The following is a 72,089-nucleotide window of genomic DNA, read 5'->3' on the forward strand; positions in this document are numbered from 1 at the left end:
GGGAAATGGAGGCAAGTAATCTGTCCTATGCCCTGATTAAAGTTTAGAATTTTCAGGGGAGTGGCCATTTCAGTTTCTTACAGCTCGAATTTAAATGTTTTGCACTTCAATTTTGCATTTCACTATGTTAATAAGTTCACCATTGCAATGAAATTGGTGTTATCACTCAACAACATTTTGCAAGTGACAACTGTTAAGTTAATTATCACTGTATGTACTTTAAAAAAAATTAATTCCCTTTGACATCACGGTCTACATCCCGCCCCCCAGCAACCTCAACCCCATGTATGTTTATACAGATTGGATAAAAAGTGAGTTTTATTCACTTAAAATGTGCAGTATGGAAAAAAATATAGGACAATCTATGACTTTAAAGAATGATAATTTCGTGGGTAAACAGGAAGTGCATACAGTAGACTTCAATACTTTCAATGTTCTTATAAAGTTCAACTTGGCATCCAAAGTTGATATCGAATGTCCTACTATTTCTTAATAATGTGACAGTATGATACTGTTTTAGTTTAAATAATACACTTCCTTTTGTTTTCTACCAAATTTGTAGTTTCTGTCTTCTTCTTCTTCTTCTTCTTCTTCTTCTTCTTCTTCTTCTTCTTCTTCGGCAATAACTAAGATGCATAGGCTGAAGCAGTCAGCAGTGTTCTCTCTCTCTCTCTCTCTCTCTCTCTCCCCCCTCCTCTCATATTGGGTACATTTGCGATTTTGATTGTACAGAACAAAGGTGTTTATATTTTGAAGCTGTAATCCCAGGTCTGGTTACCTTGGAGGAAGCTCCACTAAACAGAGTGGGTCTTACTTCTGAGTAAACACATAGTGTAATGAGACTGGTGTGGGGGAACATCTGTTTGATGTCTCAAGTGTTAATGCTCTGAACTGTCATTTTAGGTTCAGCCTGTATGTGTGTGTAGACACCTAATACTTAGATATGAGAGATATCTTGTATGTAGTAAGTAGTATATAAATCAAATAAATAAAGGAATAAATAAAAGAATTAATTCCCCCCAGTTTGCCTTTTCTGTGCAATGATTACTTGTGCTGGAGCAGACAAAGTGGGAGCAAAGGACTGCTTTTCTGTTGTTGGGTGAGTCACAGAAATCCCCCACATCTCTACTTTGAACTGTTGATCCAGTTGGCGGTGTCTACTGTGACCTCTTGGCCCTGCCTAGCATTTGCTGGCCTGTCCTCCACCCAGCAGCCCCAATAGGCACCTGGTCCTAAGCCAATTAAGTCCTTAAATGTAATTAACTAGCACTTTGAACCGAGTCCAGAAATGGGCCAGAAACCAATTAAACTTCTATAAAAGAGCAGTCATATATTCCCCTTGACCCAAAAAATAGCACCAGTGAAAAACTGCATTCTATACCAACTGAAGTTTCTGAATGCCTTTCAAAGCCAGCTCCAAATACAGCATATTTCATTCAACTAAACTTGATATAATTAAGGCACATACAACCATGGCCAAGTCTGCTACCTCCAGAAACGGGCACAGTTTGACACACCGGTTTAAACTGGGCAAAAACACTCCTGGCCACAGCTGTCACCTCAAAATCCAGGAGCAAAGCCAGGTCTAGGAGCACTTCCAAATTGTATATCTGATTTTTCGAGGGGAATTCAACCCTGTCCAAAAAGGTAAACAATTTTTAAAATGCATCTATATTATCATCAACCAACAAAGTAAGATTCTAGTATTTCTAGATATGGTAGTTCCATTGAAAAACCAAGGGCAGTATCCAATGCTGGCAGTCTGTCAGGTCTAGTCACCTTGTGTGAGCTCCACAGAACTTGTCCTGTTTCAGAAGCACTAGTTTGAGCTAGTTTCTTGTTCTGCTATCAAACACTAGCTTCCTGTTGCACTAGTTGTCTTTCTTGCCAGGGTAGCATTGGACACTGCTCCAAATAAGCTTGTCCAATGAATATATACGTTATAGTTCTAGTTTTCAGCTTGATCAGCTCTTGAAACTTCTTCTATATGTAGTGTTGGGTTAGCAAATCTACAGGACGTCACTTGGCTTTGAAACAACCGGTTCAAGGATTATGAGATTTCCTTATCTGACAAATTTTATATATGACTACCATAGATCCTGCTGGGTTTGCTAGCAGTGCCACCTGGTGTTGATACCAATGTTATCAAATTCAGTAGTTTAAACAGCAAAGAAGCCCAATCTGTAAGGAATAAGGTCATCATCAACAACATTGATTTTGTAAGTCATTTTCAACACAAGCTATTGTCGCTCTTCCCCTGGCACCTGCTAATGTGATCATCTCTGCCTTGTGCTACTTTCACAGGTGATTAAACAGAACGATCATGGTAGTAGTGATGTTTTGTAATTTGTATGTGTTTGTGTGCATTTAGAACAACTAAAACACTGAGTTTTATGAACTGTAAAGTGAAACCACTAGTTTGCGGCCCACCTTTGTAAATATAGCCTGTAGCTCCATTAATGGCACAACCCAAATCCCGAGTATTTTCTCCTCTTTGGAGATTTCCACCAGAGCTATGTAAATAAAAATCTGATTCTGCAGTGGAGAGCACCCATAATTCATTTTATGATGCAATGGCACATATTATTACACAAGAGTGTTTCTTACCTTATGGGTCCATCTGTTCCAGCACTCTGTTCACACAGTGGCCAAGCAGCTGTCGACCAGGCGCCCACAAGCAGGATATGGTGTAACAGCACTCTCCCACCATATTCCCCAGCAACAGGTGAATAAAGGCTTACTGCCTCTGATACTGGAAGTAGCTCATAACCATCAGGACATTGATAGCCTTCTCTTCCAGGAGACTAGTTGCCATTGATATCCTCCTCCTCCTCCCTTTTTATCAGTAGAGAACATGATTGTCTCCATGCTGTCTCATTTTTCCAGCTCTCCCAATTAAAGAGGTACAGGTAGAAATTGGCAAGCTCTACCCACCTCATTGTCTCTTGCCCATCCCTTCTTAACTGTACCTTTCTTTTGGGAAGAGTGCATGTACACTGCATAGATGTGTATAAGAACAGTATCTATGCTTTAGCTATACAACAAAAGCACCTCAAGGCCAATTAAACTGATTTGTTTCTCAACTCTAATTGGAGATTTTAATAATCATTTCATGGTAAAATCCAAATGGAGAACAATAACATGAACAGGTCTAACAGAGTTTGGGTTCCCAAGTTAGATAAGCCTCAGTAACTGGAAATTTATTCTTGTAGATCAAAATATCATGATGTTATTTGAATTCATATGTCTCACAGCTATATAAGTTGCATTAATGTTTTCTTAAAGCCTACTAGAAAGTCCCAATGCTGTACATCCTCACTCCAAATAATGTCCACATACACCAAGGCTGAGGACTCCGTTCTAAAACACAATTCACAGATCAACAACAACAAAATAATAATAAACCATGCTGCAGGTTAACATGGTGGCTTTGCATATATCTAACATATTTGCTATTTTTTTAAAAAAAAAAGTGGTTTAACAATTAAAATATGTGAAAATGTTATCAGATATCTTGACATTCATGTACAGTGATGGCAGGTCAGAACTGCCAAACTATAAGGTTGATGTTGCTTATTAGTCAACTCAAATTTCATGGTGTTTTTTTTAATATATTCTCTGAATATTGTGGCAATCAGCATTGCATTACTGTCGTAATGATACCTTGAAAGCCAGTTGAATTCCTCCCAGAGGTGCTAAAGATCATACACATTAGGGACTGCTGACACAGCACTGTCACCAGCGTTTTTCTCAAAAGAAATGAGTCAGGCAGGTACCCTTCAACTAGCATGAAGCATTCCCTCTTTTAATATGTTATTTCCAATTACTGTTTCCCACTTCTCTCCCTCAAAGTAGCTTAAAATGATTTAAAGTCATTTAATTATTTAATAAATAATTATTTAATTATTTAAAATAGCAAAGCATAACAGGAGCATGGGGAGACGTCTTATGGTTTTAAATTAGGTAGGAGTTGGGGCAGAACTTTGACAGTCAAGTTGTGAAACAATCACCTCTTGAAAGAGCACAAAATTCCTCTCGAAGTCTGGTCTTAAAAAATAGAGATGAACTGTTTTAGGTTCAACCGGAAACAGGAAACAGAAAGCTGTTGATGGTTGCTTTTATTAATTAGGCAAGGGTCCATCTGGTCCAACACTCTGTTCACACGGTGGCCAATGAGGAACCCCAAAACAGGCCACGGTGCAACAGCATCCTCCCACCTATGTTCCCCAGCAACTGGGTTATTATATAGGCTTACTGCCTCTGATACTGGAGGGTGCACATAGCCATCAGGACTTGTAGCCATTGATAGCATCTCTGTATGGCATCTTACCTTTTTTAGCCCTTCCTGAAGGCATGCCTACATCAAAGGGTGTAGAGGGGAGGGAGGGGGAGGATCATGGACTTACCGACTTCCACAATCTTCCCCCAGCGTCTAGACAGCCACGTGACATCCTGGAAGGGAAGAGGGACTTTGTGGCCGCCATTTTTTAAAACAACAACAATGGAGAGGAGCACACTTGCGCTCCAACACAAAAGTAAGGTAACAATCCAAGGACTACCCTGGGATATAGGGCTGGTGTAGACATTCCCTGAGACTGCAAAAAACCAGGTTGTGAAGTACCTGGCAGCCCATCATAAAAGGCTGATGTGCTGCATTTGATTTGGTAGGTCAGACGTTGTGTGGGCTGCTGTAGAATGCTCATAATTCATGGAAGTCATCAATTCATCAATTGGAACAGGTGCAGTTTTTATTTTGCTTATGTCAATGCCAAAACTGGTTTTAAAATGTTAAATGGCACCATATGAAGTTTATTCAGGATCTACTGATTGTCCCTAAGCAGTCATTTTTGTGCTTTTATGTATATATCCCTATATGTTAGAGTAAAACTTATATTCAATACATTTTCTTCAAAGTTACAATAAAGAAAATGCATACATAAAAATACAAATCACAAAGAAATGCTCGTAAAAATGCAGGAAACACTAATCATTGGCATGACACTGGGTGATTTACCTTTTTATTCTTTTAAGAACATAAATCAAATACATAAAGAGCAAAAAGCCTCATAAGTTAATTGAGTGTTGAGAAGCAGGAATTCATTTAGCCAGATCCCCATATCAAATGCCATTTCAAGTTGTCATTTTTACCTTTGGTAATAAATGTATTGTCACAGGGGCCATTATCATCTCTAAGGCTAATAAACTATGCCTTACCTCTAGAATGCTACACAACCTGTTTTAAATCTGTGGTTGATATGATACAGACTTGCAATTCCAAAGTATATTTGAAAAAGATGTTAATTCTTATTGGATCACCAGGCAATTAATAAAATATATACATCTATTTTGGTACATAAAAATCAGACTGTATACCCTCTGGATAGGGTTGTTATTACTCATATTTAATGTCAAACGTCCCCACTTCATTCCCAATGACATCCACCTTTCCTGAATGAGTGGTGGTGGTATTATTATTATTATTATTATTATTATTATTATTATTATTATATTTGTATCCCACCTTTTGCCCAATACTGGGCCTCAAGGCAGCCTTACAAAATTTAAAACATATACATTTTAAAAGAGAGATGCAGAGCTTTGCTGCATGAGCCATTTATTGTGCGTTCATCATTCTCTACTCACGATTGTTAATGGGTGTATAGATGGCATCATCGCTCTCCAGTTTCCCTTCTGTTTTTAAAGAGCACTTTCAGCAATTTTTTTAGAGCAGGGAAAATGCAGTATTATTTCTGAAAGTGAAAGGAAATGCTTTTTCCACTTCTGAATTTGTGCTATTCTGCTATACCACAGTGCCACCTAGAGGTTATGTAGTAGAATGGCAGGAAAAGAAATGTTCTTTGTATAGTGCTTGGATCTCCATTCTGCAATCAAAGTAGATGCAGTGGAGAAAGAGCATCATTTAGAAAACCCTGTATACCTCATGTCCAACTCTAGCAACACAATTCTCTGCTTGGTTATTTCATTGGTTTGCTGAAGTTCTGAGTTATTAAGGTTTCTCTGCCCCATGAAAGCCTATGGCAGCAAGTACTGGCAAAGACTGCATTTCAACTCAGACCACTCTGTTCTTTGAGTTTTTATCACTCTGTGTATTTTCTGCAGCAGAGCTATAAGGGAGCAATTTGTTGTTGTTGTTGTTTTAAAAAAACAGTCCAAGAAGACCATGTCCACACCTGTCTCAAACATGTTTCAACCACTTCAAAACTGTATATTGTGCAGTGATTTTCATAACTGTGTTTCCTAATAAAGTGCCCTCAAGTCTAGGGTGTTTTTCTGTACTTTTCCTTTTACCCTCAAAGCAAACAGCTGCAGGGACCACACAGGTGTAAAGAAGTTTTTAAAACATTATATAAATTGAGCCAGGAAGTCATGCTAGCCTGCCTTTGCTTTTTAGAAGTTGAGTGAGAAAACCCATATGCCTTGAGTATATGGCAAACCCATACCCAAGGCAAGGCATAGACTCAGTGACTGGTGCTAAACTAAAGCCTTTTGGCAAGAGAGGTTTGGAATCTGTCTCTCAACATTCATCCCTTTGATTAAGATGGAAATACAACTGCCATACTTTAAATGCAATCTGTTTCACCAGCAGATGAATTGTCTACAGGGACAATTCTAATTTTCTATTTTCTGCTTGGCTGCGGATGCCCCAGCAGTAAACAAGTCCCTCATCAAGTATGAAGATTCTTTTCCAGGAGCTACCACTAAAGGAAATGAAGTGTGTGGCTACAAAGAAAAGGGACTTTTCTTTGTGGCACCCCGGTTATGGAATGAGTTCCCCAGAAACACTCACCTGGCACCTATTTGGTGCCAGGTGAAGACTTCCTTATTTTCCCAGGCATTTTAGTCTTTCAGTTTCTGTTGTTTTAAAATGTCACTGTATTTTAAATCTTAGCACTGCGTCTAGGTTTTATTTTTCATTTTGGTTTTAAAATGTAGTTTAAAATATTTATATTACATTTTATCATTTTGTATATTATGGTTTTAATTGTTATGAACTGCTCAGAGAGCTTTGGCTATTGGGCAGTATAGAAATATAATAAATAAATAAATGTACATGCAAAAATTTAGGTTCATGACTGAGATGCTCTAAGGCAAGGCATATTTAATGTCAGATATGAAAATATTCCTGTTCCTCTGACACAGGCAGCCCAATAATTAAAATGAAAATTCAGCTGTACGTTGCAGCTTATAATTTACAGCCCACATTCAGAGTGGATTCACATCCAACCACTTTAAGGGCTATTGCAGTCCCCTTCCCAACATTTTCAGTTTACATTCCCCCCTCCATTTTTTAAAAGTAAGTTTAGATATCTCTAGCCCTCTGTGTTTGTGGAGATATATGTGAAAGTATATACTCAATATGCTACACAATCGCTCTGAAAGATTTGTGGCATCTTATGCATGTCTACTCAGAAATAATCCTTACTAAATTCAGTGGGGTTCAGGATGCTACCAGATGGAGGGCACAGCAATGGCAAACAGAAGACACTGTGCAGCTGTTTTCTTCTTAGCAGTTTTTCTATGTTAAGGGAAAAGACAAAAAAGCTGTAAGACAACACGGCATGGCCATGAGTAGACATATTTGCACCACCTTGCTGCTCCCCCCACCCTAAATTTCCGTAAAAGAGGCAGGCCAAAGGCACAGTAAAAGCCTCTTCTGGAAGTATGTTGGCCATGTGTCCTCTCTTACAGAGGACTGTCCTCTATTTTGAAAACATCCTCTACTTGAAGGGCTGTCCAGTCCAAGTCCGGCATAAAGACTCATCAGAAGTAAGACCTGGGCCTTGAAGTTACCCACCAACAGCACCTGGACAGCAGCCTGAGCAAGGCACATAGGTCACGTGGTCACAGTCTTCCACACTATGGAGAGATGTACTGTATTTTATTTAAATTATAATTTCTATATTCGCATCTATACATATACACATTAGCATGTACAAATTGTATGCCAGTCAGTATGATCTTTGTTGCCAATGTGTATCCTCCTTTTTGGCAATTCACAAGTGCCCACGCTATCCATAAGCCCCCTCCGTCTTCCCCCCACCCCCGCTATTTAAAAAACAATATAAAAATCCACAGAGGAGGAAAAGACGGATTAGCTGCACGATGTCTTTCGATTGTTAGCGCCTGGTGTTATCCGTATGGAACGCAGCTTTAATTAATGTCGTGTAAGTGAGCAACCATAAAGCGACGAGCGTGCAAATCAATAAATGCAACCCTCTCTTCTGCTTTGGGAGAAAGTGGGCTGTTTAGCACAATAAGATGCAAACAGCAAAAACAAAAGGATTCTCACGTGAGAGAGAGAGAGAGAGAGAGAGAGAGAGAGAGAGAGAGAGAGAGAGAGAGAGAGAGAGAGAGAGAGAGAGAGAGAGAGAGATGTTTAAAATGCTTTATGAAGGAAAGTCCCTCCGCTCGCACAATCCCGCGAGGAAACTACGATTCCCAAGATGCCGTGCTGCATCACCTGGGTGACGTCAAGGTAAGTCCGGAAGGAAGCGTTAGTCGACGAGCTGGATCGTGGCTCCTCCGAACGGAGCCGTCTTAAAGTTGCCTAGGCGATGGCGACGGTCTCTTTGGGGTGTTTTTTACCCCCTCCAACCCCGGCCTTGGCTGCTTCGCTGTGGTCCCAGCGCCTTGGCGGTGTCCGTCCCTTTTCCATTTAAAAGCGGCTTCGAGTCTCTCAGAACTTTGCTCCCGAAGGCTTCGTCATTCAGAGGCCCTGCAAAGCGCAGCGTAACGGATTCCAGAGAACACCGCAGGACGAACAGGGAGAGGCGGATCCTGAACCTTGTAAATAGATGGCACGGGAAGATGTCAGAGGGAATAGTGAGAAATCCAGTGATTACTCTCTAAAGAGAGGTGCAAGCGTCAGGCCAGCCAGCAAGCTGCCCTTTCTGAATAAGGGGGTAGGCTCTAGAACAGCCTTTTCCCAACCTTGTGTCCTCGAGATGTTTTGGACTCCATTTCCCATCATTCTTGACCATTCATAATAATAATAAATTTATTTCTTACCCACCTCCACCTCTGGATCGAGGCGGGGAACATTAGATACAATATAATACATAAAACTAGTTAAAAGAGCAAATAAAACCAATACAATATTAAAAATAACAATTGCAACATATTAAAATTCTTAGATTTAAAATGCTGGCAGAGGCTGATAGTAGTTGCTCCAAAACATCCAGAGGGTTCCTGGTTGAGAAAGGCTGCTCAGTGTTGGCACTCTGTGTATGATATGAGGCACTCTCTTCTTTACCAGAACCAGGACTAAGAGGTAGCAGTGCAAGAATTGAGCCCTGGCTCAGAGCATTTTCAGGCATAATGTGGGGTTGCAATCTTAAGCATAGGGTGTGAAAGCACTCTCAAACTGCTCCTATGCTATTTGTGTGCATGTGTGAAACATGGCTAAAACACACTACAAAACATAAGAGATTGGGTTTTATATTAAATGTACAATCTACCATACCCCTATTACACAAGTTTGAAAAAGAAACTCTTAAGTGTGCTAAGGAGAAAATGCTCTTAAAATGTGACTCAGACAAATAGCTGCAATATCTTTTATTGCAGATGCTTCTACTGGTGTAAGCCAATGAAAGTTTATGACCTGGCCTGTATAGGCCACAGCCCACCACATAATATTTTAACCACTGTGGGCTGTGTTATTTGAGGATTAAACAGGCCTGGTTCACATGATCAAATACCCCACAATTATCTCATAACCCAGCACCAAACTAATATATAAATTCTGCCCAGAGTGCACCCCAGCCCACTGTGGCTTAAACAACCCACAGTGGGCTGTTTTGTTCATACAAACTAGTCCTCTGAGTTACAAACTCCTTTGGTGGCAGCAACTTGAAAGTTTGTGTATTATCTTTGCATGAATAAAAGCTGGCCTAGTCATTGGCTATTTTGCACATCACACTAAGCCATCATGGATTAATTAACTTGCAAGGCTGTGCAGCATATCCTGGTCTCTCTGTGTAGCATATGCTGGTCTCTCTTGTGCATATTTAAAATGGTAGCTTGTTCACCCTGTGCCCAATGTGCAAACCGGCCCAATGATACCAGTTTCAGGATGTTGTATGTCTAAAAACGATAAAGCTATATCTGGTTATGGGGCAATGCCCGTCAACCTCCAAACTCGGAGGCTGATGGGCATCCTATGCAGAGTGGGAGGAGCGTGGAACTTTTTCACCCATCTAGCTGGGGCTCTGTGAAGATGGGGCAGCCAGAGGATTCTTCTTAAGCCAGTCTCCCCAGTCCCCTCCCCGCCCACAAAATCACCCCCTTTTCCTCCTCTCTGAGTTAGCTTTTGCAAACTTGGAGAGGCAGTCAGCATGGTTCTGCCAGCAGGGAGAGGCAGGGTGGTTAAAATGCTGTCTCCAACTTTGGATCTGGGATTCCAAACTATTCTACGGTCCCACAGATGCCGTATCTTTTGGACTAGTACCTTTTTCACACACACAGTGTGCTAGAAACACATTTGAGCCTCAGCTGCTGTTGGTGCTGCATGGTAATGTTAATATAGGAAAGGCTGTAGCAGAGAAATTGAGAGTTGAATCCTGTACAAGTCCCAGTGAAAACAGTGGTGTTCCCTCACAAATAAGTAGGTAGGATTGCAGCCCAAATGTACATTCTAGCCAATGGAGATTTTATATTCACATTCTAGACCATTTAAATACAAACTGATTTAAGCGTCATGTCTGAAAGTAAAAATGTGTTGTGTGAAAAAGTTCCATCTAGGTGTTAATATTGTCGGGTCACCACTGAACCTTTGATGTGTGTTCCTGGGCTCACTCCTGGATTAATGCCTCTTGGTTTTCCACCTCTTGCATTCTATTAGCGATCCATTCTACAATGGTTGCATTCGGATGACACGTTAGTCAATGGAGGGGCATAGTCCACAGAGCCCGGCAAATGACAAAGTAACTATGGTTATGCAGATAGTCAACTCTGCAGAGCATTGGTTATCTCCTTTGGTTATTTTGGGGAAATACTCAACCCGGGGGGGGGGGGGGGCGGTTTGCACGACAAACGATGCAATGGCTGAGTTTGGACAATACGCTAATCAACTGGGGGTGGGGGGTAATAGGAACAGAATGGGAAACAACAGTTGATTAGCGTGTCGTCTGAACTCAGCCAATATCTAACATTTGACTACTTAATTGACAATTGACTACTTAACCCACCATTGGTTATTGTGTTGTCTGAACTCAGCCATTGTCTACATTGACCCTTGGAATATTGGCATCACTGGAGTCTGTCTGCTTTTCTGGCTCTAATAGCGTATTATACCTAAGGCCTACTAAAATATGCTAGAATTCTCATTTTCTCTCTCTCCTATTCACCATAATTTATTTCCAGCAGTGTCAGTTTTTAATTCCTTATATTATTGATAATATTAAGCTTGAATATAAACCCATTTTTTTAAAAAACAATAAAGCAAATGTTTCTAAAATATATACTTTGTTTTAAAACAAATAAATAAAAGGGATTATTTTAATATATATTTTCTAAAATGGGTCATGCAGTGCAATCTTACATATGTTTACTTGAAATTCGCTCCACTGTGCTTTACTTCTGAAATGTCTGTATATGATTGCAGTCTTCATTGACTATCCTTTAATTTAGTCTTTCCCAACCTGGTACACTCTAAGTGTTTTGGACCATTGGCAAGCTGGCTGGAGATGATGGGAGTTAAAGCTGGAAAAATCTGGAGGGCACCAGGTTGGGGAAAGTTGCTTTAATGATCATTACTGCCTCATGTTAAGAACTAGGCATGTTTTAAATGAGAAGTGACAAACTCTAACATAGTGAACCTTGTGACAGCAAAGCCTTCCTTTGGGGTAATGGCTTCTTACCCAAGCCTCTTAAAGTTTAAGCTTCATGGAAACAGATATCCAGAGAGACAGACCAGGAGTTATTTCAGGCAAGAGGTGAATGCTACAGAACAAAGAGAATTTAATAGAAAAGTAATATTTTTAACAAATGGTGAGCTATGAAATACAGTTCTGAACTGTTAATATTTCTGTCATGGGAAAGAGATATTACTCAATTAGCACTGCAACATGTATTGGAAAGAGGTATGGCTTCATAGGTGTTCCTTTTTGCTTGGCAGGATAATTTTTCTCTCTCTCCTGTAACAGGGCCAAACTAGATGAAGTGCTAAATGTGTCACTTGTAGCTATTGGGTTTTTATTCTTAATAGCCACCACAGGGAGGATTTTCATAAGGGTCCTAATCAAAATCTGCAGCATCTGGAGAAAAAGTGGTTAACTTCTCCTGGTGCAGGCCTGGCAAAAATCATGCTATTATCCCTGGTGTTAACCTTCCCCTCCCTGTGGCCATGAGGAAAATCCTCCCCCCTTCCTACAGTGGTGATTAGTCTTGGAAGGCAAGCTTCATCAGTGCTATGGCTAATAGATGCCGTGTAAGTGGGCCGATTTTTGACAGAACTGCAGCAGAGGAGGTTAACTGTCTCCTCCCTGGATGCTGTGGCTTGATGACAAACAATTGTTTGTTAATAATAGTTAACAATGCTTTTTTTTTCAATAAAAAGCAACAACCATGACACTTCAAGTAATGTGCTTAGTATCATGTCTAGTTTGACCCACAGTCTCCATGTTACAGAGATTTGTGTACCACTAACTGAAGTCTTTATTTAGTCACCACGGTGCAGCATTTACTAGAAAGCTTTTCCTCTGAAACAAGAGCTCTGGACTACTTTTGTGCAGACATTTTGCACAGTCTTTGGAAGGACAGTTATATATTTAATATTGAAATATAATATTAAACCAGATCCGCATATTATATCCTGACCATGTTTTGAAACCTTTGTGATGTTGTTAACCAAACAGATAATGGCAGATATTCAAAGGAATCCAAAACAACAATTGATTTCTGAGCTGCACAGTTGCGCGGCTGCTGGAGACAAGGCCAGGCTTGCAACACTGCTCAGCCATTCGCCATCCCTCATCAATGAAACTGCTAAGAACGGTTGGACAGCCTTGATGTATGCGGCTAGAAACGGGCACTTCGAAATTGTGCAAGTTCTTCTTGAAAAGGGGTAAGAAAAGCATAGAAAACCAATTTTTAAATTTTCTAAATATATTCATTGCAGAATGATTTTATAGGGTTGACTACTATAATTTTAATCCTGATAGAGATATACAGAATCTTAACTTCAGGGTTAAGCATTAAAACTTGAATATAAACATAGATTAAATAAAATAGTCTTATATTTCAGGTTTTTTGTTCTGTGAAAAAGGCAACTTCATTGATTATTTTGCAATCCAGAGAAAGAAAGGGTGACACCAAGTACCCATTTAATGACCTTTTTGTGAGTTCATGTATCTTAGGCACTTTACCTGGGAGCAAGTGCCATTGAACTCAGTTGCACTTACTTCTGAGTAGATATGCATAAGATCGGGCAGAAATGGCATTTAGAGCCCAGCCCTATCAATACTTAACTAACACTTAAATCGTACTGGAGCTTTCTCCCGAGTAACTGCATAGGATTACACCCAGAAGCACACACTTGTGCAGTTACATTTTGCAAAAATCCAAAGTCCCTGCTGATTTCAGGCTTGCACCATTTCTTTCCCTATAGCCTTGGGGTAAAACCCAACCTAAGTCCTACTTAGAGTAGACCCAATGAAATAAATGGAGCTTAGGTTCTCCATTTATCTGTTCATTTCAGTGGGTCTCTTCTAATTACGATTTAGGTTGTATTTTACCCTTGTTCACAAACCTAAGCAATTCTACCAGACTGTCATGAGTTCTCCATACCATTTGAATCTCAGTCTGATTTTGCTTGTTCAGTGTTAACCATTAATACTGTGTGCAAATGTTTTTAGTTCAGTGAAAAAATGCTTTAGCGTTGGAACTAGAGACACACAGTGATTAGAACAAAAAACAATGATGCAACTCCTTTGGGACAGTTATTTCAGATTATATTTTCTAGAATCATTTTCCTTTAAAGCTGCACAAGAAAGAAACTACATATTGCTATTCTTCATGTTCTGCAAGGGAAACGTATAATAGTTTTAAAAAACGAAACAGCTGAGATTTCTTTAGCCTGTTCACTTTTGCCATCTTAACTCCTGAAACGTCATGATGCCCCACAACATGGGCTTCATGGCACCTAGTACATTAAGAGGTTCTGTATAAAAATGTTGACCATAAATTAACTTTTAAAAATATTTTTTTGAAGGTGTGACAAGTCTGTAACCAACACTTCAAACCAGACTGCACAGGACATTGCTAGATTTTGGGGCTATAAGAACATAGCTAATTTATTAGCTAATGAGAAGGATGGACTGCAGCCGTTTTTCCTAACGAATCAAGTCACAGAGCATGAAAACTATTTTTCTAGGGCATTTCTGGATAGGAAGAGTGAGAAGAGGGTAGATTCAAAATGGCTAAACTTAAAACAGAAGCAACCAACTACTGTATACATCCTTTTTTCAAATTTAAATCCATTAGTAACATCAGATGATGGTGAAGAGAGTTTCCAGAACCCAAAAGTTAAACTTTGTAAGCTTTGTTACAAGGATGTAAAGGAATACCTGGTGCAGACTGAAGCCGTCACATTGATTTTTCTTGGAGTGGAACTTCAAGTGAAAGGCACCCTACTTCCAACTCAGAATGAGAAAGATCCGGATGAGGATGACGGGCTAGTTGCTTGGTTTACTCTCAATATTGATGCTACTGCTGCTGACAAATTTATTCAGGAGCGTCAAAGCTGTTATTTCCTTCATCCACCATTCCCTGCACTGCTGCAGCTGTCTGAAAATGAAGCTGGTAAGGTCCCCAGGCATTTCTGTTTTAGTGCTGGGGGGGAATTCTGGAGATATTTAAAATAGCATTCCTTTGTGTGGTACATATCTTAGTGAGAGCTCTTGTGCATTAAGTTTGTATCATGTGTTGCTGGTTATAGAGCCACTTGTTCCAAGCACTGACCTACATTGTGTCTATAGAAAATTATGGAATTATTGTAGGAATAGGATCATTACTGTGCTGAAAACTCTGCTGACTGGAATGAAGGACAGAGATTTCCTTCACTTTTAGTTTACCACATGACAAAGACATGTGGAAAGCAACCCACAACCTCAGCATTTAGAATATCCTCTATGGACATACGTTGCCAAAGCTTTGTTGTATTTCTTGTCCCCCTTTTCCTTCCTTGTTGTCTAGCAGTGGTTCACAAGATGCGGTCTGTTGTTTTTTCTCCTTAGTAAAGCAAATGAGCAATGATTTATGTTGCTATTGGCTGCTGTCTTTTACACAGGTGTTCTATTCATGTCAGTCGCATGTTCATGAATCTCTAGCATGGCAATATGTGATATCTGGAACATTTTAATGATGCTGAAATATACTATAATTGAGCTCTCTGGTTTCCCAGTTCACACTATACTTTTGATGTCGCAAACCACTCCCATACATACAGATAGTTTCCAAAAGTAACGCATGCAAAAATTAGCAGTATGTGAATGAGTGTCTAAACTATATCAGCCTTAATAGCATGGCATTAAACCTATCTTATGTGGATTTTCATGGTAAATTGGAAAGTTGATGTTGCAGTGGGTGGGATCCAACAGTACCTTACTGCTGGTGGCCAGCACCACCAGTTCCAGTGCATGTGCAGCCAGCCCTTATTGCCACAATGTAGCACCTCTGGGAGCAATGTAACACTTCAAAAGTAACCTGCCCCTTCCAGAAAGTTGCATTTCTGGTAGTTTAGGGGCTTCCCCTGGAAGCGTTACATTGTCGTTGCCAGTGGTAGGGGCTGCACATGCACCAGGAAACAGCAGTGCTGGCCACCAGCAGTAGGGCACTGTTGGATCCTACCCAGAGTCTACTGACCCAGAGAGGGGATTGGTCACACCCTTGATGGCTTGCTGTGATAAATTTGCAAGACACTTTGAAGCCCGTATGACTTGGACTCCACTATTAATTCAGTTCCATTAAGGAATCAGAGCACAATCTGGTCCAGCTATATTGAATGAGTTTTAGTTGTTGAGGCATGAGGACGCAGTCAAAGTGCTTGGGCGAGTTCGACTGACCACTTGAGTGCTCAACTTCTTTACTTGTTACATCCAAGAAGGAGTGGGGTGACCAGTTATTATTATTTATTACATTTATATACCACCCGAAGCTCTCTGGGTGGTTTACAAAGATTAAAAATAATAGATTAAAAAGACTGAACATTAAAAATCAGCATACAAAATTTAAAAACAAAAACATAAAAACATCTAACATTTAAAATAATTTTTAAACACTCAGACAGGCCAAAGCTCATTTTGGAGTCAGTTAAAACTCAGCATATGCTGTTAAATGCCTGGGAGAAAAGAAAAGTCTTAACCTGGCACCGAAAAGATAACAATGTTGGCGCCAGGCGGGCCTCATTGGGGAGATCATTCCATAATGGGGGGGGGCACCACAGAAAAGGCGCTCTCCCTCGTTGCCGTCCTCCGAACTTCCCTCGGAGTAGGCACCCAGAGGATCCGGGAGGCTGTAAATTGCTCTTTGAGAGAGGGGACGGTGCCAGCCTCTATGGAAGAGGCAATAATCAGGCTGCTCCGGAACAAACCTAACCTTGACCCAGAAGTAAAGGACAAGTATGGGCTCATTGCTAATGTCCTCTCATTGGGCAAAGTGGTTGCACGTGGTTACCAGTCAACTCCAGGCACTCTTAGATGTAGCTGTTCTAGATCCATTTTATTCTGGCTTTAAAGTCTAGTTTAGGGACAGAAACTGCCTTAGTAATTGCTGGGAGGGAGATAGCAGAGTGAGACCCTGTTGAGTCACTTGGAACTCTCAGCCGCTTTCAGTACTATCAATCTTGGTATCCTTCTGGATTGGCTGTCTGGATTGATTCCATTCCTGTTTGGATGGCCATTTCCAGAAGGTCGTGCTGGGGGATTATTGCTCTGTTCTGTGGCAATTATGTCGTGAGGTTCCGCAGGGCTCAGTTTTATCCCCATGCTATTCAACATTTACATGAAACCACTGGGGGAGATTATCCAGGGATGTGAGCTGAACTGTCATCAGTATGCAGGTGAGGCAGCAGATGTCCTGAATCGGGGTTTGAGCAGGGCCATTGACTGTAGGAGGGCCAACAAACTGAAGCTCAATCCAGGCAACACAAAGTTTCCGTTAGCAAGTAGTTAATGTGCCCAGTTAAGTGCCCAGAAAGATCAGACGTTTAACTTGAAAATGCTCCTGGATCCATCATTGTCACATTAAGCTGAGGTGGCCTCTCCGGTTAAGAGCGCTTTTTATCAGCTTAGATTAATACACCAGCTGCAACCGTATCTGGACAGAGATAGCCTGGTAACAGTTATCCACACTCTGGTAACTTCTTATTACAGTGTGTTGTATGTGGGGCTACCATTGAAGATGGGTCAGAAACTTCAGTTAGTTCAAAATAGAGTTGCTAGGCAACTAACTGGGACTGGTCGACCATATGATACCACTGCTTCGTCAATTTCACTGGCTTCCAGTCCATTTCCAAGCCCAATTCAACGTGCTGGCATTGACCTTTAAAGCCTTAAATGGCTTGGGACCAGAGTATTTAAAGGAACGTCCCCTCCATATATACTTGGGTCATCTTCGGAGACCCTCCTCTGAGTTGCCCCACTGAAGGAACCTAGGCTGTTGGCTCCAAGAGGCACCCTGCTTATGGAATCCTCCCCCTAAGGACACTTGCCTGGCACATACATTGTTCTCTTTTCAGCTCCAGGCAAAGATCTTTCTTTTCAACCAGGAATTTTACAGACTCAGTTTTTAGATTTTATGGCTGTTTTTATCCTGCGCTGTTTTGTTACGTGGTACTGTATTCTATTTTATTCTTTTAGTCATTTGTAATCTGCTCACATTTGTTAACTGGGGAGATGATAAATAAATAAACAAATAACACAAAAAGGAATCTTGCAGGTTAATTATTTGCTCTGTGTTGATATTTTTAAGGTGTTGTTGCTGAGGCTAGATCTGTTCTAGCATGGGATAGCCGATATCAGTTCTGCCCAACATGTGGCAGTTCAACTAAATTAGAAGATGGAGGCTACAGGAAATCTTGCTTAAAAGAAGACTGTCCCAGTCATCAGGGAATTCACAACACATGCTTCCCAAGAGTTGGTAAGAAAATTGCAAAAATGATGCTAGTTCCTCACTAATAGAAGTAAGAAAAATTGTAATATGATGTACCCCTATCATACGCATTCTGAGTTATTGTCTATTCTTCTGAATTGTTAAATTACCCTGCAGGTAATGCTTACAGGTCTGACATAGCAAAACTGCAGGTTGTGAAGGGAGAGGGAAGGGATTGTTACTGTTTAGAAAAAGCACAGGACTCCATGATTTCCCCTTTTATGTTTCATAATATTAAAAGCAGACCATTTCCATTCATTTGGACTCAAAATATGTGCTAATATATATATATTCAGTAAATATTGACAGACCCGGTGAAAGGCAGGAGAGAGAAAATCTGATTTGAATTTTAACCATATTTATTACTTCACTCCTGGGATGGGGAACATTGAACTATAATCCAAATAGTGTTGAAGTATAATTCCTATCAGCCTTAGCCAGCATAGCTGATGCTGAAGGTGATGGGAGTTGCAGCCCAACAACATCTAGAGAGCCACATGTTCCCCGTCCCTTGTATAAAGTGATGCTAAAATTCAAGTCAAATTGTCTCCCCCCCCCTCCCCTCTTTTCACTGTCTGCATTCACACATAACAGTAAGCCTTGGCTTATCACAAATGAGCTCTGTGCTGCTGCACAAAGCCCATATGCTGTTTCCGCTAGCACATGTGGGTTAACCAAGCAGCACTCGTTTGTTTCACATGACATCTGAACCCAAGAACCTAGTTTGTGGCTCCCAAACAAGCCAGAAATAAGCCAGATTTTGATGCTGGCTTATGAATTTTGGCATGTTTGGAACCAAGAAACCAGGATCCTGGGTTTGGACATCACACAAAGCAAACAATTTCCAGTTTGTTTACCCACTCATGCTAGTGGAAGGAACAAAGTGGGAGTGAATAGGCTGTGTGCATTAACAGGATTCATGATAAGTCAGGATTCACCAGCAATCTGAATGAACAGAGCCACTGTGTTCTCATTCGATGTCTTCCCTTGGCCATGACAAGGCACCTTCTATGAAGCACAAGAGGCAAAAATGCAACACAAATAAAAATAACTTCAGTAAATTAAATATTTATTCCACTATATGTTCCTTACCTTCTTTCCTTCATTGCATATTCCCTTACAGTTTCTTTTTTTAAAACAACAACAACATCTTTTTCTTTCGTAACTTAACAATTCTGTATAGCTACAGAATTGTATAGATACAATGTTGTGTAATGGATGGTGGTTGCATCTTCCCTCCAGGCCTGCACTTTGAACAAATTGGGTACCGATTTTAAGTGTAGACCTAGCAACTCAATTCCTTTGTACTTTGATATTCAACCTTCTTGCTGGATGCTCTCCTTTCTGTTTCCTTGCTGTCAAAATGACAGATATGACAATCCCATTAGGTAAATATGTTTCAAAGACTGATGACCTGTATATGCTGTAAGGCATCCAGCAGGAGTTTCAAATCCTGCTGACTGCTAGTTTTGTTAAGGAAATGTCACTAGAAACACCAGCTGTTGGCTCAGCGGTCTTGAACATCTCATCCTGCCCACAATTTCTTTGTTTAGGCCTCTTAAGATTTAAGAACCACATATTAGCAACTTAAACTGACTTCAGTGTGAAATTTAAAGAACTAATAGATAATCCATGATCTGGAAGATAAAATAACAAAGAAAGGGAAGGGACAGACCTACAATATAAAAGCGAAGGAAGCGAATAAAGCAGTGTAGACACAGCTTCATAGTATCACACCTCTGCTCGCCTCCCTTCCCTGCCTCCCAGCTGCTTCAGACAGAGTCCTGTTTTGCTAAAAGGGTTGGCAAAAGGAGTAGCAAAGTGGAAGGCCTAGCAGTTGCAGCCTCTCTCAGTGCCTAAGACTTTTTGGGGTGGGCACCATCCCAGAATGAAGACCTGGAAAATCCTGCAGATGAGGCAGAGGAAAGCAGTAAACACAGGTGTTCAGACAAAAGAGGAATGTGAGAAGACATTACCAGAGCAGAAGGCAGAGAGAACACAGAGAGAAATACAGAAGCAGAAAGAAAGTCTTGATCCTTTCAAAACAGTGCAGTACTGCTGTATTTCTCTTGCCTTGATAAAGTATATAGTTGGAAAGGCTGCACTCATTTAAGTGTAACAGCTTAGGATTCCTGTTGTGCATCTTTGGCCAGTTGTCCCCTGGTGTCACCAGTTTTGATATAGCTCTGCATGTGCTGACGGGCAGCTGTCCATGCATACAGCAGGGACATCCTACAAAAAGTGGCATCCACCCTGCCCAGTTTTTCATATTTTTATGGAAGAGACCACTTATATCCCCCTTTGCTTCAAAGTTGAACTACCTAAGGCTGGTAACATAATGGATTAAAAATACAATCATGGAACTGTTTTGAGCAAAAGAAAGAGGTAGATTAAGTTAAAAACTAAACAAAAGTAGATCCAGTTAAAACCCAAGAGCTGTCAGGCTAAAGCTCTGTTGAAACAAAAAGTGTTTCAATTAGTGATGGAATGCTATCAAGGAGTAGGTCAAATAATAATTGTTTAATATGGTTCTCAATAAATTATAGAGAAGAGTCACTGGCATTCAGATGTAATGCTAAACTGTTTGGGCATTTGAGAAACTCACACACTCCCGTTGCAGTAAAGTTAAAAAACTTGGCTAACCATAGTTTGTCATTTCATCTGAACTCACAAAACTAGCTTGCACAAACCAGGATTGTGAACCACAGTTTGAGTCTAAGACATGCTTTAGTTGGGTTTGGACTAGTAGAAAATGTTAATGACTATCCTCAACCCATTTCTAATGAAAGTGCATAGTATTCTAGAAATGAAAGGTACTCTAATTGAGAAGGGTACAGAAGAGAATGCTAAAGACAGAGAGACAAAATGGAGAATTAAATTTCATAAAGGAGCTGGAAAAGATGCTGTCATGACACAGCTGTGAGGGAAGCTGAATCTTACAGTACTTCGAACTCTGCATAGCATTTGGAAAGAAATATATTCCACTGGCCCATTAATCTGTGACGGGAAGCAGCTGAAGGCAAGAATTCTTGCTGATTAAGTCGCTGCTTTCTGTTCGGTCTGTAACTAGGTCACTTATTCCAGTATTTTTACCAAAAGCATGCTGTAGTTCCAGGTAATTTATCTCCTGAGTTTCACTTTTGGACTACATAGGTATATTCCTGCAAGGCATCTGTGTTACAAAAACAGGTGAATAAGTATTTTTAAAGAACCTGCAATAGGATTACTAGCTACGGGGCTTCTAGAGAATTTGATTTCAAGCTTTTAAAAGGGATATGAATACTAAGTGAGAATGGGTACATTTATGCTCTTTGTTGCTGTCTTTTGAAATCATTTCAATACCCTGTATTGCAGATCCTGTAGTGATAATGCAAGTCATTCATCCAGATGGTAACCACTGCCTTCTGGGAAGAAAGAAAAGATTTCCCCCAGGCATGTTCACTTGCCTTGCTGGATTTGTAGAGCCTGGTGAGTTTTCTTTGTGTAAATTGTGTCAGCTTCTTTACTCTCTCCCAGGATATTAAATATAAAATTACTCCTTTGCCCTCTGATTTCCAGATAACACCTTTTTAATTTGAATCTGGAGCAAACCATATTGCTGTGTACAGCCACAGGGTACAGATACAATATGGAGGGTGGGGGGTGGGGTGATTTGTGCTGATCCACCATCCTCCTGCAGCTTTTTGCACACACACACACACCAAAGTCTGTTCCAGAGGGTTATGGGCACCCCCCAAAATTGTGGGATGTGGTACAAGAGGTTTCAGTATGAAAGAGGAATAAATGAACATTGCTTTCCCTTCCCCCTTCCAATTTCCCTGTATGGAGGCCTCTGATGGATTGCAGCCTCTTGTGCAAATGAAAGGAACATAAGAAGGGCCATGCCAGATCAGACCAAGGGTCCATCTAGTCCAGCACTCTGTTCATACAGTGGCCAACCAGCTATCTACCAGGGACCGACAAGCAGGACACAGTGCAACAGCACCCTGCCACCCATGTTTCGCAGCAACTGGTGCACACAGGCTTACTGCCTCAAATACTGGAGGTAACACATAACCGTCAGGGCTAGTAGCCATTGATAGCCTTTGCCTCTAGGAATTTATCAAACTCCCTTTTAAAGCCATCCAGATTGGTGGCCATCACTACATCTTGTGGTAGTGAGTTCCATAATTTAACTATGTGCCGTGTGAAGAAGTGCTTCCTTTTATTTGTCCTGAATCTCCCACCAATCAGCTTCATGGGATGACGCCGGGTTTTAGTATTTTGAGAGAGGGAGAAAAATCTCTCCCTATCCACATTCTCCATACCATGCATAATTATGTACACCTCTATCATGTCTCCCTTAGCCTCCTTTTTTCCAAGCAAAACAATCCCAGTTGATGTAACCTTCCCTCATAGGGGAGATGCTCCACATCATTTTAGTTGCCCATTTCTGCACATTTTCCAGCTCTATAATATCTTTTTTTAGGTGTGGTGACCAGAACAGTACACACTTGCTTTCTCCCGCTCATGCATGAAAACCCACAGCTTGTCGTTTCATGTGAACTAGGTCTTCATCTTAAGCTAGCCACCATCCTGCATGGCATTCCCATGCTCTGGGTGGGCTTGATAGGCAGCTTACCCAAGCAGGGCCTTCCATGTTCACTTCATTATTGGGGTGATCTTTTAATTCAACTTGCCTGTAGTAGATGAAAGTAATTAAATCTATCATGACTGCATATCACTTCGAAAATAAAGGCCTTTTGACATCCAGAACCTAGTCTTGGAATTTCAGCCAAACAATTAACTGTGGACACCCGCCATCCACTGTTTAGGATTCTCACCACCAAATCAAGTTGATATGTGTCCCCTTAAGTGTGCTATTCAAAGGAAGCATAGGAAGTTGCCTCATATAGAATTAGACTTTTGGTCCATCTTGCTCAGTATTGCTTATACTTACTGGCATGGATCTACAGGGTCTCAACAGGATTCTTTGCTAGTCATACCTGTTTTTGTTTGTATTTTATACTTTTTATGGTTTTAAATTTTGTATATTTGTTTTTAATGTTCATTCTTTTTAACTTTTGTAAACCGCCCAGAGAGCTTCGGCTATGGGGCGATATATAAATGTTAATAATACTAATACTACTACTACTAATAACAACAACAACAACACCTGGAAATGACAGAGAATGAACCTGGGACCATTGGCGTGCACGGCATATGCTCTACCACTGACCTGTGGCTCTTACCCTACATTCCCATCTTCCAGATCTACAGCCCTGTTCTGTCTCCCTCGTTTTTCGTGGTACCTGAAGGCTGTTCTTTAAGCCCTTTTACTTGATCTTCTGGTTTCCGTAGTCTTCGGCCTTCTTAAACCTGGGAGCAGCACTTGTAGCATCCTTTAGTCAGTGTAGAGCAGCTGTCCCCCAACCTGGTGCCCCTCAGATGTTTCGGACTACAATTTGTCAGTCAGCCTGGCCGATGGTCAGGAATACTAGGAATTGTAGTCCAAAACATCTAGAGGGCACCAGACTGGTGTAGAGGGTTGTGGCTATAAGGATTTCAGCAAACTGACACATGGCTCGATCCGGAGGGAGAGGCGGGTAAGAAATAATTATCATCATCATCTTGTGGGATTGAAAGGAAGCTCCTTTAACTCTCACAAGCCCTACATACCTGACAAGAAAGTAGAACTGTGGCATTGGGTAGACAGGCCAGGCCAGGGGACTCTTCAAGTCTCACCCCTCCTCCAGTTTTTCCTCTCACTTTGGGGACCTTAGTTGCTCTGCCGGTTGGCACTGCTTAATGAGCTGCACAGGTTGCTTATCCATTTCTGAGCAGAATTCCAGGTGTTGATGTTTATGTTTAAAGCCCTATACTGCTTGGGATCAGAATGCATGAAGGATTGCCTGTTCACAGATCAACCTGCCCATGAGTTGAGGTCATCAGATGAGGTTTTCCTCTGGGTGTTCCTGCCATGTGCGATGGCCATAAGGCCTTTTCAGTGGTGGTGCCCACTTATGCTCTCAGAGAGGCTCACCTCGTTCCTACCTTGCTCTATTTTCACTGCCTGGTGAAGATTTTCTTCTCTCAAAGGTGTGTTTTCCCACCCACCCAGGTTTACCAAGCCAGCCAGAGAGGTGGAAATGAAGCAGTCTATCAGAATGTTGTTTCCCTGCTGTCAGTCAAAACATTAGGGAGACAGTTTCTCTGTAAGCTCAGAATTTCTGTCAGCTCTGGCAACAAGTCTGGCTGGCGACCTCCTCTGGTGTAATACTGCTCCCACGAGATCATTCTTTCCATATGCAGAGAGTGCCATTTGTTGATGGCCATGACATAAATTATCATCATGGATTGTTGCTTGTAATATCTAAGAATATTCATGAGTTTCGATATAATTTAAGGCATAATCCTGTCTGGGGCATGCTGGGAGTTGTAGGCCTTTTGTGTGTCTAAGCCTCCATAGGATTGCACCCTTAATGTATTCACTGAGATAAAATTTAAGAAATACGAAAGAATCTGCAGGAATTACAGCCAATAGCTAGATACAATTCTTAAAGGACTCTGAAAGCCCTGTTTGCTTCAGTGGAACTAGAGCTGTCAGTGTGCTTTGAGATGTAAAGGTATCCAGTGTCAAATTCATGAAAAGTGATGCTAAGAGAACTAAAAAGGAGTTTGGGAATCTATAAAATCAGCAAAGAAATAGAAAGTGCACTGCAATCTCTAAGATCAGCATGAAAATCCATTGCAAAATGCATTTGCACAGTTTTTGTAAATCTTATCTCCTAGATGGGACTTACTAATGTGTTTCATAAGCTGGTGGGCTCCACCCAGATAGGTGGAAAGCTAACCAGTGGTGGTTCTCCTGATGGGAAAGCCCTGAAACAGGGTTTTCCATGGTGGGGAGGAGCCAGCTTTGTATGTGCTGCTGGCTCTACAGCTGCTCCACTCCAAGACAGGCCCTTCCGCTATACCAGTCTTGAAGCTGGTGTAGCTAATTTCCTCTCCCATCTCTTTCAATGGCGATGTAGGGGGGCGGGGTAGAGTTTGACTGCAAAAGTCCTGTGGGCTGAATTGCTGGGTAAAAGCTGCTCACATATGATCCGCCCTGGCCAACATGAGCTAGCGGGGCTTGGGATGCACCAGGAGATCCGTCAATCCACTTCTCCCTCGCCCTACCCGAGACTGCTCCTGCACTGTCCATTTTAAAAGGACATTTGAGACCTGTGATTTCATCTGAGTATCTGAATTAACAATACACAATTAAACCCTGTACATTTGAAATGATAAGATAATATATTTCCTCTATACTAGTGGGGGGAAAACAGGGCAGTGAAAGGCTGCACAGATAAATTTGCATCCCAAGAAAACACTAGCGAGCATTACTGTTGACTTCCTCATGGTTCTGGAGATGTGTTTTCAGGTTGGAAACATTTCCTGCCTTTACTTGTTACACTTCTGATTTGTGCTGCAATCTGTGGATAATTGTTCAAGAAAGTTTCAAATCTTTTGAGATGCTTTAAAGCACAAAATGTAATCTTTGCAAGGAGCTTTGTCTGTTAACTGTTCTTTCCTTTTTTTGATTAGGTGAGACGATTGAAAATGCTGTTCGAAGAGAAGTAGAAGAGGAGAGTGGAGTTAAAGTGGGCCACGTTTGGTATGTCTCTTCTCAACCATGGCCAATGCCCTCGTCCCTAATGATTGGATGCATAGCAGCTGCAGTGTCTACAGAAATTAAAGTTGACAACATTGAAATAGAAGATGCCCGCTGGTTCAGTAGAGAACAGGTAAAGTTCAATTTAATTCCCTTTTCTTATTGATTGCCCTCTGACTGTATTGGTTAGGGCATGCAATATGGATGTGCTTTTTCCAGGCAGACAAATGAGTCCTCGTACTCTCCTTATTGTACAGTGATTACATTGAAATTGAAAATTATGTGTCGCTAAAAGAATTGGTATAGACAATTGTTCCTTTATTGAGCCCATAGGTCTCGCCAGTAAGTTGCATAGATATGTTTCAAAGACAAGCATTGAAAGTATTTGGCTTTTTCTAGGAGTAGCAATAATCCAGACTCAGTTTTATTTTATCTGCTATGCAGTAACTAAGAGAGCAGTCCTGCACTTGCCAAGCCTCTGCCGTTGGAGCTCTGACATCAGAGCTTCCAATGTTTCCAAAGCCCCACCAGGTTCTTGCCAGCAGTGCAGAAGTAACGATGGGGGGGGGGGGGGTGCGCTAAAACTCAAACATCAGATTTCATCCCATTGCAAAAATTGGGAATTTGTTTAGATCAACTCTGGAACTGGTCTAAGGGCGTAGCTAGACCAGCCGATATCCTGGGAATCGCCCCAGGATCATCCTTGTGTATTCACATGACGCACAGGGCATCCCGGGAGCAAGGAGGGATGATCCCTCCCTTGGCCCAGGATATCAGCATAGCCTTTTTTCCCCGCTTTTTCCGCGGTCTTGGGATGATCCTGAGACCACGGAACCTGTGGGTGGGCGTCACGGTTTGTCCTGGCTCCTCGCAAGGACCCGGGCATGGGGCACCAGAGCTCCTCAGGAGCTCTGTGCCCGTTGGGGGTGGGGTGGGGGGAGCGGGGATTTTTTTTTAAAAAAAACTAGTTTTTCACTTGAGCACTCGTTTAAAATTTTAAAAAAAATAATATTTAAAATCTCCTTTTTTAAAAAAAAACACAAAATGGTGGGCAGGACGTCCTCTTCATCCTAGGAAGTTGCACGCCATGTGTAGACAAGGGGAAGATCTTGCAATAACCATATCGCGAGATCCTCTCCCACTGGCACACCCCCAACATGCCTTTCCACTCATCCCCGAATTTGGAGTTTTGAGCTTGTTGAGGAAGATAGCACAAAAACCTCCAGGGTGACTTGAGGGGGCCAGGAGGGAGGTGTGTGTGTGTGTATATACACACACACACACACACACACACACACACACACACACCCCTACCTACCTTCTGAGGTCAGATCTTCATGTAATACCTTAGAGGGTTTTTCCAATCAATCCCCACGGATGCATCCCCAGGACCATACAATTGCTCTCTAAGAGATATAAAATAGATGAGTTGATCATCTTTTTATATGAACCATTTCCATTTGTATAAAAGCATTCAGGCACTTAGGAATTATACCATTAGGAAGCTGTATCATGAAATAATCTGCCTCCCATTTTCTCCCAGTCATCAATTTTTAAAGCATTTGGTTATTTCCATTTCCATAGGCAAAGAGAAATTTCAAATAAATTCCAATGTTTTTAAAACTGTTCTCCTTTTCCCTGCCTATTCCATAGTAAGCAAAATATAGTTAGATTAGCTCCCACTCCAACAAAAACCTGTACAGCAATGTTAGTGTACTGATATTTTCAGAAAAAGATCATGGTGTTTTTAGTTTGGCTTTTCCACCACAGAGTTTTAGGAATACAATCAGAGGGTAGTAGCACTCTGCAGAAGTAGTAAAGCTATAATTGCACAATAAGGGGAATTAGCTCATAAACTTATGAAACAAGTCAAGACTAAACTTGTTACACATTTCTTGTCTAAAATAATTGAGTACTGACTTCATAAACCTTCAGATGCAGTGGACCATTCATCTTGATGAACTACACAAAATTTTATGTTGGTGTTAACTAGCTTGGGTACAATTTTTATATATCTTTCAGGTTGTCGAAATTCTCAATAAAAGGAACCAGGGTGCCTTTGTTGGACCACCACACCAAACTATTGCACATCAGTTGATGAAGCACTGGATTGGAATGAATGCTAATCTTTAAATCCAACGATTTATTTTAACTGCTTGTATCACAACTGTTGTTGCTCATATTTTAGAATTAAATTGGATATAATTAATGTATGCATGCATGTATTATTGCATTTATATCCCGCCTTCTTTCCTCCAAGGAACCCTAAGTGGCGTACATAATCCTCCTCCTCTCCATTTTATCCTCACAACAACAACCCCATGAGGTGGGTTGGGCTGAGAGTCTGTGACTGGCCCAAAGTCACCCAGTGGATTTCCATGGCCGAGTGGGGACTAGAACCTGCATCGCCTGGCTCCCAGTCTGACGCTTTACCCACTACACCATACTGGCTAATCAACCAGCATTGTGTTTGACCATCATTTTGGAGTTTTGAAATGTTAGCCTTCAAAACATATTTGCCCATATGATTCTCTTCTCAAATTTCCCAAGGTGCAATATTGCCTAGATTTTAGAAAAACAACTTTTCTAAAGTGATTTCCTGTTTCATCATTGTATTCACTTAACTCTGGTTACTCTTGTCTTTATTGTTGTCCAGTTCACTCATAACTATCTGATTTAACTTTCTAAGACTGCTGGTTTCTTACCTCAGGCTGTGCCCTCTTAGCCAAAATGGCTGCAAAATGTAAAGGAGTTCAGCCATTTCTAAAAACCTGAGCAGAGGGGGAAATGCTCTCTCTGGCCTGAAAAAGGATGACTGTTTCTGTATATTGCAGTAGGCCCTCAAAACCCGGCACGTGGATACCTGCATTTCAGGAGTGTTTTTTCCCCCAAGTGAGAATCATTATGAGACTGAGAAGATTGGTATGTAATCAGCAAAGTATCCTCTCTACCAGAAGCTAGTATTCTAAGGCTTCAGTATCCCTCAGCCATATGTTGCTGTGAAAGCCACTTTGAAGTGATTACTCAGTGTCTTCGGATTCTTCTGCACAGAGAATAATACACTGTTACATCCTCCCTGATATTTCTAGCTGTATGAGCTTAGGCTGCACTTTATATAGCAGTGGTGAGCCATATATGACTTGGGAACATCAAGCTCTTTCCCTGGGCATCCAGAGCTGTGTAGTATTTTCAGCATGCCAGAGATTTGGCTCGTTTATTACATGGAGCAGAATCCCTGCCCCTTTTCAGTACAAAATTCCTGGTATTTTGTGTGGGTTTTATATTTAATTAAAACATGTCTAATTACAAAGGATAGAATAGCATTCCACAATTTTGTGATCACAGGGCAAGAGGGGGCACAGAATTCAACTTTCAGAAAATAGCATTCAGCATTTCTTCCTTTTTCATAAAGGTTCAGTGGCAACTCAGAAGGTGGAAGTAGTAAGTATACTTTCCACCCTAGCCATAGGTGTTTTTTTTTGCAATTAACATTTATTCAATTATAGACGATCCAGGTGACATCACTGCCAAACATCTGCATTTTATAATATGCTGTGCGGTTCTTACTCTTTCTTAAAACAACAACAACACTGGTTTCTCACATTTTGTGTGTGTGACTTTCAAGGCAACTGTAGCTTCTCCCAGCTACCACTGCTCTCGCCATTTTGTCATTGCCCCTTTCTTTTCAAGGAGCTTCTGCTTCTTGGCCCCTGGCCCTTTAATGCCCCTGGTATTACAATGCATGCAGTGCTACAGATGGCTACTCAGAAGTAAGTCCCACCGGGTTAATTGACACTTATTCCCAGCCATTTTCTGTCCTTTGCCTCATTTCTTTTTTGCAGCCACAGCAACTACTCATTCATGTTTTTATCTTTTATTTTTATTATTACAATTGCAGAAATATACAAGATCTGCCTGCTAGTAGTTAAATCCGAGAAGTCTTGATTGGGATACTCGGTTAAATATATTACTTCTTCCTAGAAAGATGCTTCTAACCTGACATGTTTTGTTTTGTTTTTTAAAGAAATGTGATCGGAGCAGGGGAAACTGTAATTCACTTCTCTTTTTAATCTGTTAAAACACGTGAAGGAAAAAGAAGGTGGGTGCTGATAGGCTGATTAAAGGTGGGCCATTCCTGATGCTCTATGGAATTAAATATACTAATAAGATTCTGAGCTTAAGGGACAAAAATAGAAATGAAAAGAAGTAGAGCAGGCCAATAACACTTAACAAGACTTGTCTAGTCTCGTCCCTTTGAATGCCAACTTTTGCTTTAGCCTCCTCAGAAAAATAGGGATATTTTATTTAGAATTTGCACAGGTGAGTTGCTTATCTTTTCTTGTATCATTTATACCACTGCCAATAAATGCTATTCTCCTTCACCAACCAGAAGGATACATGACTACACTTGTGCTGTTATTACTGCCTGTCCTGACAGTACAGAAAAGAGCAAGGAGAAAGGGAAGGACAGAAATGGTGGTGGTGGTGGTAATAATAATAATAACAATAATAATAATTAGTTTTGAACTATGTTCCTTATTTAGTTTATGGCAACCCATTCATCTATATTGACCTTGCAAATATAATGACTGCATCATAGCTCAATAGTACAGCATATGCTTTTCATATCTACCATGTGCATTAATAAATGAGAGTTGCATATATTGAAGAAAAATGATGGTTAGCTCCTAGGTTCTGTAAGTAGTTATATGAACATGTTCTTTTTGTATGTTAACAGCCAAATGTCAGCTAAATCTGATGCAGCTATAGAACATCACGTTTGCTCATATGAAATTAATATTCTCTTAATCATTTTATTTAGTGAGAAACTTAACTTTTACTATTAGTCATACACAGCTTTTAGGGCAATCAGTTGTGATTCTAAGGCTGTAGTTCTATACACTCTTACCTGGAAGTAAGTCCTGCTGAAGTCAATGGGATTTATTTCTGAGGAAACATGCATATAATTATGCAGTAAATTAAGTTCAATATAACATTTACTTAATGTTTTTGATTGTATTTTGATTTTGTAACTGCTTTTTTTACTTTTAAAATGCAGAAACAGCTAAACAGACTTCTTACTCTGGGATATCATGCCTAAACCCATTTACTGATTTCAATACAATTTACTTCTGAATAAGTGTACCTAAGAACGCCGGTTTACTTCACCTCATATATTTACTTAGAACTGTGTACTTACTTTGACTGTATAATAACATACCTTTAAGTAAATCATTTGTAGTTTTTGCTAGTATTAACACATCTTCAGATAATTTGCCTTAGCAGAGACCTCCAAATTCACTTCAAGTTTTGCTCTAGGTGAAATTTGGTAACAGTTTATGAATGTACAATTCCACTTCAGAAATTTTAGCTACCTGAATATTTGCTTCCAATTCTTCTATGCAATCTTGGATGGCCACTAATAATGTTAAGATCACACACATGTTCCTAACTCATAATTTCATTCAATATATCTACAACCTTGTTTCAATTAATGTTCAAGCTGGAGAGCAAAGCTAGCTTTTGTCTAAAGAGGTTTTGATGAAAGAAATGATACATACTTGGGTCGGATGCAGAGTTTGTTCCCACTAGTGGGAAGGGGGAGAGAGGCCATTTTTGCTGATTTGCCCCTTCCCATGCCACCTCCCATACTGTTCCAGGGGCTTCTCCAATACTCTGGAGCATATTTTTGGTGAGCATGGAGGCTCAGGGGGAGGCGAGAATTGGAGGGTTGTGGGAAGCAAGGTCTTGACCTAAGTGATAGTGTTTTTAAAATCGGAACTGAAGAGATTATCAACACTGATCAGCATTTAAAGTCCAGTTAATTAAAGTACTGGGTTTGAATCTATGTTTGAATTTCATTTCAGTAATGAACTCATGCTCAGTCTAGACATGACATGATTGAAACTCCTGATGTCTGTCCTTTACAAAATGCAGCCACAGAGGTGACCAATCTGGATTGAGACTTTGGGGAATGGGAGTTACCCCTTCCTCACTTTGACACTTTCCTGCTGAAAAACACCTTTTCCAAAACTGATACTTGCCTTGATTGAAAGGGGGGGGGGGGCTTATGACTGCACTTGAATAAGTAATCATCACAAACCCCAGATAGATGAATGAGAATTTGCAATACTTTACATATCCTTGTGTTCCAGAGGTGGATGAATGCTACTGATTTTTATAAAGCAGAAAAACTGTATTGCAAGCAAGAGGCTGTTCTCTCCCTATTGTATAGGATTCGGTCAGTTGCCCAGTGTATTGCAGAGGCAACTGCCAGGAAAAGTCTGAAGGAGATTGAATAGACCAGTTTAAAGAAAGCTGTGAAAAGTGGAGGATATAAAGTAATTGAGAGGGGTAAATTGGATTATGTGAAGTTCCCAAGTTTCAAGTGATTTTGTAGGCATATATTCTCTATTCCTGAAGAAGATTTGGACTATTATTATATGACTGGGCTTGGGGATTGTAATGAAAGAAAAGTGCTTTACTATATGAAGTAGAAGCAGTTTTTCTTACAAAGTACAGGTTTAGATACTATGGTCAAAATGCTAAGAATGCCAAATCACTATAAAGTGCAGCTATTTGGGAAATGTTCTATTAAACCAAATGGTTCTTCACCATAAGAAAAAAGGTAATAAGCTTTAATTCCCTGTTTATTAGTTGTTATGCGTTCCTTCCTAATCTTTCCACCATTCCCTTGTTGGTTGTACTTTTCTTTTGTGAGACAATGCTTTTCTTCTTTTTTGAGGCAACAATTATAAAATTGTTTCATGTTTTTATAACTATCCTGCAATGTAGGTTTATTTCTAAGTAAAGGAATATATTAAGCAAATATTTGTCAATTGTGCTTGAGAGTCTAATTGTATGGTAGTAAAGGTGGGCTAATAACCAACAGTTTGTAAATAAAGTAACAAAGCAGTCTGCTCTTTTTAATAAAAAGATTACGGTTCACAAAGACTGTGGTGCAAGTGTAAACCCCTTCTCCAGATTAATTGGGTTGAGGAAGGGTCTAAGAAGGTAATCTCTCACATCTGTTAATTAAGGAGTTATAAATATGCTAGATGCTTATTCTGAATCTCTCCAGAATGGTGTTACTTGTTTGAGAATAACCTTGTAACACGATAGCTATTTCAGTATGGCATGGATCTAATCTTGTAAAAGGCCAAGCACTGATGCCATCTTTGACTCAAGGGAAGTAGGATGTTTGTATTTTCCAGATTTAGATGCTGTAGAAGGACGTGAGCTTACCGTCCTCATTCATTCATGTAATCCTTACTGAAGTCAATGGGACCATTCATGCACCGAAGGATTGCCAGATCAATGTCACTCCCATTAGAATCAACATACCTTAAAGAGAAACCTGCAGCGTAGCACGTAATGGGGTGGGGGATGACATCTGGTGCAGTTCTTTTAAGGCTGTGCAAGACTGCCTCACATAGCGACCTGCTGGAAGAGGTTGGACGCAGAGGAAACTAGCAAAGATGTGCCTTCCTTGTAAGCATACACAACCAATTGTCACGCCATTGAGTTTAGCATTCCTCCATTGAAGATCCTGGGAGAGGGGGTCTTGAATAAACTGCAAGGTCTCTATTTTATTGATTTTAAAAAGGTATAAACCACCCTTCAGAGAAAAATGTCCCAAGGCAGTCCACAAAATTTAAAACCACAACACATAAACCATGATAAAAAACAAAAACTAATGATTCAAGGCAGGTATCGCCCAATACAGTTCTTCTAACTCAGTTATGGAACAAGGTAAACAGCTAAGTGTTTTGAACCCACTTGGAAGCCTGTAATGATGGGGAGACACAAGAGGGCCTCCAGTGTTGATCTCAGAGAGTGGGCAGGTTGGTATGGGTGAAGGCAGGCTTTCAAATAACCTTGACCCAAATAATTTAGGGTCTAGGTTATTCGAGACTAAATGCCTTGTGTACAAAAGTTCCAAAAGTATAAAAGTAGTAATTGAAGAATGGGCTGGTGAAGGCTTTGCAGGAACTGAGAAGAAGACAAGGAGGGCTTGTGGCGTGAGTGGTGAGGCTGCTCTGTGTACGTTCCGCTTCAGAGGAGGTGGAGGGAAGAGGGGGACTGCAATCTGAAAAGCTCTCTAAGAGGAAAGAAGAAGAGAGATTTGTGTCTTTTGTGTTTTGTCTGAGCAGGGGGTGGGGGAGGAGGTATGATACAAGGCTTCTGGGAAATCCAAAAGGGTAGAAATCAGAGGCTTTCCTTGGCCACAGCAAGGCTTTATGAGGTGGAAGACACAGTGGGGTGCAAGAATAACCACTAAGCCAGGAATTCCGATGGCTCATCAGCCTGCCGGCAAAACTAATGCTGAGAAGGGCTATGGGAAGAGGAAACTATAGAGGAAAAGAAACTCAGGAGAATCCAAGTGTTCTAGGGCAGTTGTAGACTTGGATGGCAAACAGCTCATAAAAGGGTGGGAAGTCCTGGAAAAGATGGTTTCCATATAAATCCAAAATAAATTATTCTTTCATTAAACAGTCATAGAATCATAGAATAGTAGAGTTGGAAGGGGCCTATAAGGCTATTGAGTCCAACCCCCTGGTCAATGCAGGGATCCACCTTAAAGCATTTCTGACAAATGGTTGTCCAGCTGCCTCTTGAATGCCTCTAGTGTGGGAGAGCCCATGACCTCCCTAGGTAATTGGTTCCATTGTCGTACTGCTTTAACAGGAGTTTTTTCCAGATGTCCAGCTGGAATCTGGTTTCCTGTAACTTGAGCCCATTATTCCGTGTCCTGCACTTTGGGATAATTGAGAAGAGATCCTGGCCTCTGTGTGACAACCTTTCAAGTATTTGAAGAGTGCTATCATGCCTTCTCTCAATCTTCTCTTCTCCAGGCTAAACATGTCCAGTTCTTTCAGTCTCTCTTCATAGGCAGGGCCGGTGCCAGACTATTTTGCGCCCTAGGCAAGGTGAGCTACTTTCACACACACACCCCAAAATACCAACTTTGATTTTTAAGAACGTATGTTTCTTGGAAAAAATAAGCACAAAACTTGAAACTGCTAAATTTATTTTAAAGTGCAAAAAATACATCATGCCAATTATAGCAAACAAATTGGAAATGAAAGTCTATGAGTCTAAAATGCATTATTTAATAGGAATATCACCTCCAAATCACACATACCCCAACTCACGTGCGTGCACACACACACTCAGCATCACTCACTCCAAACAAACACACGCATTCACTCAAAGACCCCATGCGCCCCATTCACCCATACATTCTCTCTCTCTCTCTCTCTCTCTCTCTCTCTCTCTCTCTCTCTCTCTTTTCCAGGCGCGTTCCAGAAGTCCGAACGTGGAGCCGCCCCACCCCCACCCCAGTGTCCCTGGCTTCGCTTCAGCAGGGCGGGCGCAGGGTGCCATCTCGCCCACCCAGGCCCAGCTGAATCCTCGGGCCGGGCCGGCTGAGCCAACGCGCGTGAGTGCTGCGCTGTGCCCAGAGCCCCTCTTAGCTTGGAGCTCTAGGCGGTCGCCTGAGTGGCCTCTATGATAGCACCAGCCCTGTTCATAGGGCTTTGTTTCCAGACCCCTGATCGTCCTCATTGCCCTCCTCTGAACACGCTCCAACTTGTCTGCATCCTTCCTGAAGTGTGGTGCCCAGAACTGGATGCAATACTCAAGATGAGCCCTAACTAGTGCCAAATAGAGAGCAACCAGTACCTTGCGCGATGCTTCTATTAATGCAGCCCAAAATACCATTTGCTTTTTTTGCAGCAACATCATACTGTTGCCTCATATTCAGTTTGTGATCTATAACAATTCCAAGATCCTTCTCATTTGTAGTATTGCTAAGCCAAATATCCCTCATCTTGTAACTGTGCATTTGGTTTCTTTTTCCTAGATGTAGAACTTGCCATTTATCCCTATTAAATTTCATTCTGTTGATTTCAGCCCAGCACTCCAGCCTATCAAGAACACTTTGAAGTTTGTTTCTGTCTTCCAGGGTATTAGCTATCCCACCCAATTTTGTGTCATCTGCAAATTTGACACCTCTTTGTCCAAATCATTAATAAAAATGTTGAAGAGCACTGGGCCCAGGGCTGAGCCCTCCAGTACCCCACTTGTTACCTCCCCCCAGTTAGAGAAGGGACAGTTGATAAGCACTCTTTGAGTCTGATTCTTGAGCCAACTGTGGATCCCCCTAATAATTGTTCCATCTAGCCCACATTTAGCTAGTTTGTTAATCAGAATATCATGGGGCACTTTGTCAAAAGCTTTGCTGAAGTCAAGATTTTTGTGAACCGCCCAGAGAGCTCCGGCTATTGGGTGGTATAGAAATGAAATAGATAGATAGATAAGATAAGATAAGATATATTATGTTCACAGCATTCCCACAGTCCACAAGCGAGGTTTCCTGATCAAAAAATGAGATCAGATTAGTCTGGCAGGAATTGTTCTTGACAAATCCATGTTGGCTTCTAGTTAACACTGCATTGCTTTCAAGGTCCAGTCATCCGGACTAGCTGTGGTTCTCCCTAGCTGGGCTTCACTAAATTGGGGGTACACATGAATACAGCTCACAGTTATCTCCCCTATCCTTCCCCACCCCTCCCTTTTTGACATTGTTGGGAAATGTCAATACAAATAACTATGATAACATTTAATTTTAACTTGTTAACAACACAATCCTATGCAGTGGAGGCTGGTGAGCCCCATATCAGTGAGGCGATGAATCAACTCTGGGCTTCAATTAGAACCAGTCAGAACTCTAAAGGAGCTATCCAAGGTGGTGACGCTCCTTAGATAGATCCTTTGGAGTTCTGACTGAAACCTGGAGCGGATTTACCACCTCACTGACATGAAAGCTACATGTACATTGATGGTGCTATATAAATAAATAAATAAATAAATAATAGCCTCCACTGATCCTATGCATGTATCCTCAGAAATAAATTCCATTGAGTTCAGCGGGGATTACTCCCAGGTAACTTGGGTATGGAATTGCAGCGTAAATTGTCCAGCTATAAACTTTTAACTTTTTTTAGTTAGCCTTTGAAAAAGCATTTTTAAAGTATAAATTAAAGTTGTTGTTGGTGGTGGTTTTAAATGAAATCCAGCTTTCCCATAGTTTTCCATGACATAGCGTCTCTTTAGGACTCTATGCAGATTAATACATTACTTTATTTCAGTTTTATCTGGTCTGACCTCCAAGAAGCTCAGAGTGTTGTACATTTTCCCATATGTGTGAACTTTCATCCTTCATATCAATTGAATGTCTCAAAAAGATGAAATCATAAAATGCACTTTTGTTGCTGGGTTTGCTTAACCTTTTGGGTCTCCTCCATGCATTCAGTCAACATGAGATAGTTTGGACCCAGAAAAACACAGTAATAAAATCTGTCCACATGGTTTTGATTAAAGAATTTTTGCCACTGTAAGATCTGTTTAGCTCACCTTCTTTGAGATATTGAACAGAGCATAAAAATTTTATTTCCTACTAGGGAGAAGTTAGAGACCTTCTTTAGGGGCAAAATTGTTTAAAGTATTAGCCTGGCTCTTCGATCCATGAGAATGATGAATCACACTGTTATTTGTATGGAGCTTAGAGAGTGCCCATTTTAAGCTGATTCGTTTAAGATGGCTGTACATTCAGGGGCGAGTATATATTTGGCATATACTGAGAAGCTGCTATTTAGACTTAAGGATTGGATGGGTGGTGGAGGGGGGAAGCCCTGCAGACCATCTTTTCATCATCTGACAGCTAAAGTGTTCCATTTTTAAAAATAGAGATTTTCTAAGTATTATGTCAACACAAGTGACAGAGCTAAAAACTTCCTATCAACACCTCTCAAAAAAAGATATCTTGACTGTTCCACAGCTGCTTTTTATATATGTAATCTGACATTATAAAACATTTCACTTTTGCAGTGCTGCCAATTAACGTCTTCCCTATCTCAGCCTTTAAAATTGCACTGCCACTGTGCGGACCTAATAATCTTCTCAAACAGAAGGCTCGAGTTGCGGCTTGCAAGCGCCTAAGCTCTGTATGATTTTAATCGGTAATTTAAACACTGGATCCAGGGCTTTACCACACAGAAAGGTCAAAGAAGACAGCGAGAGCCCTGCTAGAATTATCTGTGGGATTAGAAGAGAAGATTTTGTTCGTAGGAAAATAGCTATTCTCTGTAAGCTCTCAAGACCGTGTGTGCCTGATACATGATTACTGGTGCCTAAAAGAGAGCTGAACAACATTTTGAGAGCCTGCTGTTTGCCTCCCAGAGCTCTGCCACCTTGCGCTCAAATATTGGCTTGTGCTACCACAGCTCAAGAACTTCCCAATGCAGCAGGGGTATAGAACCTTAGGCCTCGGGGCCAAATCTGGCCCTCCAGGTTCCCCAAACAGCCCCACCCCTTTCACCCTCAGAGCCAATCATTTGGTGGTTTCCTAGCTTGTTTGTGTGTATGTGTGTGAGTGAGTGTGTTTTCCTCATTGTCAAAGGTTGAAATGCTTCTCCTAAGAATTTGAGCTTCTCTACATGATTATTTTGTTGTGCAATCAACAGTCCTCAGGCACAAAATTTACTGGGAGCTTTACATGACGATGTCATTCTACCGTCTCTTTCCTGAGGTTTCCCCCTCACCTAACTCATTCTATTTTAAGCCAGGGGCAATGCAGTATTTTTCTTATGTCATCAGACCACCATTGCCTGCCCATGTATTTTTGCCACATCTGTTTATGTGGGCGGAACTGAGGGCTGTGGTTATGAGTCTGTGACACTGATGGGGCAGGGAGTTCCTCCACCTCCACTTCCACCTCCACCATTTGCAGTTGCATTGGCAGGTCAGCAGGATGGCAGTTGCTGAACAAGGATAGATAACGACATGGCTGAAAATGTCGAGCACATTGTTTCTCCCACTGCTGCTGCTCCACACACACACCCCAACTACCTGGGTTGCTTTTTTACAATGAGGCTGGGCTGCCCGTAACCAGCTAAGGGGAGGGATATGGGCGTGAACCACAGAGCTAGCTGTGAGAGTCAAAAGTCCGTAAAAGGGCTAGACTCGCAACCAGGCTGCTGCTCAGGAGAGGTGGTGCTTCTCCATGAAAAGCAAAGAAATGGAAAGTTCCAGGATAAAAGCAGCTAGTGTAAAGAGCCCATGATTGAAAGAGGGAGCAGAAACAGTGGTACAGTTCCAGGAAGAAATGCCCTTTGTTACTGGCAGTGAGAGCTTTAAACTAAGATGTGTGGGATTTTTTATTTATTTATTTGGCTCCATCTCTTTTCCCCTGGGCCCACATTCCACCACTGGAATGTGGGCCCAGAGCACTTCTCTGAAATTGAAAGAGGTTAGCCAACCCTGATACAAAGCATTGTTTTAATTTGGCTCAGGAAATGGGCAATCCTATCTATTCATTTATGTTAATACTCTAGGTTGCTTTCCTGGGGAATTGCCAAACAATCAATGGTTGAGAGAGAGTGGGTGAGCCAGGGTACAGGGACGTGGCTTCTGGGAAACCCCAGAAGGTCAGGTTTGGAAGAATGAGCCAACAGACATGACCCTCACATCGCGTACCTAAGCAAAAAACTCAAGTAATGAGATGTAAAATAAAAACATGGTACATAGGGGTTGTTGTTGTTGTTTTTCATTTCATTTTATTTCTGTACCGCCCAAGAGCTGAAGCTCTCTGGGTAGTTCACAGATGGAATGTCTGCATTCTCCACCAGAAGGTTAAGATATGAAATACTCAGTTATTATATGCTTCATGTGGGTGGAATAATGGAACTGGTCTGCAATTTAAGGTCATTGTGTCTAGTTAGACTTTAATACTGATTTGGACTGAATGACTTGATGAACATTTTCTGTGTTTTCAAATAGGTGGGGAGAGGGTTTGGGAGGGAATCAGAACCACACAACATCATGAAATATGACATTTTCCCAATATTGTAAGGTTACTGATGCTATGGCAGGTTGTACATGAAACCATTCAACATATAGCCAGCTTAGGTTTCCTGCCTAGTTCTGAGGTCATTTGTGGTTATTAATCTGAAAGAGGAGACAAATTAAAGAGAGAAAACTGGCAAGTGAATACTTTCTAATGATTATCTCCCCCTCCCATTGCAGGGCGGGGTAACAACAAGAACCTTCTCACCTCCAACATGAGCAGAAAAAGAAGAAGAAGTTGTAAGGGCAGGAAAAGCTTAGATACCAGAGAAAGTAAGTTTACAGCAATAGTTTATTTGAATTCCTTACATTCAAGCTGGTTACCAGGACCTAACTGGCAATCCTCAGAGATCCTTCCCATCCCAAGTTCCAGGCACCCAAGTATGGCTTGCTCCAGTGCAGCAGAGGCTGTTGGCTCCGATGTCAGTGGGGCTGTGAATCTGCTCCGGGTTTCAGGCAGAACCAGTCGGAACTCTAAAGGAGCTACCAAAGTTGCTTCCATACCTTGGATAGCTCCTTTAGAGTCCTGACTAGTTCTGCCTGAAACCTGGTGCAGATTCACTGCCCTGCCAACATCAGAGCCACCAGCCTCTACTGCCTCAGAGCCGTGCTTTGAGGAATGGACTCTGTCCCCCAAATTAATGATAGAAATCAATATGGTGCAGGATTGTAAAGCTATTTCCTGCTTGAATTACTGGAGTATTGCTTATGCTAAGATTTCTTTATTAAATATTTATAAATGGAAGCAGTAGCTTTATGAGATGAGGTTTCAGCTCTGTGGGGTTGTTATTTATCTCTGTTTCGGGAAATGGACTCTTGCAAGAGCTGTTTTTAACTCTTTCCAATCTGTGGTGCTCAGTAAGTGAAAACCAGACTCTGTTCAAATCACTGTCCAAATGATCGTTGACTTCAGTAGGTTCAGTCACCAAATTCAGCCACTATAGGTAGAAAATATAGCAGAGTCCAAATGAAGGAAAGGAAAAGTTTCAGTCAGTCTTAATTAAGAGTTGCAAGCCTAGATTGGGTAAAATATGCTCAAAGTAAGGATGAGGGAGAAAGACATTCACTTCCAATCCACCTAATTTGCTCTTCCCTAACCTTTATGCAAATATGAATGCAGTTATCCTTTGGTATGTCTCCAATTTTTTCTCCCTGTCCCATAACATTAGAACCTGGGGTCATCCCATGAAGCTTATTTGTGAGAGATTCAGGACAGATAAAAGGAAGTACTTCTTCACACTTCTTTAAACTATGGATTTCACTACCACAAGATGTAGTGATGGCCACCAATTTGGATGGCTTTAAAAGGGGGGTGGATAAATTCCTAGAGGAGAAGGCTATCAGTGGCTACTAGTCCTAATGGCTATGAATCAGAGCTAGTAAGCCTATAGACACCAGTTGCTGGAAGTGTACTGTTGCACCATGTCCTGCTTTTGGGTCCCTGGTCGACAGCTGTTTGGCCACTGTGTGAACAGAGTCCTGGACTAGATGGACCCTTGATCTGATCAAGCATGGCTCTTCCTATGTTCTTATGATGCAGTGCTCCAATCAGAAAATGCATTCAAATTGACAGCAGCAAGATTAATGATATCCCGAAAATGGAAGAGGCAAGGCGATTATCAAATAGAAGAATAGTACAAAGAAGTATGGGATATTGCTATTAATGATAAGTTAATGTGTGGTATTAAAGTTAAAAGAGGATTATTGAACTGAAATGATTTTGAAGAGATATGGAGATTATTTGTAGAGTTTGTTTTAATAAAGGGGAGAGGGAGCATACCTTCACAAGAGTCATTACAATTTTGGAAAGTAGAATAATGGTCCCGAGGGTGGGGTGCGCTTATTAATATTATTAATATCATTTATTGTTATTATTACTTTGTGTTTATGTGTAAGATTAATTTGTTGTTTGTCATATAATGTAAAATTTAAAGAAAATTTAAAGAACAAAAAAAAAGAAAATGCATTCAAAAACACAAAATGCATACTGTATATTAGGGAAACGCGCAGACAAAAATATGCATATTTGTGAAAGTGAAATGGTCAGAAACCCAAATTGACAGATTCAGATATCCTTGGCCTAGCGGCCCTTCATCTGGCCTGTGGGCGATTACCGCCTGAGACTTCCTAGGTTTGAAAGTATTTTTTATTGTTATTTATAGGTCTTATTTTATAGCATCACTGTCCTATAGAATATCATCACTGTTCTTTATTTCAGGACACTATAACTCTGTAGCATTCTATAGAACATGCACCAAAGCTAATTCTATGTACACAAATGCAGATAGCATATAAAACAAGGCATACATGTATCTGATCATTTTAGGGATGACAAGTCTCTTCTCTACACACATCTAATTATTTATTTATTTATTACATTTATATACCGCCCCATAGCTGAAGTTCCCTGGGCGGTTTACAAAGGTTAAAAACAGTGAACATTAAAAACAAATATACAAAAATTTAAAAGCAACAAAAGCATAAAAACAACAATATCCATTTTAAACAACTATTTGGGTATTTATTCTGTTTACACCTAAAGACACATTCAGCTCTAGCTTTACTGTTGCTTTGAGTTGCTGCACTTCTGCAATACCTTGGGCAGTATCCACTGGTGGCGTTCCATAAACTGAAAGAGCGCTAGCAGAACCATCTGAATCTTTCCATTGCGCAAGTGATAATGCAACTGGCCACACAGGTTGTGCAAGCACAATTTGCAAGCACTTGCTTAACAGGGTGTACAAGCATATTGTGCAGCGGGTTGCGCAAGTTTTAAGGACAACTGATTGCACAACTACTTGGAGAATGATGCTTGCACAACTTGTGACTTCAATAGAATTTTCCTCTTGTGCATAATTTGGAGCCTAATTTTTGCTAGAGCAGTGTCATTTGTGCTAGTAGAATGACACAGTTGGATATTGACCCTTCTGTGTTTTGCTGCACCACTAATTATATTATGCTGGTGTGTGAGTTCATGCACCAGCATAATATCACAATCATAATATCAACCTCTCCAGTGGTGTGGTTGTCATCAAAAATAGCTTCCATGCAGTCAGGGATCCACTTGGGTGGAATAATGTCTGGAACTGGTTTCTCACTTAGGTTAGCTAGATTATATGGTAAATAAAAACACTAATGCTGATAAAACACAGGGCATAGCAATGTTGACATGGGTGCTTACCATGCAATCTGGCTGACCCACATGGAATATCAGCTCCAGACATTACTGCAGATGCAAAGTGCTCTAACTACACAGAAACCATTTTTAGCTGCAACATTATTGAAGTCACACGCAACATTAATGAGCCCCGTGACCTAAATGAACGTTAATGTACCAATCAGGAATAGAAGACTGTGCAAACAAACTTGTATCTGTGCAATGCAGGCCGCCATAGACTGTGACCCCAACAGAGTGCTTTTCATGTAATTTATACTGTAGCTGCATCAGTTACTCTGATTGTTCTGCTGTGTACTAAAACAAAAAAAAAGTGGTTGCCCAGTGAAGGGTCAAGAAAGACACGTTAGAGGGCGTTCCAACCGACTTGTATGCTTATATCCATAATGATCCATTTATTCTGGATGTCTAATATCATGCATGAGTGTTTTAATGACAACTTAGTTGTTATTGATGAATTCATATGGGCAGGATGTATGGGCCAAGGGAAACGCAGCGCCTGCCAAGGATGACAAATGGTTATCAACCTTTGAAAAGTGGAAGCAGCCAAGCATAATAAGCATATACCATGTAAGTGGGGTACACCGCAGGAGGAAAAATCAACTGTTCAACTTATTGTAATGCCAGGGGTTATAAATATATAGACTATTTCCTGAGATAAACCCTTCATAACAATTGTGCTATTTGTGGAAGCTGCTCTAATGGTTTGCAAAATGCTGGAGGCAGGCAGTCGTTTTTAAGGTAATTGAAAGTGATTTGAGAGAGGCACCACTTCCCATGGTGTGTACACACCTTTCTCCCCTCATTTTCTATCATCTCTGATCAAGCAGGTTTTACAAGGGTTTAAACTGATACAAAAACCTGCATAACGTATTTACCAGGCTCAAATAGAATCCGTGTACACATGATGAGCAGCTAGGTGTCCTCATTCAAACTGTCTTCAAACATGCTTCAAACGAGCAAACGATCATCAATCACCAGCCTAACTGTCAAGGGCTTCTTATTTTAATAATAGTGATGCTGTTCTCCCTTTGTTTTCACCCTTCAGATGACCATTTGCCAATCATTTGCAGATGCCAGCAACACATAGTAAATGTTGAAAATAGAGCTGGTGAGGATCTAACAGAAACTAACATCCATGAAGCCATGGACATGGAACCGCCAGACGAGAATAGAAACAATTGTTCTTGCACACTAGAGAGCGGGGGAAAGGAGAATGCAGACCTTCTTGAAAACAAAGAACAAGATAATATATCTGTCAGTGAAAAAGAAGGAAAACAAGAAAAGGATGGTCTTTCACTGGCTTTTTCTAATAAGCAAGATGATATCCAAGCAGCGGTAAACATTGATGAACCAGGAGCCACACCAACAGGAAATATTACACTCCAATGCAACTTGGACACTGAGGATTCTCCTCGGTCAGAGAATGGATTCATTGCAGAAGTGAAATGTGGTCCCTTCAATGTGAAAATAGACATGAAGAAAGATTCATTGCTTGATACTGGAGAAGATTGTGTGAATGGAAAATGGAAATGCCCTAAGAAAAGGTGGTATCGTAAGGGCCCCAGTTGTAAGTGGCACAATGAAACAAATCCATCCACTGATCTTTCTGGAAAATATGAAACACCATCTAAGTGCACAATCCAAATTGCCAATAACCAAAATCCGCCAATGAAAATCAGTATTGTAGGGGAGGAAATCAAGGTAAAATGCATCAATGGGAAGCAGAAATTATTGGTTAGTATTGAGCCAGGTGATCAACCAAGGAAATGTGTTCAAGCTAGTAGCCCAAAATATGGAAATAAATTTGTGGAGGATACAGATTATTCTGCAACAGAGGCATCAGATTTGGAGTCAGATTTTAGCGTTCAGGAAAAGGACGAATCATTCACAGGTTACACATGCCCAGAGTGGCACGCACTCATTCCTCCACCAGCTGAGTTTGCTGACTCTGAGGAAATCAGCTTAGAAAGCACAACTGAGGTTGTGTCCTTAAGTCCAGCAGATGATAGGAATGTGTCAGATACATTCTCCGTTGCCTTAAATTGTGAAGAAAGCAATGGTTTCTGTCAAGAGAAAGATAAGAAAAGGATGGAGTGTGCCAATGGAAAAGACTTCTATAAAGACATCGTTTTTTCAGAATTTAGCTATACTGGAGAATCTCCTCAAGAAGATTATAATTCCAGAGAAAAACTTTTTGGAAAGAAATCCAATGATAAAATGACCGATGTGCCCCAAATAAGAAACAGCAGCCTAGTTGATACAAGGAATATTGTGCTAGTTTCACATACAGAATCAAAAAACACGAGGAGATATTCTTTCCCAGCCACCTCCATTGATGTAGTATCATCATTTCACCCTAGAAGAGACTCAGGTTTTTACTCAATGCCATCTTTATCCTTAAAAGTCCTTCCCAAGCAGGCCAAAGCAACAAATACTTACAATAAGAGAATGCATACACCTTTCAGTTGTACAGAACTTAGTTCAAGTTTCACATCATTGTTTGGTAATTTCAGAGATCTTAAATCTTCATGTTGCTATGCCTTCACCTCGTATGACCATGATATGACTGTGTATCATGCTGAGCTGGAAGAAAAACTAGGCAATGCTTTTTTCATGAATCACTGTTTAGAATACATGGAGGACTGTAGCGAAATGGACCGAGTGGCCGGGGATGATTTTCACTCCCTTATTAATTCAGACGGAGAACAAAAGGAGAAACATAGACCAGCTGAACTTCTGAGAACTCTAGATGTGTGTGAGGAATACTCTGAGCTCACAAAAGGTGGGTTTCATTGTGAGGTGCTGAGGAGTGATCACCATGAAGTTCAAGCATATGTAGAATTACAGAATGAAGCACCATTAAGTCAAGCTTCCTCACTTTCTAGAAGCTCATCAAGTGACTATACTGACCACAACAACATTTCTACTAAAGTTGTTACAGGGTGCATCCAAGGTCAGCATTCAGTAGTACATCCTAATGGAAATCTTCAGCTGAGTATTGCAGAGCCTGAGGTAACAAAAAAGAAACGGAGAGGATCAGTGATGACTGTAATAACTGGAGAATTAGAACGAAGACTCATCATTCGAGGTGGCAGTAAGACTACCGCAGATTCTTTTGGCTTGGCAATAAAAAAGGAGTCCCTCTTGCCCTGCAGCATAAGGGAAACATTCATGTCACCTCTGCTGGATGCTGAGGAATCTGATCTAGATAATGAATTCCAGAGTTTTACTGAAGTTCAGGACATGCCTGAAAATATCCATGAGGATTCTAATTGTCAAGATCATTCTACTCAGGCTGCTGCAGTTTCTAGCTATTTAGAGGATGAGCAGATTTTGGCTGGCACCTTCTTCACAGAAGTGCCAGAGACACTTGCCAGTGAACAAGACATGTGTTCATCTGATCATTTTGGAACACATTTAGATCAAGCGCAAGAGTTACTCAAACTCAGCTGTGAAAACCCACCTGAAGTACAAAGTGAAATAAATATGGATTTAGGCCAAAATCCAGACAGTTCATTGCCAAAAAATCAGACTGAACAGACAGGTGAGTAATTTCAGGTTCCTCAGAAGCAATAATTTCTTCTTGCCTTATCCGTCAAGTCAAAGGGTTGCAACGAGATGTCATTTTAAGAATTTATGAGATCTTCTAATCTTAAAGTGAGCTCCTAATTCTTAACTCCAGTGCAGAGGCATTTTAGACACAACCTGCAGACCTTACAAGGTCTACTTGTAAGGTGAGGGACCATAGCCCAGTGATAGAACACTTGCTTTGCATGCAAAAGGTCCCAGGTTCAATCCCCAGCTTCTCCAGGTAGGAAAGAACCTTGCCTAAAACCCTGGATAGCTGCTGCCAGTCAGTATCAACAATACTGGGCTAGATGGAGCAGTGGGCTGACTGAGTATATGGAAGCCTTCTATGTTCCTATGCCCTCTTGAACGAATGACCCATATATTTGCTGCCTCAGTTACAATTTGTGTGGATACATTCAAGATCAGGTTAATAGTTTGGGGGTAATCCTACATCCATCATTGTCACTAGAGGCCCAAGTGGCCATGCCAGTTTGGAGTGCCCTTTACAGCTTTGGCTGGCTTGTCAATTATGACCTCTTTATTTATTTATTGTATTTTTATCCCACCCAATAGCCAAAGCTCCCTGGGCAGGTCACAAAAATTAAAACCATTCAGTATAAAACAAACAGTATAAAAACATGATATAAAATGTCATGTTTCTGGACAGGGATAGCGTGGCCAGAGTAGTACAAGCATTAATAATCTCAAAACTGGATTACTGCAATGCATTCTATGTGGGGCTGCCCTCAAGGCTGCTCCAGAAACTGGAGCTCGTGCAGCAGCTCAGCTGTTGTCAGGAGCTGTCCCCTTTTTAGCATGTAACTCCTTTGCTGAGGGAACTGCACTGGCTGCCTAATTGCTACTGGGCCAGGTTTAAGGTTTGGTACCAGTGTACAAAGACCTAAACAACTTGTGACCAGAATACCTGAGATAGCACCTTCTCCCTTACCAACCTGCCCAGTCACTGAGGTCAGTGACCTAATTGGAGGCCCCTAGGAGAAAAGCCTTTAGCATGGTGGCCCATTCTCTTTGGAACTTCCTGCCCCTGGAGGTCAGGCAGGCGTGTCCTGAAAACAATTTCATGTGAGAGGGAACTCCTCAGCCAGCCCAATGAGGCTGAGCCTACTCACTGAGTGCAGAATGCTGACTGATGTTGATGAAAACAAATGAAAATTGGGAGAAGGGCGAGACATGGATTTAAAGTGACCGGAATCCTGAACAGCAGCACTCCGCACTGCAACATTTTGTTGTTGGTCTCACTTATTATTCTCTCTGTCATTTTCAAACTGTGTTCCATTGAGGGTTCCTCCATTAACACGTCAGTAATGCTATACAACTTCTCTGAAAGAGAGCTTGCCCAGTGTTTCAAGTTTTCCTCTGAAATGTGGAACTTCTAAGGATTGCCAGGTGTGTTCTAGGCCAGGAGTGGGCAGGAGGTAGACCTCCTGATGGTTTAGACTTCAACTCTCAGGAGCCCTTGTCATCATGAACAATGGTCAGGAATGCTGGGAGCTGAAGTCCAAAACATTTGGAAATCTACTTTATGCCCACCTCCTATTCTAGGGCATTCTCTTCATTCAACAGTTAGGCCTCACAAGTTAGCACGCATGGAAAATGAGTGTGAACTTAGATGATGCCCCAGAATCCTCAGCAATACAGAGACATTCTGTTGCTATGAACAGCAGGAGCATTCCCTTTCAAACATAGAGGGCTACAAATCGGCACAAAATAAATTGGTTAGTTTCTTATTGTCATTTCAGCTATTGCTGCTTTGTTGCCATGCTACAGTCCAGTGTTCATTATGGGGGTTGAACTTTGCTTTTTCTGGCAGAACTAAGGGCCTGGAATGATACTGTATAACTAGAAATGTGTTTTTTTCAGTATTAGCAAACTAAACTTCCTATGCTTAGAAGAAAGCTGGCTTTAATCTTCTTGAAATGGGTGTAAAATAATTGCCAATACTGCACAATTGCTAATGCATCATTTCTAACGCTGCTCTTGGATAAGTGTTATCACAGAGCTATCTAAATTATTGAAATGCTAGATGATTTTATGGGCCAAAATAGATCCCAGCATATGCTGTGAAGATTGAATGAAATAATTACGATTAGATGTAGGGAAATGTATGGGGAGGAGGAAGAAGTGGAGAAGAGTGAAGCCATAAGTGGCTGCCCATTGGAATGACACCTGACTTTAGCCATCACTTACTCCAGACAATGCTGATACATCAGGAATCTCCTCAGAGCCAGTTCATAGAAACATGTAGCAACTATCTTTTCGTCATAGCAGGAAAAAATAGTTATTTATATCCAGTGAAGAGGGCAGCTTAAGCATAACAAAAAGGGAGGCTAGAATCTAAATTAGGGTGACCATATGAACAGTTAAAGCTTCAGGAGACCTGCCCTCTTGACAGGAGACAAAAGAGGACAGGGTTCCTGTATCTGTAACAGTTGTACAGAAAAGGGAATTTCAGCAGGTGACATTTGCATGCATGCAGCACCTGGTGAAATTCCCTCTTCATCACAACCGTTAAAGCTACAAGAGCCCTGCCCACTTTTGTCTCTGGTCAAGAGGGCAGGTCTCCTGCAGCTTTAATTGTTGTGATGAAGAGGGAAATTCACGAGGTGTTGCATGCATACAAATGACACCTGCTGAAATTCCCTTTTCTATACAGCTGTTAAAGATACAGGAACCCTGTCCTCTTTTGTCTCTGGTCAAGAGGGCAGGTCTCCTGCAGCCCTGTCTTCCTTTCCAAATGGTCACTCTGTCTAAATAGCTGGTGGCTGCCTATATTACTTCATAGGATGCAGTAAAGTAAATAGAAATAGAGATAAACTAAGAGGCAATCAAAGATTCCCTCTGAGGATGAAAGGAAGTTTTCAGTTTCTAGAGACTGCATACCATAAGGAAAACAGGATCTCAAATATCTTTTTTTTAAAATCTTCTTAAAGGAACAGCAAAGCAAATAATTTCAAAACTATTTAAAAGTAACTTTGCTTTCCTCTCATCACAGCAAACTATTCTTTGCCTCTTTATTACTCCTTCTTCTCTTCCATCTTCTTTTTCTTCTTGTTCTCCTTCTTGTTGTTCTCTTTCTTTGGTAGTGTGCTTTAAACTTTAAAACCTGCATGCCTTTTTTCTTTCAGTGAAGCAGGTTCTCTACAACATGGTTGCACTTCTCAGTGGAAACTGCAGTAATTTGGCCTTCTTTCATAAACTGCTTTCACACACACACACACACACACACACACACACACACACACACACACCCCTACCTATTTTTAAAACCAGATAACTAACATTCTTTCGAAGCAGGAAGCTAGAGCAAGTATTAGTAAACATTGGGTTGGATCCAGATTTAGTCATGCTTAGAGTGGCCTCACTGAAATCTATCAGGCTGAAGTTAGTCATGATCAACTTCTCCCATTGATTTCAATGGGTCCACTCTAAGCATGATTGACTGGATCCTATTTCACTTTTAATTATGTAATTGTTGATTATTCTATGGAATCATCAAAGAGTAAAAAGTTTCTTTCTTTTTACACACTTAGGAGTAAAATTCTATTCATACTGGAGTTCCCAATCTTTTCTGAGAAAACGTTACGACTGTTCTACATGGGGAAAATCTGTGCTGCACACATGGGGTCCTTCCTTTTTCATTAAAGCAAACAGGATCCCCATTTACAAACTGGAATGTCTCAATCCCTGCCTAAAACTCCAGCCTGAAACTATATACTTTTATAAACAGTACATTGTACATTGTACAATGTACAATGCACCATGTACACTGATGGTGCTATATAAATAAATAAATAAATAAATAAATAAATAAATAAATAAATAATAATAATAATAATAAAACACAGATGCCTGCAGGAATTCTATTTATTGTACTGTAAATCAACAGAATTTACTTGCAATCGAAAAAGCATAGGGCTGGCAGCCTCATCTTAATATAGAATAATGCAAAAGGTAATGTGGCTTGCTATATGTTTATAAAGGTCATACTGTAAGTAACACATTTTTTTTTCTCCTACAAAATGCAGAAGACCTGATCATGACACTGCCCAATGAGCAAGCATCAAAAAATGCAAGAGGCAGTGATAGTTCTCACGAAGAAGCAACAGATCGTTGGGCCAGACGAAGGAAACAGTTCAAAAACAGCAAGAGGTGTGGTTCAGCTGGAGGAAGTTCCATAGCCAGCACTATCACGGAAGGATCCAGTAAGTATTACATTCAATTGCAATGACAAGGGAGAGGGGGCTTTAGCCAGAGAGTTACGAATAAATTCTGCCACCTGGGGCGAATTTTATTGCATTGCATTTTCTTGTTCTAACTACTTCAGATGAGCCAAGAAATGGCCCAATAGATGAGCCAAAGGCGGGGAGGTGTGCCGGGGGCACATGGGCATGATGCTTGTTCTCTGCTTAATCAACTATGGCTTTTTAAGTTGAGACCAGTACATCTGAGCCAATCATGCTTTTTTCTAACACACACACCCAGCTCTCTAACTATAGATCTGAGGGTTAAAATGTGGGTGTGAGTGTATTGCTTAGTGTTAGCTTTAAATGGGAACAGCTTCCATTGAGAAAGATGGTAATCAATGCAAGGGTCAAATACTTCGGAGTCATATCACAGGTGAAGAAAACACTAGAAATAGGTTGTTTCCTTATCTCTGTGTTCCTCTATCTAGATATAACATTCTCTAGGGCTTTCCTCCATGACTTCCATTGATTGGATTAACTTTCATCATCCCTTGGCTAAAAGTTTTCCTCTCTCTCATTATTAATTCTGCTCTTCCTTCACTTGTTTAAAACTATGCCAAATACACTGGCCTGAAGTCCCAAGGGAGAGCTTTCAACTTAAGATGCCTAATGAATGTACTGTGCATGCTGATGGAGTCCCCAAGTGGGAATTTTGACGTCTCGGGCACAGTGAATGCTTCAGTTCACACATGTTGATGTCTTTGTCTCTTGATTTGTCAGTGTAGCTAGATGAACATACATAGTCAATATAAATGAGAGAAATGAATTACATGTCTAGAATACATAATTAATTATTGCTAGTATTTCTAGCAGTCAGAGAGTTGCATGCCAGGGACTTTCCTGCATGAGGCATTTAGCCCACACCCTTACTGAGGCTTCTGCTTCTGGATTTTTTGCAGGATTAAATGAGCACTTTTCACAGAGAAGAGACCAGTGACTGCATGTCTTGTAGATTTCAATGGGGACAGCATCCTCTAGTGGGCATGTTATAGTGTGACCTCAGAACAGACGGATTAAATGAGGTTTATTTTGTGACTATAAAATTGACGAAAGGAACGGGAGACACACAGGAGGCGAACAGTGAGTGACCAGTAACGAGTGTGCTATAAAACACTTGTCTGATGACACTGGGCATCATCCTTAATGAGTTGCCACGGTTTTCTTTTTGGAATGCACCTATGTTTGAATGAAGTAGACTGACTAGAAAGTTGGGGAAGGGCTGATGGCTAGAATTTGATGTCCCATTTTGGCCCTTTTTAACTCTGTGGCTATGTCCAAATCAGCACACTTTCTGCTGTATTTTGTTCATTGACAAACTGCATGCCTTTCATGTGAAGATCTGACAATGGATTCCAAACAGGAACAAAAGGTAGTGTGATGACATTGGGTCTCTATATATATAAACCACAGAATGAGGAATAACATAAAATGTGGCAACAACTACTTTTTCTTCTTCTTCTTCTTCTTCTTCTTCTTCTTCTTCTTCTTCTTCTTCTTCTTCATCATCATCATCATCATCATCATCATCATCATCATGGTATTTTTCAAGTTACCAAAAAATTACAGCTATTCATCTGCAATGTAATTCAATAGTTTGTATAAGTCTCTAACAGACCTGTTTCATCTTTTAATATCCACATAGTGTCATTTTCTAAGAGAGGGATGACTAGAATCCTATATAAGGGAATGACTCCAAATTGTGAACTATCATTACAGGTAGCAGGGTGGACCATGCAAGACTTTGTAGCAGATCTCATTAACACAAACAAACAAACACTGGCCTTGTCACACCTTACATTTCTTTGAATTGTGTATTTAAGTAGTTAACCACATGGAGCTGTGATATGCGTAATAATGACTTGCTACTTGGAGGTGCTATATCATGAATGTTGTTGTGCCTTATGTAACTCTATGTTGATGAGCGCTGTCTGAGTGACTGAATTAACTGTGAATCACTCATCCATATGATCAAATCTGCTCCTGGGAAACTCCCCTCTCTGTCTTTACACAGTGGAACCATAAACAATAATCACTAAGCTTTAAAGGCTGTGGATTTTGACAAAGATAGATTTATTGCACATGGACCTTCAGTGGTCAAAAGGAGAACACAAAGGTAAGTTTGTGTGGGCTTTTGTGTGAAAGTCTATATTTGTCATTTTCTGTTCCATGATCCAAGTAAGCTAAGGTTAAGTTACCCGTTAGGAGGGAGTTAACGAGAATAAAGAATGTGGTGTTTAAAAAGTGAGCCACAGAGAAAGGTTTGCCTCCTGTGACTCTCTTTTCTATCATACTGTCATAAATAAGGGGAGATCATCAGACATTGCAGGGAGGTATTAGTCAATGATGTGAATAAAATATTTTTATGATGATGTTGTGACACCCCACCCCCCCAAGTAAAAGAAAATGCGCTTCTGGTTCTAAACTTAGCAGGCTAAATGGGAAGTTGGTAAATGTGGAAGGCATATGAATATGAAAGTTTGAGATGCTGATACATTGATTTTTACCTCTGCTGAAGAGTCAAGATTCATATAAATGCTCAAACCTCTCAACCATCACTTGAGTGATATTACTTATTTTAGATTCACTTTTTTCGCTTCCCACACACCCTCGCTGCTTGCCAGTTTCTATTCTTGACATTAACAAGCATCTCTGAACATTGGTTCATAATACTAAATTTCCAGAAACCTCATCTGTTTTCCTAAGCAATATGAATGCACCTGGTTGTGTTTTTGAGGATGTCAAATAGAAGCATTTCTTACAAAAGCAATGGAGCTTCATAGTGATGGAACAAACTTGAAAGTGTGTCCATTAACAACTTTTAGGAGTTTATGAAGGCATGAAATTGAATCTCTCCTGGATTCAGAATCCAACAAAAAGCAAAATAGATTGTGTTATGCAAAAGCATTCCTGCCTGTCTAGCTTGAATGCAAAATCAACACTGACTAGGTCAGACTTTCCCAAGCTGGTCCCCTATTGGATTTCAATTCCCATCAGCTGAATGGTGGGAGTTGTCATCCAAAATATCTGGAAGGCACCAGCTTGGGAAAGAGTGGACGAGATGTACAGCTTGGGAGCTGCCAAGTTGAATACATACCACCATCACGGATGGTGGTCCACCAAAAGTCCTCCTACTTTTGCTGCTTGCCTGGGACTGCAAAGGGGTGGGGGTGGGGTTAGTTACCAAGCAGCTGGCAAACCAAGTCCCATGGCTAGTGATTGGGATGGCTTGTTAGGTCACACATTTTGCAGGCCTGCATTAGACTGTACATTGGATTATAAAACTGCCTCTCTTCTGATTTCTGTTCCAACTTAGTAATATTCAAAAGGTTGGTATCATGGAGCACCTGCTGAGGCCCATTCCACTGCAGGGGGGCGGGGGGAGTTACAACCCGTGCCTGGATCTTCCTGGCCCTGCTCCTCTCTTCCTGTTGACCTGCACATGAAAGCACTGGCAAAAGTCAGGCAACGGAGCAGCATATTCCACTTGCTTTGCCCTCCCCCTCTAGGCAGTTGTGCAGATTGAGCCCAGGGGAAGGAGGTCAAGTAAAGAGAGCAATGGTGAAGGAGGAAGTGGGCCAACTCAGGAAAGCAGGAGCTGTAAGGGCACTTTGCCCAAGGATCTTAAGAAACAAACATCAATTCAGGAGGGAAAGGGAACATGGGCACCACATTGGAGTCCCCACCAGAGATACTCTTACTCTAAGCCAGTTGACAGGGAGATGAATAAAATATAATTCTAATATGATCGGACAAATTTGGAAATGGACTAAATAAACAACAGCGTCTTGGCTAAAAAAAAATTCACACCAAAGTTGTATAGAATTAGTCTTATGGTTCCTCCATCAATGGATGGATGGATAGTTGGATAGATAGGAAAGATTCTATTTTCAGGGCACAATCCTATGGGATGTGCTCTGGTTACTCATAAGCCTCTGAACTCAGAGGCTTGTGTTTAACCAATGCAGTTTGCTAGATGGTGATTTTGCCCATCTAGCAGAGGCTTTGGGGAAGGCAAAGGAAAGAGGCTGGGGACAGCTGGGGATACCTTATACCCCCATGTTCCCAGGCTCCACCCTTCCCTGCCCCTAGGAATGCCTCCTTTACCCTATCTCCACACTCTGTTTTATGAGCACTCTCCATTTTCTCCCCAAGCTGGCTATGAGAGAAAAGGGAGTATGGTTTCCTGGCCCTTAGTTTAGAGTCCTGTCTATAAGCTCAGAGCCAGGAAACTGAACAATCCTGTGTCCCCCCAGAGGCTGTCTAATATACTTAGGATTGCTCTCTTAGTGAACCAGTTCGAGTTGTTGAAGAATATGTGTTCTTTACACTCACACACACCTCAAAAACATGCATTTTGTATTCTTAACCAGGCTTTGATGGCTTGCTAACTGGAGGTCAGTGACAAACTGCACACCTGTGAACTTGTGCAAAGTACACGTGCTTCCCTCAGTGAAGGATTACAGCCATTCAGCGTGGTCCAGAGGCCCATCTGCACTTGATGTGTATGCAGTGCTCATTGGAATATGCCTCACTAATTTTAATGGATATAGGTTTAAATTACACCTGCAAGAAACCACCATTCATTTATTCATTAAAAACCATTTTCATGCTGCCTTTCAGCACACAATGGTCCCCAATGGCAGTCACAGTAATAATTTAAAAACATTACAAATGACAATCAACAAAGAGAGAGCTTAGAATAGAGTCAAATATACAGCAGATGGGGGACACACACCCTTCAAACATGTATTCCTCCATTGAAATGAATGTGAATCCTTTGGACGGGGAGAGAGAAATGTGCACCAGCACTTCCGTACTCTTGATCATGGTGATTGGCAGAGGCGTGTGTGCATAAGTTCCATTCAAGTGAAAAGAAAGTGTATATTTTCTAACACTGATTCTATAAACTATTCATTTTTAGTTCCATTTTTAGGTTTAGTACACCAAGTCCAGAATCATTCCAATGCCATTTACAATTTTAAATGGTAAACATCAGCTTTGTTCCCTCACCCCTGCTTTTTTTTGTTTTCTTTTGAAATGTCTCTTTCATTTCCATCATTGGTCTATTCCAATTCTTCCTTACTGTCTTCCTTTCTATACCTTTGCCATTGTTTCTTTTCAATGTGGCCGAGGCACAGATCCTCTTTGTTGTTTGTCTTGGTTCTTCCCAGTGAACTCAGAGGATGGCCGCTCTGTGGATCTAGGCCTGCGTGGTGAAAGTGAAGAGAGAGGTTTCTATACAGAGATCTTCCATTCAACTTCCTGGGTCTTCAGAGGGGATGATGCTAGTCCAGATAACAGCCCCAGGTGTCTTAGCAAAAGGCCTAGGCCTGTAGCTGGTAAGTATTTAAAAAGTTAAATGCTGAGAAGTAGAGGTAGCAGCAATGTACAATAGCCATTAACTTTAGCTGGAAGGGTCATTTCAGAATATTTTGAGGTACATAAATGTCAGCAGGGAAATGTCCAAATTAACATCACATAGTCAACTGTTTACTGCTTGTTTAAAAAAAGGATGGCCAGACAGTAGATCTCCAGATGTCTTCAACTCCTAGCATTACTAACGATTGGCCATGCTGGCAAGGGCATCTGGGAGTGCCAAACATCTGGAGATTTTCTGCCCACCTCTTGTTTAAAACAGTATTACCAATATCACCCTTAAAACTGAAGGACAAGCTACAGGGCCTACAATGAAAAGCCTTCACTGTGGGCAATAATCATCGTTCTATCAGGGATCCTTATTTATTTATTTATTTATTTATTTATTTATTTATTTATTCATTCATTCATTCATTCATTCATTCCATTTATATCCTTTTTTTCCTCCAAGGAACCCAAGGCAGAGTTCACAGTCTTCCTCCTCTCCATTTTTATTCTCACAACAGGCTGAGAGTCGGTGATTAGCCCAAAGTCACTGGCTTAACAGTTCTAAAGTTTTCTTTAGATGACTAGTACTGCAATCCTATATGTTACTCAAAAGTAAGCCCCATTGAGTTTAGTGGAACTGATTTCCATCCAGAGATAAATTAGTATAGAATTTCCAGCAAAAAGTGCCTGCAATTTCATAATTGATCCTGTTTGTAGATTATTTTTAATTAGTAAATAAAACTGTGTCTAGAACTGATTCATTCCTCAGATCTATGTATGTGAGCTGTTATTTACCTTTTAAGAATTATCAGTTTAATAGAAAGTCCTACCAGTAGCTAATACACTTTTTTGTACAAATCAGAATTACTTCTGGTTCATCAAAAATATCTCTCTAGCTGAATCTTTTCAGCTTTACAAGAAATACAATGAAATCAGGTATTTTAGTTTATTTTTCTTTTCTTTGTTCTTCTTTTAGTTCGTGAACGAACTGTAAGGATTGCGAAAGGAACCGGCGATTACCCCTGGGGATTCCGAATCCAGTTCTCAAAGCCCATCCTGGTGACTGAAGTGGACACGAGTAAGTGATATCCCCAAAAACCTTGCATGGCAGTGTGTCTAAAAGAAGCCAAGAACAGTGTTGCATTAATGATGACAAAGTGCCTAGGGGAGAATACAAAACAGATAGTCTCCTGTGTTCTTCTTACTACTCTTATTTTGAAGCATACTTCTCTAGTATAGAAGATTCTTGCATTATTCTTACCAATGACATAGACAATTGCATGGAAAATGATAACAGGAAGCAATATCCATTCATTTCCCATTTACTTCTCTGACTGACTTTCATTTAATCAAAGTAAAAAGGTCAGACTTCGCCCGAAGCAATATGTCCCCATCCCTCCTCCACCTTATACCTTCACACAAAGCTTTGCTAAGGAGAGGTGATGATACTGACAAAAAATGTTCAGATATCCATATAAAACAAGAAACTATTTGGCAGATAGAAAATCATATGATGTGCGGAGCTTGGTCTGTCTGTCTGTCTGTCTGTCTGTCTTTTAAATAAGATCAGTTTCTCACATCTGACCTGCTCTTGTAATGCCTCAATAGGAGCTCGGTAGACATATAGATTATGAACATGAGCTCCGGGCTTGCATGTTCCTTCTCCTGCTTCTGTCGCACCGCCCGTTTTCCCATGCAATTGAAAACTTCCATTCCTGGTTTAGTGGATAACCATGGTTTGCCATTTCATCCAAAACCAGCAAACTACGGTTTGTGTGTCCCATACTTCCCCACCAACCAAGATTAAAAACTAGACTGTGATCTGGGTTTTGCAGTCCTAGTATATGAGATAAGAGCAGTTTGTACAAATCATCACATGCTAAGTTCAGAAGAAGTGGCAAATTGTCTTCCAATAAATCAGGAGTGAAAATTTTAAACTGCTGCACCCAAGAGGAAGAGATCATGCCTGAGACTCATGCTTTAGCTTCACATCTGAATGCTGCTGTTGATTCTGAGAGGTCGTGTACCTGGGGTGGAAAGCCTGCTGTGTGAGGTCCAGCCCCTGATGATTCTACCTATAGTTATTTTGCTACCTAGGGTGGCCATGTGTCCTCTTTTACTGAGAACAGTCCTCTATTTGGTGTCCGATTTCAGTTTAAGGATAATGAAACTTAAGAAAACTTAACTTGAAGCTCATCAACAGTTTCTACCTGAGCACCAGACTGAACATGCAGAGACACATGTTATCTGGTCACAATCTTCTGCAGTATGCTGAAATGTATGTGTGCTATATGAATTGCTGTCCTATTTTGTCCTCTTTTTTATGATGCATTTCCTCTTTTTTGGTGATTCATAAATGACCACCCTAGTAGTTTACAACTACACACACACACACACACACACACACCTGAATGGCAGAGGGGGCTCTTCTTCCTTCCTTCATTTATTTATTTATTTATTGCATTTCTATATCACTCAATAGCCGAAGCTCTCTGGGCAATTTACAGAAATTAAAACCATGAAGTACCATTCAAAGTATAAAACAAGCAATAATATAAAACACAATATCAAACTACAATATAAATATACAACCAGTATAAAACTGAGCAGTAATGCAGAGATTTATACTATCCAGTGAAATTTTTAGAATGTTTTCAGGATGTTTTAAAGATGTTTTAATCATGTATGGTATGTTTTTAATCAGTTTTAATGTGTATTTTATATCATGTTTTTATACTGTGTTTTATACTTTGAATGGTTTTAGTTTTTGTGAACCGCCCAGGGAGCTTCGGCAGTTGGGCGGTATAAAAATGCAAAAAATAAATAAATTTAAAATACAGATTTAAAACAGCAAAGAAAAAAGACTGTAAAATGATAAACTGTTAAAATATTTGGAAAATAAAAAGGTGATATCGAAAACAATATAATGTAGGTGCCAGGTGAACCTCTCTATGGAGCCCATTCCACAGCCAGGGTGCCACAGCAGAGAAGACCCTCCTCCTGGTAGCCACCTGCCTCACTTCCTTTGGCAGGGGCTCACAGAGAAGGAACCGTGAAGATGATCTTAGGGTCTGGGCAGGTACATAAAGCCAAACATATACATTTGTATCAGTTTCATTTTTGTGTGGGCAATAGGAGAATCATGAATTGAATTGGATTTTCAAAAGCTAAATGCAATGTACAAGACATTCAGAAGCGTAACGTTACCCTGAAATTACTCTTGGCATGTGCATCGAATTCCCAATGGCAGCAGTTGCATAATCCTTGAACAAGTTCTAGCAAAATGGGTTTGTTTCTTCAAATTACAGCTGCCTGAGAGCACAAAAATTACTACTAAAACCCTTAAAAACTACATCTGTTGAAATACTGCAGTTGCTTCACATATTCTATGTCTCCTCTCTGGATGTCAATCCGCAAGATTTAGCACTGGAAGTTTTTTTTAGGAAAATGGCAAACTCCCCACCACCACACCACCACATGCCCACCAGTGCCTGCTATTTCCCCATTATCCTTTTGATTTTCTTCCTCACTGCTTAAAAACAAGACTCTGAGGTTTGTTATGTACAGGCACAGTTACTAAATTACAGGGTACTGGCTATTTAAAATTATACCTGCATTAATCAAGACTGGTATTTTTCCTGGAAGAAAATGCTTGAATGGTACATTATCTCAGTTTTACTGCATGCTGAAAAGGAAGACCAAAGTGAGATTTTGGGACACATGCAGATAGGATTCAAATTATTGTGCATTAATGCCCCTGCTTATGTAAGTTCTCCTCTCTTCCTAGTTTGCCTTTACATAAGGCTTTCTTTGTAAGTACATGCAGTTTTCAGCTGCCGATCAATAATCCAGAGGTGGATACTTTAGCACTTCTGGGTCAGGTGTGCTTTTCTATACCTTCAGAAATTGCTTTTCCTTCTAAAAGAATTATATTCAGGGCCTCCATTCTTCTTCGCATAATGATGATGGAACAGCAGTGAGAGAAAAGCAAGTAAGATTCAGAGCTTTGATGCAGACTATACACTGCTGTGCTTTGATCCTATTAAGGGGGGGGGCGCTCATTCGTTGCATGCCCCCAAACAAAACAGAGAAAAGAAATCTAGTCTGCAATACTCATCTCTAAATTGCTGTTCCATCTCTTTCTGAATGCAGCACAGCGTCATCTCTTTGTCTTCACCCTTAAATTCTCTCCCCAACCTGGGCCCATCTTATCTCTTGCTTCTTATGTCCCCATTTGTTTGTTTTGAGGATGTGCACCCATCTTTCCTTTCTTCACTGCTCCCGGCAGCTGACATAAAATCGTAAAAACATCATTTAATGCAAAAGATATTTTTAAAAAACACACAGATAAGAAGCGACAGACACAAACATATGTAAACTATATCAGATAAGCAGAAAGACTAACAGACAGTAACTATCAAGGAAATGCCTGAAAGAATAGAGGTGATTATATTTGCCAGGAAACAGAGATTATGCTGGCTGAATTTCTCTTGGGAGAGCATCCCAAAGGGGCGTGGGAGAAAGCCCTGAAACTCTATTTTTTTCAGCTGCTCCCATATCTCTGACTCTGTTCCTGTCTATGGATGTAGTGAAGTCCCCAAACACTCCCAGATAAAAATCAAGCCTGGCCCTTTTTCCTCCCATGTTGCCCTTGCATGAATCTTTGCATATGCTTTGGAAAGGCCCTATACATGTCATATTATCACATCATCATAATATGACCCCAGAACTGTGCTATGGATCCAGAAGCCCCCTTCAATACTCCAGGCCTCTTCCCCTGCCACATGCATCATGATGTCATTTCACGTACCTACAAATAAGGTGGATTCTGCAGAAGGATCTGGGATAGTGACCAGAGAGGTTCCATAGCACACGTGGCCTTTGGCTTTTACCTAACAAAGAGACAAGGTATCCAGTCAACAATCTCAATCACCCACTTCAGATCTTATTCAGCGACAAGTCAGGGCAAGGCTGGTCCAAAACATTTCACTGCCAGTCACAAGCAGCAATGCCATCGCCTTCCCCCAAGTCAATGCTGTCTGAACACACTGTCAGCACCTGCTGGCCATGCCCTCACTCTAGGGCCACCCCAACACATTTTACTGCCTCAGCCAGAACAGCAAATGGTCACCCACCCCCAAACCCAGTACATTATTTTGACACTTGAAGCAGAAAATGTCTCTCCCACTTCCTGGCGGCAGGAGTATAATAACTTACTGACTAAACTAACCATTTCCTGCAATTTTGCACTCAAAAACAACAGCCTGAAGTGGCCAACTCACTCTGACTAGTGAGGAGAAAACAATTAAGAACAACTTCGCTGACACCTGAGCCCAGAAAAGCTCAAGCAAATGAAACTTGCTGCATATTAAAAGGGAAGGGGAAATCCTGCCGAAACTGCCAGGATGGAAAATTGCTTCTCTGTCACCTGTGGCTAGTATTTATGCATGTATGGTCAATGATGTTGTCTCCTTTGTGCTGATACTACTGAAAAGTCCTTTAAGAAGGGTCATCTTCCCATTCTGTTGCAGACAGTGCAGCAGAAGAAGCGGGCCTTCAGATTGGAGATATTGTGATGGCTGTCAATGGCACTGATGTCACCAGCATGCCACATTCAGAAGCTGCAAACCTGGCAAGAAAAGGTAACCATTTCTGTGCAATTAATGACTTTGATGGTTTTTAAAACTGTGTATAATTGTAAACACACAAAAAATCATATGAAGTGTTTCAGCAATAAAAACACAACTGAGTATCACGTAGCAAAAATATAGAGAGAAACAACAATAAAATAATAAACATAAACAAGCAGCACTGACACTAACATTGGGGTTCTTTAAACGAGCGATTTATAGCACACTCATGACTGGCCACCCACAGACGTTTGGGAGTCATTTTGATGACGACATGAGCCTCCTGCACATCTCCCCCTCTTTCCCTCTGTTATTCCACTTAAAAATATATCAGGATTTCCTGGCGTGTGCAGTCAAAGCTGGCTACACCCACTAGGAGGCGCTGTCCCATTGAACTATATGAGCTCAGAAGTTTTAATTAGGGCTGTGCAATCTCAGGATTCAGCTTTGGAAATCTGAATTCCGACAGCTGTTGTAGCATGGATCCGCCATTTTAAAGAACAGCTCAAGGGACCCCAGTACATTGGAAAGAGCCTACAACTCCCAGGATGCACTCTCTGGGAGGGAGAGACCTCCAGGGGGTCCTGGAATGGCACACAGTTATGTCCTTGCCACACCCGCTGTTGCAATCACTAGCCGCCCACGTGCTTCCAGGGATGTGCCTGAAAGCATGTGGGTGGCCAGCGATTGCTGCACCCCATCCAGGTACGTTCACCTTTTAACTAACTCTGGTTTAGCTGCCAACTATAAATAAGAAACAAGGTTTAACTTTAGTATCCCCTCACTGATGTCATAAAATAGCCAAAATAAGCTGGATCTAAAGGAGACATGGTGCCTGTGATTCAACCAGTCAGCTCTAATATATCCAGCCTCCTCCAAATCAAAGCAGATCTCTGTTTTCTTTTATACATGGACTGCTAAGTACTATGAAGGGGTCAAGTTGCATTCCCCCTTGTCTTTAACCCAGCACATGAGCCATCAAGCTGTTCTTCTTAGAATTCTGTTTCTGATGCTTACTCTTCTAAGGGTTCCATCCAACCCCAAACCACAGTTTCTGTTCAGTCCTTGCCCAACGTATAGGCTGTCTAGTCCGGGGGTGGGTAACTTGTGGCCCTCCAGATGTTTTGCAACTCCTACAACTCCCATGATCCCTTAGATTGACTATGCTGGCTTGAGTTGATGGGAGTTGTAGGCCAAGCCATCTGCAAAGCCACAAGCTGCCCACTCCTGTTCTAGTCACAATTGGCCATATGTGGAATACTCTTTCCCACAGCCTAGTATACTTCTCTTAGCCAAATTAGCTCAAAGGGCTACAAACAGTCTGCCAGCTACTATAGCAGGAAGGCTACCAACCTTCCTGCTAACAGCAAAACTCAGAATTGGCCAAAGAAACACAAAGAGCTGCTTTGCTTGAGTGGAGGAGAGAATACCACTGATGGCACAAAGGCTTGAACGGTTGTTGCGGCTTAGGCTCTCTGCTGTGAGAGATACTGTGCTATTCAGAATGAAAATGTTTCTTTTCAGACAAGAAAACAATGTTGCTCCAGTAGAAATGCATGTGAAGGAGCTTTTAGCATGCTGTTGTCTTCACTGCATATACAGAAGAAACTCTGGCCAATAGCTCATTCATTTTTCTTGGTGAATTCTTTCTGATATTATGAGAGGAGGAACAAACTGAAGAGAACTCAGAGAAAACTGCCTGGAATTTCTGCTGTTAGAGAGGTTGAAAGTGCCACAGGTTCGATATTTTTCATTTTTAGTGTGAGGATCTGCCTAGGAATGTCATCACCCCACTGTGTTGCAAAAGTTGACTTTGACATAAAGGGCAAGTTACTTTGCTTATGTAGAGACTGATGGAGCAGTAAGATGATAGGGATCCAAGAGGATAGCCTGGGTTAGATAAAAGACCCTCATTTTCTCTATGTGCCAGCTACTAATATTACCCTCTCATAGTATCACTTAAATCCAGGCCAAAATGTCAAGTGGAAAGAGCACATTTAGCAATATTGCTTTTGGGGCCCATGCCTCAAAGACAGATGGGTTCTGACAGAAGCCTCCAAGATATCAATCTACTCTTTATATCTGGTGTTTCCTCAGGAGAGAGAAAAAAGCATAGCTGCCTCAAGGAACACAATAGTCCTGTCTCTGTGTAAGAGATCAGTATCTGATAGTTGCAGTTGGCATATTACTTGATCAAGAGAGGCTTTTTCTACAGCAGAAATAAAATGGCATTTATATTAATTTGGAATTAATCTTGAATGCATGTTAATTACATCTTCTGGGTTCTGAACTTCTCTGTGACTTGGTTTTGACAGAGATTAAGAATGGTTTAATAAATAAAAATGATGTCATGGGATACTTAACTTGACATGTACAAAATTGTTTAATTATAGATATGGAATTCACACTCTTACATTGAAGAGAATATCAGCCATTTACCATATCAGTCTCTGGCCTGGCTCGCACATAATGCTAACCTTTGGTTTATTTAAACCATGGTTTGTTGCCCTACCTAGGATTTGTCTGGCAGATGATCAAACAAACCATGGTTTGTTTTCCCACTTTGGGTTGTTTATTTCTCTCCTCCTTTGCCTTCCCCCTCCGTATATTCCAACTGCCTTTGCAGCACTGTAGTACTGGCATGTAAAGAGGCTGGTGTTGTTGCTGTTTTTTGTCTTGTTTTTACCACTCTTGTCCTTTGCCTTTGAAGCCCATAGACAACTCACAATTCTGAGTTTGCACAAAATGACAACACATGGTTTAAACAAACATGGTTTAATTTTTGTGAACCGCCCAGAGAGCTCCGGCTATTGGGCAGTATAGAAATGTAATAAATAAATAAACAAACAAACAAACAACCCACAGTTCACAACCCAACAACAAATCATGGATTCTTTTCATGGGTTGTGTGTGGTTAACAAGTCATGTTGACCCATAATTCTGGCTCTGCACTTAACAACAACCCATGATTCAACAAACCATAGTTATTTAAGCCATGGTTTGTTGTTACGTGTGTATAAATGAGGTGTTTTAAATATGGTCTGAGAACTTTGCTCTTTTTCCCAATTCTGATTAATATTCCTTCAAAGAAGGCTAGCTTTAAAATATATTTTTAAAAGAGGACTAGATGGCACACAGATTTGTATAAAATGTGCATATGCTGATTTGGGACAACAGAGTCCTTGGCAGGGAGGGGATTTCCCTCCTAGCAGCCATTTTCACAATGAATACTTTTTTTTTCCAAATGAAGATAGAGAGATATGAAAGAGAGATCTGAAAGAAATAAAATTTTGATTGGGAATTAGCTAACTCAATGTAATTTTAATTTGTATTTAATTAATCTGAATGAAATACAGGCAGGCTCTTTCACATTTTTTTAATCTTTCAAAGAGCACAATAAGGGCAGTATCTAATAGTAGTCCTACTTAGATTAGGTCCATTCGCTTCTGTGTAGGAATACCATTGGATATTATCTTAAGATTGTACTATAACACAAGAAAAGATGGGGTGCAGAAACAAGAAAACAGGAGTTTTTTGGGCAACTTATGCTCTTCATGATTTAAATTTTTGTGAACCGCCCAGAGAGCTTCGGCTATTGGGCGGTATAAAAATGAAATAAATAAATAAAACTTCCTCATTTTGAAATGTATGGGGTTGGTTTGCATGCTCCACCCCCACAGAAAGCTGCTTTAAATTGCTTCATGTGCTGTTTGTGACAAGGTGGTGAGACACTCATGTAGAGTGACTCACTATTCATGTCAGGAAGCTATTGGCACATCGTGGGAGCCTTTAGTTTTAAATATTTTTGGAGAAGTAGTGAAAATCATCTCCAGTCTATTTGTCTCTCTCCACTTTTTCTAAAAATATAAGGTTTTGCAAGGACAATTGTACATTTTGTAGGGTTAGAATTCAAGAAGCCCTTTTTGACAGTATGGTTCAAAGGTGTTGATAATATTTCCTCAAGTTCAAACAAAAAAGAAATTCATATATTCCCTGTATTGTGCATTTAATTGGCCTACGTCCAACATTAGGTGACCAGGCTTTCACTCGTGCAACTAGAGTTTCCCTTCCATTTCTGCCCACTGCAACCTCTCACACATATCTTCTGGTGCAGAAGACTGGTCTTTTTCACTTCTCAGACTTGCTTTTCATTTACCCTGTGATATACCATAATATAATAAAACATTTCAGGTCCAGATATGTTGATCTTGTTGGTTGGCTCTGATATCAGTCGTTGTCCCAACACTCCTCGCCCAACATGCCGTGGATATCTGCACAAACGGACCCAGTCGGGAATCCTGAAGGGCTGGAGGAAGAGATGGTTTGTGCTAAAACATGATGGCTGCCTTTACTACTACAAACACAAAAAGGTAAGGACATGTGTGTCCATTCTCTTGGCTAAATGCAGGGGATTCGTGAGATTGGTACAAGCCTTTCAGATTTGACGTACATCAGGCATACATCATGGCAGTTGAACCCCTTTCAGCCCAAGGGCTGAATTCAATTTAAAAGAAGGTCTCTTGGGTTGCATCCTAATAATGGGTAGGGCCAATGGCAAAAGGGGGAGGGCCCAAAATACCAGCATGTTTCATTTTAAAGCTCTTACTGCCAGTAACTAAGCCCTGGGCATTTCAACCTTTTAGAATGGCATAAAACCTGTGCAAAAGCTGGGAAGCCTCCAAACGTTCTGAGAGATCCCGCGCCAGTTCAGAAGAAGCTATAGCATCAGACTCTGGTTCTGAGTCACAAGGGGATGCTGAGGAGTCAGGCGCAGCCATGGGAATCCAGGCGCCTGAGAGCTCGATTCTAGTACACCTCCCATTGGCTTATGAGCTGGGAACGGGTGAGATGCAGGACACTGATACAGCTTACCTTCCATAGCCGGGAGACATGGCCTTGATGGAGGGCCCTGATCCTCAACCAGAGACATCTTCCATGGGAACAGGGCAGCAGGAGGGGGTCTCTGCAGGAGAAGGGTTTCAGGGGCGTCTCCCTTAGTCTGGGATCAACTAAAGAGGGCAGAGCAGAGGTATCCCATGATGCAGAACAACTGTGTAAGAGCCAGCTCTCCTTGCCAAGATTGACTGATCGTTCGTGTCCATTCCACTGCTTTTAAACCAGAGCAACCAGAAATAGTCTTTGTTGGAAGCAATGCCTTGATCACCCTAAAAGCTTCCCACTTTCACTTGAACTCTGGATCTGTGTGGTTTTATTTTGTGAGCTGTACTCAGGGCTGTTGGGCTGTTTGGTTGTGATGTCGAAGGACTATCTCTTCTGGTAACTGTGGATCTTTATTGAGACTGTCAAAGCTGGTAGCTAATTACTGCAATAAAAGGGTTTACTGTGACTTGTCAATGGGAAGTCAGGATCTGACATGATGAACCATCAGGAAAGAGGTGGCAGAACCCAGGGAAGGGGTTGTGGGGCTAGAGGAAGGAATCATGGCAACCTGGGTTACCCCAGTGAGCCAAATTGGAACCCTAGGCAGGCTGGATCTGGGCTACATGCTGGGTTAAATAGACCAGTGGACATTATAAGGCAATTCAAATGTTTGTGTCCCAAAATTGCTAGGATTAATGTATAATGAGAATTTTCATTTCAGTTTTAGGACACTTGGGGCATGTCTAGCTTAATTTACCTGCAAGGGCTGTCACGTTGCGTCAGGTACCCGTGGGCACCCAGCTTTCAAGTACCTTGTTGCGGGAGGGGTGGCTTGACAACCATCAAATAACCCTAAAACAAACTGGGTTATGGTCTGAGCCTGTTCACAAGCTCTAGGTGCAATCTGTGGGATGAAGGTGGAATAAATTTTGAATGGGCCTTTAATTTTTTTTAAATTTATTTATGGATTGTTTAACATGTATTGATTGATTTTATAAACTTGATTCTATAAGGCTTGTTTTAAAGCAATTTTATCTAGGAAATTATTGATTTCCCAACATTTTATTGCAGCATTCTTGTTTTAAAATGGATATGTAATTTTGTGGATCTCATACAAGTGCCCTAAACTTTGCCATCATTGTTTTCCTGTGTGTGTGTGTGTGTGTGTGTGTGTGTGTGTGTGTGTGTGTGTGTTTATATAGATTTTTATTCTTCAAAATCACAATATCTGACTTCTCTGTTGGCATTGAGTATCACCCATGTTGAATTTAGATTCTTAAGGATTCAATGTTAATTTCAAACTGTATCCAGCAGGTGGAGTTCTTTGATCAGGAATATTTTTCAAGGAATTCAATGTCTTTTACAAGTGTTCCATCGAGTGCTCAGAAAGCAACTCAGGAGTGCTCAAAGTAAACCCCTTCAGCCCCCATTCCTCCTCAAAAAGGTGCACGAAATTTACCTGGGGCAGCAGAACATGAAGGTAGCAAAGACAGTTACAGGAGCACCAGCATTCTAGAGAAAGATTTTTTTTCTGTTGTGGAGAAAACCTCCTCCCATTTATGTGACTACTGTAATTTCCACACCAGGAATGTAGTCGGAGTATCCTCCTTCGTAGGAAAGGATGCTCCACTGGGAATCTGGAGTGCCTGCCACTACCTTTGCTGCTTTTGCCTCCACTTCTCCTGTCTCAAGTAAGGTTTGTGGGCCCTTGGGGAGAAGGCAGTAGAGGAGCAACAGGAACTCACATTTGCAAGAAACTCACATGACTCCCAGCTCTTGATCCTTCCAGTGTGCAACAGAGCATTCTGATGAGGACAACGCATAGGCTTCTTCCTCAGAGGTTGTACAGTCAGTGCCTTTCAGGGCCATCGCAGCCTAAGGGCACAGCCCTGCCATCATACTTGGGCTCAGAAGAGGAGTCCCCAACAGAACCTCCATTTCCCCAGCCTCGCAGAAATCTCTGGCTACAAAATCAGGCGAGGGCCTTTTCAGCTCCTTCCATAGGGGTGGCGCTGACCACAACTGCAGGTCTTGTCAGACTACGAGCTCCATCACACCAGTGTTTTAATGCACTTTTGACATGCCCAGTGTACAGTTTTGCAGCGCAGCACTCATAGGATGTCGTACCCATCTTGCTGTGATCTCACTGTGATCGTGCCATTTCCCTCTCCTCTTTTGTTTTATTTTTGTACAGGGAAAGTCCAGTTCTTTTCGCCATGTATGATAACGTTGCTTTTCCATTCCCATGTAATTTCCTTTTTGATGCTATTTTGGATTGTCCCGATTTTTCTGCTGGGGGTACGTCTGTGGAAGGGCATGTGTGTAGGGCGGTATCACTGACAAAAGCAGAGGGTGGGGTGGTTCTCCTCCAGCATGTCATTTCAATTTCTTTTCCTCATCATTCTCCTTGGGAATGCCTGCTGGATCATTGGTATGGAATTTGCTGAGTCGTACTTTTGGTCCTCCAACTCGGTTTATAAGGACCCTAGGGAAAGCATTGTGTGTTCTTTTTCTCCCCACCCCCTTTCTCCTAAATTTTGCAGTGAAACAATAGGTAGACCAGTCTGTGGACATGCAAGGGGTTGACTTTCCCTAATCCCTTAAGTACACCATAACATCATTACACCATTTCAACCTACCAGACTTGCATTCAATTGCACTTGCGCAGAAATGAAAAAAATAAAAGTTGGGAAAACAAGAATTAGGGCAAAGGAAAGAACCCACGTCCATCTCAAAGTCCCTCCCAGCCACAACAACCAATGAACTGCAAAGGGAAGGAGAAGGGAGGAGACAGGGCGGTATGTTAGCAATGCGAGCTCACACAGATGAAAGGATGCATAAGCTAAAATAGTGCTGAAATGATACAACGCACACACGTGAAAATGATCAGCGGTTGATGCGCTGTTAAAATGAAGGCAGGTAGTGCGGGGACGACCTGGGGGAAAAACGTGGTGTGATGGAGCTCTACATAAGGCTTCAGTTGGCTTTAGTTCCCTGCTGAGACAATAGCCTCCTATTGTTGGAGCAGGAGAGAGTATCAGCCAGTGGGCCTCACTTGGGATTGTTCAAGGTCCTGTTTCCTTCATGCTTTATCCTAACTACCATCAGATGCTATCAGCCTTCACTGTGAGCCTCAGGGATCCACAGAATGGGACATTCACAAATACAAGTGGGTTAAACAGGAGTGCTCACTTCTGAGAATGCCCTATTTTTAAATGCTCCATCACTTTATGCTATTCAGATGCCAGTTAAAATATGAGTAGAAATAAATAGTCATTTTGTTAAAAATGGCAAAATTGGTTTCTAGCCTGCATTAATGTAAATTCATAAAACTCTATTTTTAAAATAAATAAATCTGCATTTCATTAGGTGTACCAGCTCAGTGCCTCTAGGAAGCCCTGAGGCAAAGAGCTTGTGCAGCTGAGTAGCAAATGATAACTCTGGTATACAAGAAAAATGTGGAAACTTTACAAGCAGAGCAATGGGTCACCAAGCTAATATAGGTCAATAGACCCCAGTATAATGATCGGTTAATAGATTGCTTAGGCTGATTATTGCCAGAGGGTTTTGGTTCTATTATGAAGTCTACTACATAGTCTATCTTATTATCTCAATCCATTCTTCTGTAAGTCAGGTGCCCTCTATCCAGCAAAGGTGAGCTGCATATAGAAGCAAGCTACCCTTACACATACACAGCACTTGCCAGATTGGTATCTACTTACTTGTCCAACTGGCTGCTGTCCTGCAAACGTGGATCACTTGGCTGGATGCCCTCCTCAGGCAACCGGAGCTGCACATTGAGTTTTATTTTGTTCAGCAGAATCACTCATTCAGACCCGAAAAAGTCTTGTCAATTCTGTCAGCAGTGCCAGCCTTGACCTCCTGTCTGGAGGAGAAGGGAAGTTGAGGTTTCGACTCGGGCCCTACCCTAAACTCATGATTGCTCCTGCCAAAACTGAGAACTGCCCATCATCTTTCATTGGGTACTTACACGGGAACATAGGAAGCTGCCTTATACTGAATCAGACCATTGGTCCATCTAGACCAGCATTGTCGACACCGACTGACAGCAGCTCCCCAGGGTTTCCGATGGGATTCTTTTCCTGCCCTACCTGGGATCGAACTTGGGACCTTTTGCATGCAAAATACGTGCTCTATCATGTTGAGCTATGGCCCCTCCCACAGGCATAGGTAGTGTGCACAGCAGCACATGAGCTGGCCACTTTTGACAGCTAGCAGTCAGCCTAAGATTCTATATAAGTCTACGAGACATTTGGCAGAACAGCCATCAAGGTCAGTGGGGAAATCTCCCAGAAAGTTCTGGAAGCCAGTCAGCTGTCAGACATCAATTGTGGAGCGCTCACTCATTCTTATATAAATTACGTATTGATTTACCTTCAATATTTCAACTGCTATTTATTTGTTTATTTAAGGTGCAATCCTATGCATGTTTAGACAGAAAAAAGGCCTACAACTCCCATTTATTTGTTCATTTATTCATTTATAAAGTATTCTATATTTTAAAAGGATTCCTGAGTGATGAACAGTAAAGAACTACCACCCCCATCAAAATGCAAAGAATAAAAATATTAAAAATCAACTTATACCAATAAAATCTTTTTCCCTTTCCTGATTGAATGAGCTACTGGTACAAAGTAAAAAAAACAGAGAAAAATCTTTTAAATTATTTTAATTTCTTTCATGGCATTTGGAGCCTGGTTAATATAAAAGAAACTGCATTTAGACCTTTCATGTTGTTCAATTCAGTGATGGAACATCCGAGCCCTTCCTCTTTCAGGCCGATGTATTCATTGCTAACTCTAAGTGCTTTATATAAAAGGCTTAACTATAAATAGATTTAGGTCTGAGCTATTCCTCCTTGAGGTACAATGTGCATTTGCTTTTTATTCTGACGGAGAGCTTTATCCACCACAGGCAGAGAGTCACCCCATTCTTTATAACCAGACTACAATCTGATTTCATTTGCAGAGCTTCTAGGATGCCCATTGTGGTGGGATGTGTTTGCTAATTAAACACTAAGGCTCTATCTTGGCTCTAATCCACAAAAGCATCGGCCAGAATAAATCTGTTAGTCTTCAAGGTGCCATGATTCCTGTGCGTTTCTCTTCTCAACAAATTATTAATTTCCTTGCCTAATGGGAGCCACAAATGACATTTTGTATCCCAGGGAGTGGCATGCACTGGTCTGGAGACCAAGTAGAGCCATGGAAGAAGAGTGGCCTTCCTCTCCTTCCTCTTTGAGCCATTCAGTAGGAAGTGGAACCATCCAACGTAGTCCCCCTGCGTTTGGGTGGGAGCTCACTAGCATTTCGAGGAAATGATTTGGGTATCACAAAGGAGTGCAAAGAGGTTTGCACTCGTGATGCAATGAGATCCTAAAATGGTGGAACATTTTGCCAAATGGGGTCCTCTAGTGCTCTTCCCTGGATGGTGGTGGTGGTGTTGATTTTAAAAGGAAACCTATGAGG

At 41.1% G+C, this 72,089-nt stretch overlaps 1 protein-coding gene across 4 annotated transcripts; it reads left to right on the forward strand.

Moving 5' to 3' along the window:
- Window positions 1-8,524: 8,524 nt before the first annotated feature.
- On the forward strand, window positions 8,525-32,756 carry NUDT12 (nudix hydrolase 12). Of its 4 annotated transcripts, none has more exons than XM_063129562.1 (7): window positions 8,525-8,844; window positions 12,876-13,084; window positions 14,231-14,820; window positions 17,989-18,156; window positions 21,523-21,636; window positions 25,738-25,937; window positions 27,827-32,756. In XM_063129562.1, the coding sequence occupies exons 1-7, from the start codon at window positions 8,830-8,832 to the stop codon at window positions 27,935-27,937; spliced, it is 1,407 nt and encodes a 468-aa protein (XP_062985632.1). In that variant the 5' UTR covers window positions 8,525-8,829; the 3' UTR covers window positions 27,938-32,756. The 4 variants fall into 4 exon arrangements, with proteins under 4 accessions (XP_062985632.1, XP_062985633.1, XP_062985635.1 ...); XM_063129563.1 differs by having other exon boundaries at window positions 8,525-8,808; XM_063129565.1 differs by having other exon boundaries at window positions 8,792-8,877.
- Window positions 32,757-72,089: the final 39,333 nt, after the last annotated feature.

Source organism: Elgaria multicarinata, chromosome 6 (assembly GCF_023053635.1).
Source record: "Elgaria multicarinata webbii isolate HBS135686 ecotype San Diego chromosome 6, rElgMul1.1.pri, whole genome shotgun sequence".
In the NCBI taxonomy this organism is placed as follows: Eukaryota; Metazoa; Chordata; class Lepidosauria; order Squamata; family Anguidae; genus Elgaria; species Elgaria multicarinata.

Coding starts and splice junctions, on each gene's coding strand:
- NUDT12 (XM_063129561.1), top strand. CDS start 11,868: ATGGCTTCTTACCCAAGCCTCTTAAAGTTTAAGCTTCATGGAAACAGA. Junction 14,821..17,988: donor GCTGTCTGAAAATGAAGCTG/GTAAGGTCCCCA, acceptor GATATTTTTAAG/GTGTTGTTGCTGAGGCTAGA. Junction 25,938..27,826: donor GCTGGTTCAGTAGAGAACAG/GTAAAGTTCAAT, acceptor TATATCTTTCAG/GTTGTCGAAATTCTCAATAA.